The sequence below is a fragment of the Colossoma macropomum genome, unplaced genomic scaffold (genome assembly GCF_904425465.1).
Source record: "Colossoma macropomum unplaced genomic scaffold, Colossoma_macropomum, whole genome shotgun sequence".
Taxonomy (NCBI): Eukaryota; Metazoa; Chordata; class Actinopteri; order Characiformes; family Serrasalmidae; genus Colossoma; species Colossoma macropomum.
Window position 1 is genome coordinate 15,376,320 of NW_023494807.1, and position 72,089 is coordinate 15,448,408.

Sequence of the window (72,089 nt, forward strand, 5' to 3'; positions counted from 1 at the left end):
ATATAAGGAACAAGCTGATCGTCATCGTGGCGAAACTCCTTTCTATCAGCCCGGAGACCGGGTTTGGTTGTCGACCAGGGACTTCAGGTTTGGGGAGGGTAGCAGGAAACTGCAAGTATATTGGTGCATTTAAAATCATTCAGAGAATCAGTGATGTCACATACAAACTTGAATTGCCCCCTCACTTCCGCGTATCTAACTCTTCATGTCTCCTTACTCAAGCCTGTTGTCCCGGGTCCTCTGGACGAGGCTTCGTCTGATGGGGCCCTGCCTGCGCAGCTGGAGGCCGAGGGTGGCCCTGTGTATGCTGTCCATCAGGTGCTGGACTCAAGAAGAAGGGGAGGTTCCCTTCAATATCTCATTGACTGGGAGGGTTTCGGTCCTGAGGAGAGAAGCTGGGTGCATGCTTCGGACATTCTTGATCCAGGGCTTGTGGCCGATTTCCATAGTTGGTATCCTGCGAAGCCTGCTCCTCGGCCTAGAGGTCATCCTAGGACCAGAATGTCCAGTTCCTGCCCTGCCCGTGCCCAGACCCGTTCCAGGATCCCTTCCACAGACTCTGGTACTGTCCAGTACTGCGGTGGCTTTCGGGGTCTGCCTTTCCGTGCCTCCGGTCACGTGGGTGGAGGTTGTCGCGGGCGGCTTCGCTCGTCGGCCGGCCTGGACTCTTTGTGGGTACTGTCACGCCTTCTGTAGCGGAGACCGACATCCCTCACTCCATCCAGCACTCCAACTCCCAGAATTTACTGGGAGGTCACATGACCAGGAACTCTCAGCCATCCACCTATCAACGTTCGCGCTCACCTGAGTATTGATTGTTTACACCTGTTTCAAGGACTATAAATGTTTGTCTACTATGCTTTGTCTTTGCGAAGTATTGTTACATCTCTGTGCATTACCGAGCCTTGTTTATGTGTACTGACTTCCCGGTTTTTTGAGATTCTGCCTGTTTACATTTTACGACTTTAGCCTTATCCTTTTGGACTCTGTTTTGATTGTGTGTGTGTGTGTGTGTACCGACCTTCGACTGCTTGTACTCTGATTTTGGATTCTCCCTACACTAAAAACCTTTTTCTATAGCCTGCTCTGCGCTCGTCTGAACTTTCATCAACCTTTACAGGTAGATTAGAACATGACATCATGTGCTGCTTTTTGAGACCTTCTGCCCTGCTTCACATTGCCAGACACGCTCTATTTAAGTGATGTTTGGATTCAACAGGTCTGGCAATAATCATGCCTGGGTGTGGCCAGTGAAATTAAACCCAATAGTCAATTGAATTTGATTAACTGGTTGATTTAGTAGCTAAGGGGCAATTACTTTTTCACACAAGGCCAGGTAGGGCTCAACAGCCTTTTTACTTTAATAAATAAAATCATTATTTAAAAATATTCTTTTATGTTTACTTGGGTTACCTTTGTCTAATATTAAAAGCAGTCTATCGATCTTAAACATTCAGGTGTGACAAATATGCAAAAATAGAAGAAAGTGGGAAAGGGGCAAATACTTCTTCAGAGCATTGTATATTTTTAATAAAGTGTTTGAATGATTTTTGTCCCTATCTTTAGGGTTCAAGCATGCAGTGCATAGAACCCTATTGCTTTTGCTAGGATTTTTCTTCTTCTTCTTATTATTCTTTTTCTCCTGAAAAACGTGTTGTGGAGAACAGACCGTAAGGCCTCGAGACACCAAACTTGGTGGGTAGATGTAGTTTGTGTGCATCTCGCCAGGCAACAAAAATGACTCCGATTGACCAAAGGGGGGCGCTATAGAGCATCAAAACACGTTTTGCTTCATAACTTCTACACCATGATGTGTAGAGACAAAATTCTTTTTTTAGCTGATTCCTTGGGTCAAGCCAAACAACTTTGCAATTTGGACCATTTAGCTCCGCCCACTGAGATTTTTTGCTAATTTGCATAATGTGCAAAACCTACTTTTGCGAACTACTTCTAGGCTTTTCACTCAATCCTCATGTGTCTGGTATCAAAACATTCAGAAGAGTCTGAACCTCAATAATTATCAAAAAAATGTTGACTTTGCTAAACAATATGGCTGCCATATGCTAATGAACCCTTCTGAAATGGCTCATAATTCATTTAAAACTCTATAAGTGGAGAATGCTTCTGCCTTAAACATTGAAACTTGACATGCACATTTAGGACAAGATTCTGTGGTAGCATATCAATTTTGGTGGGCATACGTCATTAGGGGGCGGGGCCATTGCCAATTAACTGTTTCTCAGCATCCATGCATCCGATTGAGCTGAAACTTGGCATGTAGCATCTACTTGACAGACTATAAGTGAATCTTGAAGGATAATTTGATTCATTGAAATTTATGGCCGCCATCAGCCAATCAGCATTCAGCAGGCTTTTGACCGGCTTAACATTGACCAATCATGACGAAACTTGAATGATGTCTACATGTAGCCCCTTTCTAACAACCAGTGAAGTTTCAACAGATTTGGCCACTGGGGGGTGCTATTCATAAAAAATCATATATTATTACATGATATGAACATATTATTACAATTTTTGACACAAACTCTTTATGAATCTTATGTAGTACAGTATGCCAAACCATTGCATGTTTATTATAAAAATGCATAGTTTTTTTGTAATTGTTAACTGTTTGAAAACCATGCTTTTCGAACTAGTCTCTGAGTTTTGATGCAAACTTCTCGAATTTGGTCTAGAAATACTCTGTGCTCTCTCTAGGTAAATAATTATCAAAAAAATATTGACTTGTTCACTCAAACTGTTGTTGCTCCTTCAATATATCACTGCGGCCATGGCATAGCCAGCTTGATTTGCTATAACTCATCAGTCTTTGGTTATATCATCTGAAAACTTTGAGCACTTATATATATTGAGACTCAAACAGGGTGTGCAAAATTTGGTCCAGATATGACCTTTAGAGGGTGCCGTAGCTGTCAAAAACCTCAAAAATCATTAAAGATGCTATTACAGTGTTATTACAAAGTCTACAGATAAACACAGGGTGCCATTTGATTCAGTTCACTGACTCGAATAACTTTGTAATTACATGTTATGTCAAATATTTCACTCCTTGTGTAGTATTTTGAGTTATTCCTTCAAAAATTACAGCTTATTATACTAAGGTCAAAAGGTCAATCTGAACATAACTCAGTGAACAGCTTTGATCAAGTTCCCTGATCAATTATCATAACATGTGGAGACCTTTTGACCAATTCTAAACCACTTTCAGTGAGCTCCTCTCTGCCAAAAGGGCCCCTTTTGAGTGCACTGGGATTCATTATGGCCTGATTATCAAAGCCTAAACATGGAGAAACAAAACCCCTTGCAAACACAACTATGACAGATATTTTACCATTACGCATGTATTTTTGACATCTATGTTGATAATCCTTTGCATGTTCTACAAACCTTTGCAGATCAGTCCATAGAAATGTAAAAAATAAAAGTAAAATGGTTCATGACAAATGACGGCCTGTTGATAAACTCAGACTTCTTTTCAGCCTCTCTGCCTCGAAGGCCCAAACTGCATGAGGCCTGATTAGGCCTATTTGGCTCAAAGTGCATGAGAGCTTCTTGTGCTTTTGTGTGCTTGAACCCGCTCGTTGCCGCTTGCGGCTATATTTCCTTTTGCTTTTTCAACAAATATTTGTTTATATTTATGAATACATACTTATTTGTTCGTACTTGAAAGATACGTCAAAATACATTTGTGTGTAAATTTGAAGAGACTATTAACTAACAAAAAATAAGTGTGTGAATATGTTTCCTGTCACTTCAATTAAAAGTGTGTCCAGTTTTTACGAAGAGTGATAATGTGCAGTAAAGCTAATTACATCATATGTATGGCTACATGTAATGCTAGTTTGAAGTCCTAAACTAAACAGTAAATTAAACAGTAAATCTGTGTTTATCTGGAGCTGCTTATGCAGATATTATCTCAGCAGGTTGAGAAACAGAGCAGGAGGATTAAAACTCAGTAAACAAAGCCATCAAATAACACATTTGAAATGATATTAAATAGTATGTAGTCTAGTTTGCTGTTCAAACAAGCTTATAAGGTGAAAAGTTAAGTTATGAAATAACTTAAGTTTGGTTGAAGGACCACATCTGACATTCTTTCTTCCTCTTCTTCTATGCCCAAGAAATTCCCCCCCTCTCTCTTCAGTTTCTTTGTAAAATGTGTCTTAGAGTTGGATTGCAGGTTTGCTCAGTTAAAGCTAACCATAGATAAAGATTAGTCAGGTCAGCTGCCTTTGTGTACATTGTGTGGTAAAAGTATGGAGGATTAAACCTCCTTTTAATTTACTTCTTTCTACATGTTGTACACATTAAAATAATGTTGTTCAGCACAAATTCTATTCAGGTCACCAGAAAATGCACACTTGCTACAACCACTTACACTCTTTATTTGGCAGAGAATATTAACATACATTTTAACCTTAATAGTTTAGAGAATTGCTTACCTGTGACTGAGATCAGAGTGGAGAGAACAAAGATCAGCTGCAGCATCATCGCCATTGCAAACAGAGTGACATACTTTCTGTTTTGCACTGATGGATGATATTCTGATAGACCCTCCTCACTCCCTCAGAGAGGACTTCTAATGTGCTGATGTTCACTTTACAATGAAGGAGGGAGTTTTGTGTCAGAGTTTTTAGGTGCTGATGTTAATGCAGAACTTTAAAAATTCAATGTGACAAAATATTTAATATTAAAAAATGCAATTTAATACAGTTTACATTTTTAAGACCTGAATACAAAAATGGTGCCCTCAGCTTTTTTAATTTAACAGCACTGAGCACATTAGGACTGGAAACAACAGATTCACAGAGTTTATTTCTATTGAATTAGTCACTCTCAGTGATCATTCAACTGTAAAGCATCACTGTAAAGCATCATTATCTTATGTTTTATTGCGTGCCTGACAGACATTGACATGATTTTATCACTGCCAGTCTGCTCGTGTTGGTTTTCCTGTGGTTAGTCTAGTTTCTCTTCATTAGGTTCTCACGCTGTTCTGCATATGGAAATCAGTAAAAATGCCACACTGCAGCACAGATGCTAAATCACTCCACAACACAGAATACATTTTTAATTGGGGCTTATTCTGAACTGAAGCTGTATTTTTCTTGCATTTCCTCCACCTGATCATCTATTGTGTGATGCAGTCTGCCTCCTGTGATGACATGTACTGCTGTCTCATAAATGAATGCATGTAGGCAATCTAACTAAGCTCTTTAGCTAGCTCTAAATTAGCATAGTGTAACGGGTTTTGCAATTTTAATGTTATTATTGCTAGAACCTTATGTGAGGGTGTGAGGTAACCCGGATTTATTTGAGGCGGGGTCGTCTCAGGACAGACTCGATCGAAGGCTGGAGCTCACGCGGTGGTTCCTCTCCTCGCTGGCCGTGGATGCTGCATCTCCGTGCGGGCACGCGCCTTCCCGTCTCGTGGCCGTCTGACGGTGGAGTTTGGGCGGCCTTCCTAGGTACATACTTTCAGTGTTCTAAATACATAGTGTTCTAAAATCACTACTTTAAATGGTTATTTAGGTAACTTTCAGACGGTTATCCCACACATTCCTGACGTCTGGTAAAAGAAAGGATGAATACACACTAAGAAACTGAGTATAAAAATACAAGCATCATCACTTGTAAATTAGATAAGGTTGATAGTCAAACATGCATATCAATAAGTTTTCCTGGAGTCCTTTGTGAGTAACAGTCCTTAGGTGGTGGCGTGGTAATTCTCGTTTCACCCCTTGGGGGTGCTGTGGGTCCATGCTTGAGAGCCCTAGGGATTTTAGAAAGTTGTAATTTGGCCGTCCAAAGTCGTACAAATTCCGTTCTTGGTATGTCTAGTTTAGTTAAAAAGAGTTCTAACGAATGGTTGTACTTTGGAGGGGACAAACACCTTAGAAATGTACTTTCTGTTACTTAAAATTGTCCACAGGATTTTGGAGAGCCGTGCAGCTGCATTCCAGTGAAGGGTCCTGTTTTTCTCCAGGTCAAAGGAGAGGGGTGCAGCCTCTTGATTCAGCCGTAAATCTGACTGAGTCTGGGTTGGGGTATTAAGCCGACAGCTTTATGCCACAATCCCAGACTTGATGGAGCCAAAAGGCCCTTAACTTTTGGGTAAACACTCTACTGGAGGTAGAGTTTCAGCCAGTGTTCGCTACAATAGTGACTGAATATATGTGGCTCTATTAGACTCTTAACTAACTTACACTTGCTCACACACTCATACAAATACCTACAGTTACCCAGAATCATAAGTAAACTCTAGCAAACTTTACATTTTACATTACTTTTAAAATGTGAAGCATGAGCAAAGACGACTCCTAGCGGCTAGTGTACATGTTAATAATGTTAGCATTGTAGCTTCCAAGCTGGCTCACACGCATGTTTACTTGTTAGTCTTTTGTTTTTTCCCTGTCTGTCTACCTTACTAATTAACAGGTGCAACCCAACCAGTGGCTGCGTGGGTGGCATGTTCAGCCCTCCAATAAGATGTCTACTGCAATTCCCTCATCCTCTAAACGGAATCATGGCTGAGTGAATGGGGCGGGCGTTTGAAAATGATCCGGCAACATGTGAGGGGAGGAGAGCATTGTGTGTCTGTGAGGCCTTTAGTTTTTTGGCGGTTTGGTGACTTATGCTGTTATTATAATTGTAGCCCCCTTAGTTTTAGTTCTGCCTTGGCCTCACTGTCTCTCTCTATTTTGTCTAGATTAGCTCCTTTTAGGCAGGTTAGAGGTTTTTTTATTACTTTTGTTGCTTTGGCACCGTCCATAGTCCACCATAGCAGCTAGCTTTGCATACAATGTTATTACTCTCAGCCTTGTCAGTACTGATAGCCAATTTAACTCTTTCACATTGAGCTTCATAGATTAATCCTGTTAGCCAGTTACCAGTTCATCTTGTTGATTTTGACTAGTTGGGTGTCTTATTGTTGGCTGTCTTATGTCGTTTTTCCATTTCACTACTTCACTTTAAAGGTGTATGTGTACATGTTTACTATTGAACAGTAAAGCTTTGTCTAAACATGATAATCCTGTTGTCCGTGTCTCTCCCTTCGACATCACATACTCCATGTTACTTCCCCTTTACCCCTAGGTAACATCACACGGGCACGTAACACAGCTATAATAAACTTGTTTCATTCTTCTGTCAGTTCTCTCTCCTCTTAAATTAAATGTCGTATTTCTAATAGGCCAGCTAACAGCACTCACACACACTGACAAGAAGCAGTAAATCACAAATCAGCAGCACTGAACAGGTAAAAAAAAAAAAAACACAAAAAGAGCTCATTTTATCTCAGCTCTGGTTTCACTAACTCACTCTTTCTCTTTGATGTTCAAACTCCAGTGACCAAAAGGAAAGTGACCATCAAACGAGAGAGTTTAACAGATGAGAAAATGACTGAAAATAAAATGAAATGCGTGAGAGGATGAGGAAGATCAGATGATGAAGAAACAGACTACAAAATGAGTCACAGCAGGATGATAGGCAGTAACAAGAGAGATGAAAAGGTACAAATAGAGCAGGAGGCCTGAATTCAGTAGACAAAGGTGTTAAAAAAATATATACCATCAATGACATTCAACATACAAATCTAATCAAATGAATCCTTCAAACCTGCCTATTCAATTCGTACTGGAATGTGACGGGTCAAAGAGGCCCTTTTGTCTCCTTATCAAAATTTTGCCGTACCTGCTGTTGGTGACTGGTGGTCCAGCTATAAATTAGCGGTATAAACGTTACAGCTAGTCAGGAGGACGTTACTGCGAGTTTATCAATACCGTTTTCTAGATTATCTCTTAATGAAAAAAAAAGTTGGAGTTACTCAGCAAAAGACAACCTACACTAAAGCTTAATTTGGAGTAAAAAGGCTTTTGAAAGGTTCAGATTTAAACTTCAGTGATTACACCATGATACCCCAGGATCGACTAAGGAGCAAAAGCTCTACTGCTGGCACTGCTTGCTGCTTGGCGTGGAGAGGGGGTCTTGGGACAGAGATGAATTTTGGGATTTAGGAAGTTTATCCAAGTCAGCCCATCACCATCAGAATGCTCAAAAAGCAATTGTTGATTAACTTAAAAGCCAAGGATCAGTTGCATGACCCCACCATCACCCACTTCATCCAAAAGGACAGGAGGATTGATCTCATTATGTTTTTTCCATTGTTGTATTATGTGCAGGTGTTATTTTGGCATACGCTCGTCCCCGAAGACATTACTTCCATTCAGTTTAGCCGCTTGCAAACTTGCATACTTTTATCAAAGTTTCAATCAATCTGCAGGTTGCTGATTTAAATGGTGTCCGGTGTCTTGTCTGGCAGCTGGTCTGGGGAGAGGGCCTACTCTTATTCTCTTTTACGGCCTGACCTTAGACCGGGTTGTAATATTTCAATCTTCATTCAAGTTCTGCTCTGATCAAAGGGTAAGTTGTTTAAAATCTCACAGGCCGCTGTGCCCGCTGATTTTATTCTGGCGTCGCTGACACTGTTTGTGCAATGTGAAGGTTTATTTGGGAAAACGGCTGTTATGTGGAATTAGTGGTCATTTTTCTGACACTGATGTATCTGACTCTCATGGCTGCTTGGCTGAGTGGACACTGTTGTGATGTGAAAGCTTGTATGAAATGTTGGTTGTGTGGTAAGTGGCAGTGACTGTCATGCATTTTCTGAAGAGCACATGATGATGCAATTATTTGGAAGGAGGATTTGCATTTTGCCCAAGAAATTAGCTGTTCTGTTTGTGTGCTAACCCTGTCTGTGCTATTTGCTTGTTGCGTTTCTAGGGCTGAACTATCATCTTAATTTTTGTTTCTTAACTTTGGCAGTACTTTAGGAGGGGCCTGCCAGTAAACTAGGCTGAGGGCCGAGGTTTAAGAGTCATGGTTCACTACTGCATTCAACAGTGTGTAGTGCAGTTTGACACATTTTGCTGTTCATACAATCTTACAAGGTGAAAAGAAATGGGAATATGAGAATTTAGGTCTGGGTGAAAGAGCACGTCTGAAATTCTTTCTTATTCTTCATTCTACACCTTATAAATTCCCCTCTCTTTTGTCTGTTTTGATTTCCTGCAGATCTGTGATAAAATGCTGCTTGATTAACAGGAAACAAATAAAAAAAAATTGATCACAAGAAAAAAAAAATTCCCCTCTCTCCCTTCAGTTTCTTCTGACAAAACTTTGCAAAATGTGTTTTAGAGTTGGACTAAACATTTCCACAGTTAAAGCTAATCATAGGCTTTTATTTTTAGCCCCTAAGATACAGATTGAGTGTATACAGTTTAGTCAGTTCAGCTGTCTTTGTGTAGATTATGAATTTTAACATTGTGAAGGAAAAACATGCTTTTAATTAACTTATTTGGATCAGCAATGACACTATGAGAGGTCTACAAGTCCTAAAATGGGTTGTACATTTTACACAAATTACATTGAGCTGACTAGAAAATGCACAGGTGCCATAATCACTTACACTCTTTATTTGACAGAAATACTAAAGAAATGATACATTATCGTACATGTTAACCTCTATAGTGATGAAGTTCAGAGAATTGTTTACCCATGATTGAGATCAGAGTGGAGAGAAAAAAGATTAGCTGTAGCTCCATCACAATTACAGAGACTCTGAGAGGGGCAGACCCCCTCACTGCCTCAGAGAGCTTTACTAATGTGCTGGCGTCAATGTAGAACAGTGTAAAGTGACAATGTTCTGCACTTAAAATCAATTTAACCTTATAGTATGAATTTAACCTTGGTATTTAAGTCATTAAGACCTAAATACCAAGATGGAGCCCTCAACCACTTTCATTTAATAACACTGAGCACATTCGGACTGATAACAACAGATTTCACAGAGTTTATTTCTATAGAATTAATCACTCTCAGTGATCATTCAACTAATTCATAGAACTGTGAAGCATCATTGTGTCTCCCTGGTAAGTTTTATTGTGTGCCTGACAGACATTGACATGATTTTATCACTGCCAGTCTGCTCGTGTTGGTTTTCCTGTGGTTAGTCTAGTTTCTCTTCATTAGGTTCTCACGCTGTTCTGTATATGGAAATCAGTAAAAATGCCACACTGCAGCACAGATGCTGAGTCTCACCATCAGTCTGTCTCACTGACAGACATTGACATACTTTTTTCAATGCCAGTCTGCTGATGCTGGTTTTCCTGTGGTTAGTCTAGTTCCTCTCAGCTTTTCATGCTGTTCTGTAAATGGAAGTAAAAATGCCTCACTGCGTTTTTAGTTTTAGAGTTTATTTCTATAGAAATAATCACCTTTATTGATTAATTAACTAAGTAGTCGAACTGTAAAGCATCATTGTGTCTTCATATTATGTTTCTCCTGAGTGCCTGATAGACATTATGTTTTTTATGCTTATTAAGTTCCTGTTGGTTTTCTGCTGTGGTTAGTGTTTCTGTCTGCTCTGCACTTTGATTTTGACATTGTATTATGCAGTATTCTGCCAAAATTTAAAATGGCTTATCTGGACAATACTGTAAAAATAAATAAATAAATAAATAAATGCCAGTTTGAGGCAGTTCTTCACTTACTAAAAAGCCTTCACCTCACTAAAAGCCTATTTTAACACCAACAAAAAACACTGCTCTGGGGCATCACTGATCAAACAGGCTTAAGTAGAAGAGCAGGAGTATCTTTAGTGATGTTTATTGACATATGCATAAACACTATTTGCAAATGCATTCATATGCACTAATAAAATATTTACTTACACAAGATAGTGTTCTACAGGGAGATTCACTCGAAAGAGGCCCCAAATATTCTGTAATAACTCTTGCTAGGATGAAGCAATCACAACGAAACAACGTGCAATGTGATCCTGAGTATATGGAGCTTTGGACAAGCCAGGATACCCCTGAGTCAGAGAGGTGAGGTGGACGCCAGACAGCCGTTGTTACGTTTAACCTCCATTTGCAACTTCCAGGTGCATACACCCGTTCCCCTTCATGTGTCTGGCAGAAAATGAAGACCACTTCCAGCATGGAAGGTATGTAGCATATTCATTGGTTCGGGTTGCTTCATCCTAACGAGAGTTACAACGGAATATTCAGGGCCTCTCTTGAGTGAATTTACCTGTTGTGCATTCAGTCAGTTGACTTCTGAGAAGGTGCAACAGTGATGCTAGAGGTCTGTACAGCTACAGCCTGCAAAAAAGTGATGTGCTAGAATGAGAGAACAGCTTATCAGGTACAGCTATACAGTAGAGTAGATTATAATCAGAGATTACAGAATAGAGTATTATGTACTTTAACAGCTATAATAAACTGTAATAAACTGTGTAACACCGTCCATGTCTTTAAGATGATTTGGTCAGTCTTTCTCTGATGTGGACAGTGATGACTGCAGACAGCATGAGGGTCAGAATGATGGAATACAGCACAGTCTTCAGAAAACACACAGATACACCAGCAGAGGGAGACACTGAACCTGAAACACACACAACAAAACCCACTGTTGTATTAAATATGATGACAAGAGAGAAAAGAAATAACTAACTGTGTTTCAGTCTTCAGTTTATTCTCTATTCTATTCAGTTAAAATATGTTTGTCATTTTCAAAGGAAAATCTTTCAAAAATCACAAGGTTAACATACTGTGTTATGCAGAGTTTTTTCCCAGCCTGGAGACGAGATGCAGTGTGTGGAATCGAGACATCTTAGAAAATATAATTTTATTGAATTATCTTCCCTGACTATAGGTACTGACATGTGCCCTTGAGGGTACCACCCCAGTGACAAGAGGGCTACTGCCCCAGTGACAGTTTACTAACTTTTTTTTTCTGAGAGTGCACTTTTGAAAATGCACACTTTGGAGTGGCCAAACTTTTGCATACAAGTGTAAATATACAGGCACATTAACAACACCACTAGTGGAGAGAATGCAGTGCCACTTTTTATTTGAATGGACAACTGACATCCAGTGTAACTGGCTGTGAGGAAGCAGACTCAGAAACTTGTGAAGAATCCATGTGCAGATTTATTAACAACAGGCCAGTTCAAAACTCGTGGTAAAAAAGGCAAAGCAAAAAAAGTTGTAACAGAGAAATCAGCCCAAAAGGCCAGGCAGACAGAGCAAATAGGAAAAAAAGCAAAAGCAGATTCCAAAAGGTCAGGCAGAGGTTCAAAATACCAACAAGACAGACAAGCAAAATCAGTAGTCAGACTCAAAAGAACTGGCAATACTTCACACAGACTGGCTGAATGGGAGGAGTATTTAAGGTGGCTTCATTCTGGGAACAAGGCTAGTACTCAGGTGAGGGAGACCTCTGGTGGCCAGATAGTGAATTGCTAACAGTGGCTCATTAACACGAGTTCAATGATATATTTTTTATTTTTTATTTTTTTTTTATTTTTTATTTTTTATTTTTTTTTGTGTGTGTAATTTTATCCACCTCCTCCAAAAACTTCTGTTACTCCAGATGGAGATCAGTGAAAATGCCACACTGTCTGCAATGAAATGTAATCAGGAGGAAGATGCTGAGTCTCTCAAGAACACAGAAGAGCAGATTCATGATTCAGCAGCGGAGATTACCAACAACATATGTTTTGATTTGGGTTTGTTCTGAACTGAAACTGTATTTTTCCTGCATTTATTCCACCTGAACATCCACAGTGTGATGATATCTGCCCCTGTGATGACAAAGAAGAGCAGATAAATCTGCCTTTGTGTTGGATTCACTTGATAATTTGATCATATCATATTTATTGAACTGAGCTCTCTAGCTAACTTTAAAGTAGCATTTATAATTGCACACATTCACACAAACATCGTCACCCAGAATGATGAGTAAACTGAAGCAGTCTTTACACTTTCTCTTGAAACTGAGCAAGAAAGACACTTGTTTTCTAGCTGCTAGCATTCATGCTAATAATGCTAGCATTGTAGATTCCAAGTTATGAAGTGATAATCCTAAAAACAGCAATCATCACATCACAATTCTGTTCCAGTTTACATTCTGGTGCACTTGAACTGCTAGTTGACTTTATCCTCACCTGGAAGAGATAATGGAGCTAAATAACACTGATCATACCGGAAGGTGAGAACAACTGACAGACAGCTTTAATAAATACACAGTAAATACTCACCACTGTGTTTCTGCATCTGTTATTAGAGCTTTTGTTGTTTCCTTAAGACGACTGTTTCAATTAATGCATTGACTGCTTTTTTCATCATGTTAAACCTACAGTAGGCAGATCATGTTGCTTCATTTAATTGGGTGTGTAGTAAGGATGATTTTAGAGGCAGTGTTTGTGTCTGTGTGTATCTGTGTTCACACCTTCACCTTCATCAGCACAGAGTCGTTCCAGTTCTTTCATCTCCAAAACATCCGTCTTCCAGCTGACTGGGTTGCTATGGTTACAGATGATGGTGCTGCCACTGACAGACAGGGAAAGGATGACACCTCCAGGTGATGTCACTTCCTTCTCCTCACAGGTTTCCTTGTAACAGCTGGAGTTGATAGAGAGGTCATGGCCTCTACAGGTGAGAGTGATGTTACAGGTGTCTCTGCTTAGCTGGTGAGTCAGGACTGGCGCCTCCTCTGGATCTGAGGTAGAAGATATACAGACACATTACTGTAATGCTGACAGTCAGTCAATGATAAATCATTCATCATAGATCACAGAGTTCATTAAAAGTCTTTCAGAACTGGTCAGTATCTTTCAAAGTAGCCTAGATCTATCTGGACGTTGGTGATGGTGTTGATAATGCAACCAAATGAAGAAGTCAGAAGATATTATACTGCCCTGGTTCTCAGTAATAATTTTAATTGCGAACACGTGTGGGTTCACTTGCCATTATAGATATCAGTTAAAATAACTATAGTTGCATTGTAGACATTGTTATTCCTGGTTTCATTAACATTAAGAAAGTTAGTAAGTTTTGTATATAATGAAGCATTTCACATTAAACCACTCTGAATTTATTTACATAACAACAATTGGATCATGCAGAAAGTTTAAAAAAATCAGTGGAATTCTGTTTTAATCAGGCCAAACACTTCTGTTCATTTGCTTAAAATGACTCCCTACAATGCTGTGGCCTAAAATCTTAAGGTGAAAGTGAAAAAAATTGAGTTTAAATTTCAGCACTTATATTTTTGACAGATGCGGAATTTAAATTCAGCTTTTTAACCCAGAGAAAAACTATAGGTCAATTCTAGTCTCCCTAACTTCAGAATGGTTTAAGCTACAGACATGACCCACATATCAGGACATTCAGGAGGCCCGCCCCTAACTAGTGAGTGTGACGTCACTGAGCTGTGATGTTAGCATCAGTGAGTAATTCAGCTTGGAAAATCACCCAAAATCCTGATACTGTTGCTCTGCTTTTTGCCCTTCATATTCCAACAAAGGGTTAGAACAGCCACATGGTTCATACATCAGATCACTCATCAGACTCTGCACTTACAGTCCAGAGTGATTTCATCTACCTGTGACCATCCATCAGCCAGAAATCCAGCTCCAAATTCACCCAAACCCCACTCTCTACTGTAATACTACATTTCTGCTTTTAGCTTTCATATTATAAACAAAGGGTTAAAAATAGTGACATGATTCACACATCAGAACATCACTAGCCTCACATCAGGAGCCTACCATCACTACCTAGGATGAGAGAGACCAGCTCTAACGTCACACAAACCAGAAATACAACTCCAAACACGGCCAGATCACTGTAAAACCTGCTATCAGCTCTCTGCTTTAACCTTTATATGGCAAAAGAAGTGTTAAATATGAATTACACCATTTTTTCTAAATCTCTGCATAATGAATTGGTTATGATGTAAGAAAAGTCATTCAGAGTGGTTTAATGTGAACTGGTTCATTGTAGAGAAACTCAGTCAGACTTGTTCACAGTGGTGGTGATGGGAACCAGACGTCTGAATAGTTTAATGACTCTAAAAGCCTCTTCACAGAAATTTATTACATTACATAGTTATGAATGCACTGCTTAATGCCCGAGATGTTTTGGCCTAAAACATCGTTCATGTTTCTTGGTGGGAAGGTACATGCAGGGCGTTGTCAAATGTTCCTTAAAGAAAACTTATTTTTTAACATTTTATTATTTTATATGTGAAGTTGATGATGATTCATTGTATTATTTGACTACCGTAAACATCACATATAAAAACATTTTAAGACGATGTATTTGGTTATGCATCTTGTGATATCAGGAAATCTCAAGAGACTTAAACACAATTCATTGACTTGATTGACTTTGGTTTATTTAATGCTTGGAATACATTCTTTTAAAGCTATTTCTTTAATTTTAAATTCAATTAATATGAGTTAGATTTTTGTTTTTTTAAGTTCTTAGGTTTAGAATGTACTTGAACACAATTTAGTGCCCTCCTGGGTTCACATTTGGGCAGAGGCCTTGGGGAATCCCCTAGTGGAAAGTCTGAGCATGAGGTGACACTCAGGCCTACTGATGTACGTTTCTGTGAAGTTTACCTCCGTGGGTTTTTTTTTACTAGCATTACTAAACAGGGGTTTTAATTTCATATCTGTTTCTCAACACACTGACTGTGTTCAAAAGCCTGCAGTTCAGTGATTACTTAAGCTGAATCAACAACTACTATGTAATTGCTATTTCACTACTATGTAACTGCTGTTTTACTACTTTGTAACTACTATGTTACTATGCTGTACTGTGTAACTGCTATGAATCATTCAGTGATTTACCAAGAAACTAATTTGTACATTGTGTAAGACATGAAAATGAGGAACTGAAGTGTGGACCCCCACACTGTACTGTGTCTGTCATGAAATGTTGCATCTCTGATGTTTTTCCTCTCAGTTCTTTGCCTCAACTTAACTGAACTGTGAAAAGTTTTCCATACAATTAAAAGGGAATTTTGTTGACCCAATATAAAGTAATTAAATTTATGAAATTGAGCTCAACTCATTAAAACTGATTTAGTAGTTGTTTGTTTAACTGATGCCTGTCCAACTTTATCTTTCTATAATCATGTTAGATTTGTTTAGAAGCACATCCAGCAATAGAGAATGTGGTAAAGCAAATATTAACAAGCTTTTAAGATTAATCAAATTATAGAATGCAATCATACAACAAAACAAAAATAGCCAATGACGAAAAAGAACACAGAAAAAAAAAGCAGAAAGGAAATGCCCAGTATGCAAATAGACGGAGCCACGAGCCAATAAAATCTTTAAATACAAGAAATTAGCAACAAACAACACAATTCATTCTCTCCTTTTTTGACTTTGGCTTGTTTAATGCGTGGAATACAGTCTTTTAAAGCTATTTCTCTAAATATGTTTTAAAATGTGTCCATTCAATTAATGAGTTTGATTTTTTTTTTTCTTAGTTTTAGAATGTACTTGTACACAATTTAGTGCCCTTCAGGGTTTACATTTGGGCAGAGGCCTTGGGGAATCCCCTAGCGGAAAGTCTGAGCATGAGGTGACACTCAGGCCTACTGATGTACGTTTTTGTGAGGTTTGCCTCTGTGTTTTTTTTTTTATTTTTTTTTTTACTAGCATTACTAAACAGATGTTTTAATTTCATATCTGTTTCTCAACACACTGACTGTGTTAAAAAGCCTGCAGCTCAGTGATTTACTTAAGCTGAATCAACAACTACTATGTAATTGCTATTTCACTACTATGTAACTGCTGTTTTACTACTTTGTAACTACTGTGTTACTATGATGTACTGTGTAACTGCTATGAATCATTCAGTGATTTACCAAGAAACTAATTTGTACATTGTGTAAGACATGAAAGTGAGGAACTGAAGTGTGGACCCCCACACTGTACTGTGACTATTTCTGTATGAAACACAGTATCAGGTAGGGTCTCAGAGCTAGATGAGCATTTCAATTGATAACTGATGCTATTGGTTAATATTATTTCTCTCTCTGTTGAGGTTTGCCTCTAGTGTTTTTGTTTTCAGTAGCATAGACAGGGGTTTTCATTTTTGATTTTGTATTAGTCTAAATTCTTCTTACATTTAATGCTGCTGCACATTGGGAACGCCACGACATGCCTCACGCCACGCCTCACGCCACGACGTTCCCTTTACTTTTATGGGAGGGCCAGAACCCCTCCAGACCCCCTCAATTGAATCAATGGCACAGACTTTGCCTACATTTCACTTGAGAGCTCAAAGATGTGAGCAAATATAAACAAATAATAGTAATAAAATACACATCCTTAACAGGCATATAGTTGGTGTTAATATAAGTAAAGATATAGATGACAGAATGAGTTCTAGTGTTTGCTGAGCAGATTTGTGGTTCAGTGGCCGCATAAGGAGGAAACTAGCCTTTCACACAAGCAAGAAGCTGTTAATCACACATCTGCAGAGCTGAACGGAAAAATAAAAACAAAACAAAACAAGTCACAAAAGAGCTCACTTTAACTAAACATTGGTTTCACTAACTTAATCTTTCTCTTTGAGGTTTAAACACTGAGCAAAAGTAAAATGACCATGAATCAAGTGAAATATGTTCGGGGGAGGATGAGGAAACCTCAGATGATGAAGAAACAGAGAACAAAGAGAGGCTGTAGGATGGTATGCTATGCAGTTACAAAAGAGTTAAAAAGATTTTTAAAGTATCTGTTACCATATGATATCTGCCCCACATAAATGTATTAAGGTTTGTTTTCAATGAGAGAGAGAAGTTTTTTTTACTGGTTTTTGTAAGCCTCATGGTTTACTCGACTCAATTTTGCGCATGGTTAAATTAAAAACAGATAAAAGTACAGCATCTTAATAACAGCAGTGTTGTGTCAGGACTGCATGTTTATTCTCACTGACTGATTTTCTATAAGACTTACCCAACACAGAGAGTCTGTACTCAGCAACAACTCTGACCTCATCACCAGACGCTCTTACTTCATACAGTCCACTATCAGTCTTCTGTAAGTTCTTCAGTGTCAGGCTGTAGGTTTCCTCATTGAACTCCACTCTGCCTCCATAATCAGAATAGTACATCATATTTTTTCTTTTGTTATCATATTGTACAACATTATTTTCTCTGTTAATCACCCAGAATAAGTCATGAAACTCTGGTTTGGGATCCTGTATGTCCAGTTGAACAGAACTGCCAACCAATCTGAACATCACTGGACACTGTGTAGAGAAAAGAATAGAAAATATAATATCAATAAAATCAATAAGACCTTTATACTGTCTGTGAGTACATAAATCTAGGACTAACAAGTATTCAGACACTTTTGTTTTTGTTATTTACTATGCAGTCATATGCAAATGTTTGTGCATATTTGATCAAATGACATTTTGTTGATTTTCTAAGTGAAAATAAGTTACACATCCTCTACAGAGAACTCACTTCTGCACATTTAAATGTAGAATTGCTGTTTACATGCTGAATTTAACATATTGGGGAATAAAATAAATAAAACATGGAATGTGGCCTGTGCAAAAGTTATAGACCTTTTAAATGTTATATATTTTTTTCAATATCATTCAATAAATAGTACATTCATTAAAGATAAAGATTTATTCTAAACCTACATCAACCATGTGAAAACGTAAATTCCCCCTCTAATCTTAATAACTGGTTGTGCCATCCTTGGCAGTAACAACTACAGTCTTTTTGCGATAACTTGTGCCATATCTTTTACATCACTGTGGAGGAATTTTGGCCCTCTCTTCTTTGCAGAACTGATTTAATTCAGCTTCATTGCAGGGTTTTGAGGATGAACTGCCCGTTTAAGGGTTTGCCATGGGATCCCAATAGGATTCAAGTCAGGACTTTCACTCGGCCACTCCAAACCTTAATTCTGTTTCTTTTGAGCCATTCAGATGTGGACTTGCTTGTGTGCTTCGGATCATTGCCCTTTTGCATAACACAACTGTGCTTGAGCTTTAGGTCACGAACTGACAGGTGGACACTCTCCTTAAGGATTTTCTGATAGAGAGCAGAATTCATGGTTCCATCATTTATGACAAGTCGTCCAGGTCCTGTAGAAGCAAAGCAGCCACAGACCATCACACTACCTCCACCATGCTTGACTGTTGGTATGATGTTCTTATTATTGAATATGGTGTTAGCTTTACGCCAGATGTAACGGAGCCTAAGTCTTCCAAAAAGCTCCACCTTTGACTCATCAGTACACAGAAAATGATCCCAAAAGTCTTGGGGGTCATCTAGATGTTTTTTGGCCAATTTGAGATGAGCCTTTGTTTTCTTTTTGTTCAGCAGTGGTTTGCGCCTTGCAGCTCTGCCATGGATGCCAGTTTACAAACTTTTTGTTGATTATTTAAAAGATTGTGTGTAAATTCAAAGAGAATATTAACTAACAAAAAATAAGTGTTTGAATGTTTCCTCTCACTGCAATTAACTCCTCCAGTGTTCAGAGGAGTGATCATGTGCAGTAAAGCTAATTATATCGTATAAAAGGCTACATGTAATACTAATGAAACAGTAAATGCAGCAGGAGGACTAAACTCAGTAAACAAAGTAATCAAATAACACAAATGATATTAAATAGTATGTAGTCTAGTTTGCTGTTCAAACAAGCTTACAAGGTGAAAAGAAATTGAGTTAAGAAATAACTTAAGTGTGGTTGAAGGACCACATCTGAAATTCTTTCTTCCTCTTCTTCTATGCCCAAGAAATTCCCCCCTCTCTCTTAAGTTTCTTTGTAAAATGTGTCTTAGAGTTGGATTGTAGGTTTGCTCAGTCGAGGCTAAACATAGGCTTTTATTTTTAGCACCTAATATGTAGATTGAGGGTATAAAGATTAGTCAGGTCAGCTCTCTTTGTGTACATTATGTCTGATAAAAATATGGAGGATTAAACCTTTTAATTTACTTATTCAGCTCACCAGAGACATTAACAGAGATCTACATGTTGTACACATCAAAATAATATTCTTCAGCACAAATTCTATTCAGGTCATCAGAAAATGCACACTTGCTACAACCACTTACACTCTTTGTTTGGCAGAGAGTCTCAAAAGTGATACATTCTCATACAGTTTAACCTCTATAGTAATGAAGTTCAGAGAATTGCTTACCTGTGACTGAGATCAGAGTGGAGAGAACAAAGATCAGCTGCAGCATCATCGCTGTTGGAAACAGTGTGACATACTTGCTCTTTTGCACTGATGGATGATATTCTGATAGACCCCTTTACTCCCTCAGTGAGGTCTTCTAATGTGCTGATGTTCACTTTACAATGAAGGAGGGAGTTTTGCCTCAGAGAGGTTTTTATGTGCTGATGCAGAACTTTTAAGTACAAAGTGACAAAATATTTAACATTAAAAAATGCAATTTAATACAGTTTACGTTGTTATTAAGACCTGAATACAAAGATGGTGCCCTCATCTTCTTTGATTTAACAGCACTGAGCACATTAGGACTGGAAGCAACAGATTTCACAGAGTTTATTTCTATAGAATTAGTCACTCTCAGTGATCATTCAACTAATTCATAGAACTGTGAAGCATCATTATGTCTTGTTTTATTGCGTGCCTCACAGACATTGACGTGTTATTTTCAATGCCAGTCTGCTCGTGTTGGTTTCCCTGTGGTTAGTCTAGTTTCTTTTCATTAGCTTCTCATGCTGTTCTGTATATGGAAGTGAAAATGCCACACTGCAGTGCAGGTGCTGAGTCTCACCACAATACAGACTAAATGTTTGATTGGAGTTTGTTCTGAACAAAAACTATATTTTTCCTGAATTTATTCCACCTGTTAACCTTTTAAAGTGTAAAGCATGAGCAAAAAAGACTCTGGTTTTCTAGCGGCTAGCATACATGTTAATAATGCTAGCATTACGCCTTCCAAGCTAGCTTATATAACACTTTACCAAGCGATCATTTTAAAAATAACAGATGACATGTCAAAATATTATTCCAGTTTATGGTCACACTTTATTTGGATGGTCCCCTATAGATGATCTACTAATACTTTCTGGTGATACTCAGTTGATTATTAACAATAATCATAAAATAATAATCAAGGTTAGGGTTAAGTTTAGGAGTAGGTGTAGGCTTTGCCTTGAAGTTAGGTTTAGGGTTAGGGACAGATTTCATACAATCTTTCACATGCAACTTACTTAAACTTCAGTTGCATTAAACAGATATTTAGTTAAATGTTAGTTGAAGATAAACTGAGCGTCTACAAAGCATCTACAGTGGACCATCCAAATAAAGAGTTACCGTGCTGGTGCTAGTTGACTTTATCCTCATCTGGAGGAGTTAAATAGAGCTAAATAGTACTGCTTATACTGGAGGGTGAGAATTTGCAACTGACAGACAGCTTTAATAAATAATTTTGTCTATAGCATCGTTGCCATTGCAGACAGTGTGAGACAATTTCTCTTTAACATTGAAGGTTGAAAATAGACCCTCAAAAAGGCCTCATCACTGCCTCTGAGAGGTTTTCTAACATGCAGACAGACACTGATTTGTTTTTTGGAATGCCAGTCAGTTCGGGTTTTTCCCCTGTGGTCAGCCCAGGTTCTCTTCATTATTTTCTCATGCTGTTCTGCATTGCTTTTGACAAATGGGATTATGCACCATTCTGTATTTTAGACCAAAATTTTAAATGGCTTATCTGAACTACATAGCATACTGTGATTCCATAATACTTTACTAAAAATCATAAAAAAAGGCTTTGAAAATACTTCTATAACACTGGCAAAAATGCAAAGATTGTGTTAAAATGAAATGGTTTGTCCATCAGGCTCTGTTTCTTTCTGTGATAGAGACCAGTAAGAGAGTTTGAAGTCTGCATTATCAGAGTATCTTGGGGCAGTCATGGGCTGGAGGTTAGGGAACGAGCCCTGTAACCGGAAGGTCGCCGGCTCAATCCCCCGAGTCAACAGTATGTGACTGAATTGCCCTTGAGCAAGGCACCTAACCCTGGGCGCCATGGATAGGGCTGCCCACTGATCCAGTCAGGTGTGCTCACTGCCTCCTAGTGTGTGTTCACTAGTGTCTATGTGGTGTTTCACTGCACGGATGGGTTAAAATGCAGACGTAAAATTTCCCTGTTGTGGGACTAATAAGGGACACTTAATCTTTTAAATCTTCAAGTGTCAGCAGATGAAATTTAATGCTTAAAAAAATTTAATGCTATTTTAAGAAATCTGCTGAAATCTTCACTTCATGAGTTCCGGCACTATAGTAATAATTACTCCCAGCACTTCTTTGGGAATTTTAATACTATGCTGTTCATAGACTTAAGCCCACTTAAAAGCCTACTTGAACACTCACTTAAAAACACTGCTTTAGGGTATCACTGATTAAACAGGCTTGAGGAGAATAGCAGGACTGTCTTTAATGATGTATGTCAACATGTGGATAGAATTAGTTTTAGCGCTCACAGAGACGTGGCTATTCGCGACAATACCAAACAAAAGCATCAAACCGGCCAGCTTCTCCACCTACCGTCAGGACAGAACTCTGGACTCTAGTAAGGGCAGAGGTGGTGGGTTATGTGTTATGGGTGAACTCTCGATGGGGAGACCATCCAGACATTGAACTCATAACACTCAAAGTTTGACCTTTTTTTCTGCCCAGAGACTTCAGCTCAGCCATTCTCACTACAGTCTACATTCCACCTCAGGCAGATGAGGCACGTGCATTGGAAGTTTTGTATGAGACCATTAATGGACTTGGGAACATTCACCCTGAGGCTGTTTTTATTGTGGTTGGGGATTTTAACAGGGCAAACAGGAGAACAGACTCTTGACCACCGCTATACTGCACTCAAGAAGAGCTACAAACCCCTCCCCCGCCCTGCCTTCAGCAAAGCTGATCACACCTCCATTCTTCTTCTGCCCGCATACAAACAAAGACTGAAACACACAAAACCAGTTCTCAGATCAGTCTATCAATGGAGTGAGGAGGCCATCTTCACACTTCAGGACTGCTTCGAATCCACAGACTGGAAGATGTTCTGTGGTGCAGCTGGTCCAGGCATCAATGAATACACTGACTCCATTACAAGCTACATCAATAAATGCACGGATGACATTGTACCAAAAATCAATGGCAGAACTTTTCCCAACCAGAAACCCTGGATCAATGCTGAGGTTCGAGCCAAACTAAGAGCTTGGGCCGCTGCCTACAACTCTGGTGACCTGGCTAGCTACAAGAAGGCCAGATATAACCTTCAGAGGACCCTCAGGCTGGCCAAAAGGAGCTGCAGGAACAGAGTGGAATATAACTATAATCTTGGTTCTGATCTCCGACGTATGTGGAGTGGACTGCGTGTCATCACTGACTACAAAGGAGATACGATCTGTGATAGGGACTCGTCCTCTTCACTTGCAGATGAACTAAATGCAAATTATGCTCGTTTTGAGGTAACTAACACCCCACCTGCTGAAAAACTCCCAGTAGATGAGAAGAGCTACACTCTAGCCATTTCCCTGTCTGAGGTGGTGAGATCCTACAGGGCAGTTAACCCACACAAGGCACCTGGTCCCGATGGCGTCAACAGTTGTGTACTTAAAGCATGTGCCAACCAGCTGGCTGAGGTTTTCACTGACATCTCTAACCTCTCCTTAAGACTGTCATTGATTCCCACGTGCTTTAAGGAAATCATTTAAGGAAATTGTTCCAGTCCCCAAGAAACCAGCTATCACCCTGCCTGAATGACTACCGCCCTGTTGCACTGACATCAACAGTCATAAAGTGCTTTGAGCGGCTGGTCAAAGCTCACATCTGTTCAACACTTCCAGCCACCATGGACCCTCGCCAATTTGCATACCCCTCCAAAAGATCTACAGATGATGCCATTGCACTTACAATACACACTGCCCTTACACACCTAGACAGAAAGAACACATAGGTAAGAATGCTGTTCATAGATTACAGCTCAGCATTCAACACAATCATCCCTGCCAAACTCATTCCTAAGCTCACAGACATGGGTTTAAACTCTCATCTCTGCAACTGGATACTGGACTTCCTGACGAGCGGACCTCAGGTGGTGAAAGTTGGGAACAGCTTCTCTTCTACACTGACTCTGAGCACAGGGACCCCCCAGGGATGTCTGCTCAGCCCCCTCTTGTACTCCCTGTATACACATGACCATGTAGCCAGACACACATCTAACATCATCTTAAAGTTTGCTGATGACACCACCATCCTAGCCCTCATCACTGATGGAGATGAAATAGCCTACAGAGACGAGGTCAGCGCTCTGTCCCATGGCAGCAATCTCTGTCTCAACATCAGCAAAACAAAGGAGAAGATTGTGGACTACAGGAAGCTGCGGAGGGGTGGTCACTCTCCCCTATTCATCAATGGAGCCGAAGTGGAGAGAGTCAGCAGTGTGAAGTTCCTCAGTGTACACCTCACTGATGACCTCACCTGGTCCCTCCACACCAACACTATTGTGAGATCTGCTCGTCAGCGTCTTTTCTTCCTGCGTAGGCTCAGGAAGTTTGGTCTGTCTCCTCAGATCGTTACCATCTTCTACAGATGCCCCATAGAGAGCATCCTCACAGGCTGCATCACTGTCTGTCTGGTATGGCAGCTGCACCACCTGCGACTGGAAGGCCCTTAAGGGAGTGGTGAGGATAGCAGAATCCATCATAGGCAACAAACTACCAGCCTTACAGGACGTTACAGGATGTTTATCAGTCCCGTTGCCTGAGGAAAATCAAAAAGATCCAATCAGACGGCGTCACCCAGCACACGGCCTGTTCACCATCCAAAGCATACAGTCTAGAACAACCAGGCTAATGAACAGTTTCTACCCACAGGCTGTCCAGCTTCTGAACAAGCTGTGAAGCTGTGGGTCCTTCCCCAACTACCATTTCACTCAGTCACTTTGTCAGTATTATTATTATATCCTATCACTGCTATGGACAATAACAAGTCACTAAGTTAAAATGTATATATATTCTTCACAGATTATCCCTTGTTTAATATCAATTTATATACATTTTTAGGTCTCTACATAGGTCCCTTCAGTCTCTATATTTTGTGTATATTTTGTGTAGAGTGATTAGCTGAGCCTCACCACAAGCATTTCAATGCATGAATGGCAAATGACAAATGTTGTGCAAATGACAAATAAACTTGAAACTTGACAAGAAACAGTTCATCACAAATCAGCAGCACCGAACAGGTAAAAAAACCCCACAGAAATAGCTCAATTTAACTCAGCTCTGGTTTCACTAACTCACTCTTTCTCTTTGACCATCAAACTAGAGAGTTTAACAGATGATAAAATGACTTAGAATAAAATGAAATGCGTGAGAGGATGAGGAAGATCAGATGATGAAGAAACAGACAACAAAATGAGTCACAGCAGGATGATAGGCAGTAACAAGAGAGATGAAAAATTACAAATAGAGCAGGAGGCCTGAATTCAGTAAACAAAGGTGTCAAAAAATACATACCATCAATAACATTCAACCAGAGGGGAACCATCAGGACCCTCTACGCCCTCAGAAAGGGACCTAAGACATTCTAAAAATAATATTTTAAAATTGAGCAGTTCTAGATTTCTCTGATCATATTTTGACAATCAACATCTAAACAAATACAAATCTAATCAAATAAATCCTTCAAACCTGCCTATTCAATTTGCACTGGAATGTGACGGGTCAAAGAAGGCCTTTTGGTCTCCTTATCAGAATTTATATCTGCTGTTGCTGGAAAGACTGTTGGTGATTGGTGGTCCAGCTATGAATTTACAGAGGGCCAAGAAACTAGTAATAACACTGTTGTGTTAAATATGATGACCAGAAAGAAAAGAACTAACTAACAAAATAAGTAACTAACTAACGTGTTTCACTCTTCAGTTTATTCTCTATTATGTTTGGTTAAAATATCATATTTCTGTCATTTTCAGAGTAAAATCTTTCAAAAATCACAACGTTAACATACAGTCTTATGCAAAGTTTTTTCTCACCCTGGAGATGAGATGGGGTGTGTGGAGTCAACACACCTTAGAAGATATAATTTCAATGAATTATCTTCCCTGACCAAAGGTAATGACATGTGCCCTTGAGGGTACCACCCCAGTGACAAGAGGGCTACTGCCCCAGTGACCGTTTACTAACTTTTTTTCTGAGAGTGCACATTTGAGAATGCACACATTGGAGCAGCCAAACGTACCATACAAGTGTAAATATACAGGCACATTAACAACACCACAAGTGGAGAGCATGCAGTGCCACTTTTATTTGAATAGACAACTGACATCCAGTGTAAATGGCTGTGAGGAAGCAGACTCAGAAACTTGTGAAGGATCCATGTGCAGATTTATTAACAACAGGCCAGTTCAAAACTCACTGTAAAAAATGCAAAGCAAAAAAAGTTGTAACAGAGAAATCAGCCCAAAAGGCCAAAAGATCAGGCACAGGTTCAAAATACAAGAAAGACAGACAGACAAACGCTCAATAGTCAGACTCGAAAGACCTGAGAATACTTCACACAGACTGGCTAAATGGGAGGAGTATTTAAGGTGGCTTCATTCTGGGAACAGGGCTAGTACTCAGGAGAGGGAGACCTCTGGTGGCCAGATAGTGAATTGCTGACAATGATTCATTAACACAAGTTCAATAAATGTATTTTTTGGTGTAATTTTATCAGCCTCCTCTAAAAACATCTCGTACTCCAGATGGAGATCAGTGAAAATGCCACACTGTCTGCAATGAAATGTAATCAGGAGGAAGATGCTGAGTCTCTCCACAACACAGAAGAGCAGATTCATGATTCAGCAGCTGAGATTCCCAACAACATATGTTTTGATTCGGGTTTGTTCTGAACTGAAACTGTATTTTTCCTGCATTTATTCCACCTGAACATCCACAGTGTGATGAAATCTGCTCTCTGGCTAACTTTACATTAGCATTTATAATTGCACACACATTCATACAAACATCGTCACCCAGAATGATGAGTAAACTGAAGCAGTCTTTACAATTTCTCTTGAAACTGAGCAAGAAAGACACTTGTTTTCTAGCTGCTAGCATTCATGGTAATAATGCTCGCATTGTAGCTTCCAAGTTACGAAGTGATAATCCTAAAAACAGCAATCATCACATCACAATACTGTTCCAGTTTACATTCTGGTGGACCTCTACTGGTGCTAGTGCTCAAGCAATCTCATCCACAACACTAACAATTTTTGATTGAAGCTTTCTATCAAAGCATCAACAGAATCAGATGGTTTGCAGGGTGCAGAGCACTTTTTTTAAGAATAGTGTCAAAAGTGAGATTCAATAAAAATAACGTCCCTAATGCGGGTCTTAATGGCTTCAGCCAGAATCACCCTCAGTCAGATCAAAGGCCTTGAAGGTTCACAAATGGTCACCTTTCACCGAGTTATACTATGATGGTAAAACCCAGTTCCAATTCCTGAACCATAGGCCACCACCATGTCTGGTAGGACAGATTGGAATTGGACATAAGAAGTCCTTATGTCACATCATAGCACTCTTCTCAAGAATAATGTCACAACCCTCACAGAGACAGAGAGGCCAAAGAATTACATTTGCTAGGTGTAAAAAATATATCCCTTCTATATTTCTATATGTACTAACATTAGCAGCTCCATCCACATGTTCCACTGGCCTGGCTCCACTGTGTGTCTCCACTGCCTACTGCTCAGTTAAGCCCCCTGCCTGCTGTCTGCTGCCAACACTCCCACACTCTGATACTTCTAACATAGTGCATGAATGCCAGTACATAAACTTTGATTAAAAAAACTCAGAAAACTTGTTTGCAAAACTTATTTTTGCAGAAGTCTGTAACAATTCTGACTGCACATGCGTTCTGCAACTTGAAGAGGCATTTAGTAAATTTCTTCTTTGATAGACAACAGGAGCTTTTCTAATTCCTGGGTCTATAGCAGTTCTGTAAGGTACAAAATAAATAAATAATCAAGGAAAAATATCCACTTTTTGGTTTTGCAGTGCTCCAGACTTGTCTATTATATAATAAGCTCAGCCGCTGTAGTTTGAACAAAAAACAATAAGAGACTTCTGAAAATAAAGAAAAGAAATGAAAGGTAGCAGAGCTAAGCAGAGAAGTGTCTGAACAGCAAGGAAGCAGGAAGTAGGCCTATGCAAATATCTCTATGCAAAGAGCTGTTTAAATGTTTGTTTATATACCACAAACAGAACTGTTACTGGAACTGTTGTAAGTAGGCTAATATATGTAGATGCTGATATTCTGAAATTGTTTTCTAATACTGTTTAACACAGGTCAGATTTTTTGTCAGCCTCTTTCTCTTGGCCCAGTGCCGGCTCTACTTAATAAGTGGCATGAGCAGCTGCTTAGGGAACCGTGGCCACCAGGGGGCTCCCTAACAACTTCAGGGCTATTACTGTGCCATTTTGTTGTTGAAGACTCTCGAGTGAGGAGAAAAAAGCTGACTGCTTAAACATTTCTCAAACAAAAAGAACATTCTGCATGGAGCTGGAGCTGAAAAACAGAAAAGAAAAAGACAAAATGTAAACGAACATTTGTTCAGTGCACTGCTGCGCCATCTTGAGAGTGGATGTAGTGGTGCTGCAGTGCTAAAAGCTGCATAGCCTGCCACGTTTTTACTTTTGTTTTCAACTGCTGAGTCTGAGTCACTGTCTTCATAATTGGCCTGCTTTGACTTTGAGTTTGACAACAAGAAGTAGCCGATATGGGTCCGTCTAACAAAGCATGTTTAACTTGGCCGCCATGGTAAAGGCTTAAATCCAACTAAGCCTAAAGGTTAGCGAGGTAAGCAATAAAAAGTGTGCCATGAGACAGAGGCCTGAATCCCACAGAGGCCTAAATCTGTGAATACTGAGAAGATTATCTGTAGTTTGAACTGTAACCTATTAGGACTCCAAACAAGCATCTAATCATCAGCAATAAAATTAGCCAGTCAAATTTATATAAAATAAATGTATTTAATTTAGGCTGCATGTGGTAGCCACTGTCATTAGTTAACCTCTAATTTTACAGTATATCAGATGGCAAAAAGGGCAGGGGGCCCCAAATCCTTGCAAGTTGTTAAAGAAAGTCTGGATTCAGCCTTTCCATCTTACACAAACACATTGTGTCATGCGCCCCTCCCCCAGACCCTGATGATGGCCGCAAGAGCCGTCAGGAAGGTGGGGCCTGAACACAGATTGCAGATGAAACCCCGAAAAGACAGGAGAGGATGAGGTCCATGAGGGTGTGGTGGATGGCGCACCATCCACACCAGTCCCTCAGCAAGGCCACTTTACTATGCCTCACGTTTGATCCTGATGGCCGAGTCATGGAGCGGGGGTGGTGACAGTGATGAGGAGCAACAATCTCTCTTTCCTTCTTGGATCAGGAGCCTTTCAAAAGAGCAGAGAGGCAGAGGAGAGGGACGAGCAGCACCAACAACAGACTGAAAAGCTGAAAGGCTCGAGTTTGAGAAAAGGACTAGTAGCCATGGAGAGGTGGCCAGTTTTGATTTAGTTTGTGTTTTGTGTTGTACTTTTGTGGACTCCCACAAGATGACTGTGAGGTCACTGGGAATCTCCTCAGCCAACTGTGTCAATCAAGAGTGTCTTTAATTTCTCTCATCTGATGTGGCTTCATCCAATTTGGCTTGATTCACAGCTTTGCTTTGTTGTGAAACTGTGGCATAAATAACGGCATCTATATGATTAAAAAGACAAAGGAAAAAAAGTACAACTAGTTAACATTCAAAGAGTTCCATAATGATGAAATCCATAATGATCCATAATGAAATGAAAGCATAATAATATGTAAAGAACATATTCAGGTTTTCTCAAAAAACAACAAAAGTATCACAAACCTTTGCATGGAAAACACAATGAAGCTTCTATGTCGTAAAAGCTCTTTAATTGAATGAATTGTCTTAGTTTGCTTATCTTATCTGGAACTGATTAACAGGTGTTATTAACACTGGGCTACACTGAGGTCGACTGCTGCTGAATATTGTCAAGAAAAATCATAACATATGATGAATAACAAATAGTTTGCAATAACCATGTATGATTCAAAGCTACTACACATGTAACTTAAATACTCAAAAACTGAAGGACTGGCTCAGATTAATACTATTTTTACTTAATCAAGCTTAAGCAAAAAATTGTCAAAAAAATCCTTAAATATGATCACAGGCTACAGCAATAAATCACAAACAAAATGTAAAAAAAGAGCAACAAGTTGGGAAATAATTGTATATATACCTTCTGTTAGGACAGAACTGTAAAATATACACTTCTTACATTTTCAGTTTTACAGTTTATGTATATACAGCACTGTACAAAAGTCAGAGACCACCCTTTATTACATTTTTAGAAGTACAAGTTATTCATTTTTAGGAGATATTTCTGAGGAGATTAGATAAGTACATAAGGAAGGAGGAAATCAAAGGAAAGCAAGTGAACAACAAGAGTTTCTGGATACAGAAAAATACCCAGTAAATGGAGTTCTAAACAACCGTGCAAGACCTGGCAGACCACCAACACTGTCTCCACCATATAAACAGCACATAAAGCTTTCATCTTCGAAAGAGAAGAGAGCTTCACTTATGCTTCAGATCTGAAACACCCACAAGTAAGAGTCAGAAACCAGAAGGTTTACAGGTTCAAATCCTAGGACTGATCGGGTGTTCCTTAACCCCCCACGGCTTTGCTGATGATGTTACATACATACATACACCTTCTAAACCGCTTATCCTTCTGGGTCGCGGTGGGGTGCTGGGGTCTATCCCAGCTGTCATTGGGCGGAAGGCAGGATACACCCTGGACAGGTCGCCAGTCCATCACAGGGCAGACAGACAGACATATACAATCACACACACACAATTCAGCATGTCCAATTGGCCTGACTGCATGTCTTTGGACCGTGGGAGGAAACCGGAGAACCCGGAGAAAACCCACGCAGACACAGGGAGAACATGCAAACTCCACACAGAAAGGACCCCGGTCGCCCGGCCGGGTATCGAACCCAGGCCCTTCTTGCTGTGAGACGACAGCGCTACCCACTGCGCCACCGTGCCGCCGCTGATGATCTTGTACTATTTAATTAGGAACAGTGTAATTTTGAAGGATCAATCAAAATCCATCCTTACACTGTGAGAAGACTCACTGCTGTGGGTCTGAAAGGATGTTGACTGAGAAAAGAACCAAAAATTTAGAAAAAAGATTCAGCTGGTGTTCTCAGAACAGCGCACTGGCCACCCTGCAGTCCAGACCTCAACATCATTGAATGTGTTTGAGGTTACTTGGAATGTGAGAAGCAGAAAGTGCAGTGAACAAGACTGGACTGAGGAGTGGAGAAATATCTCAGAAGAACTAAAAGTCACCTGACAAGAATTGAAGCTGTAATGAAGGCATAGATTGGATGCACTAAATACTGAAAAATTCATATCATATTCAGTTGTTGAGGCTTACTTTTTTGTTAAATATGTTTCCTGCTTTGTTTCCTATTATTGTAAAATGAGGGGTGGATTAACGCTCAGGCTATCCTAGGCTGCAGCCTAGGGGCCCGCACAGGGATTGGGGCGCACTGATTGGCCAGAAAAACTTGAGTCCTCATTGGCCCATTACACTTATAAACACTACATGATTTCAGGACTTGTTAGTTTGGAAAGGTTCGTAGGTCAGTTCTAAGTGTTGGCAAATTGTACAGCATTGTTTGTTTGCTCCTGCAAGTACGTGTGTTGGAAATTATGGTCTGTAGGCTTGATGCAAATTTCACCGTTCATGATAGAAAAGCCAGGTCCCACTGCTAAATCAAATGAAGAAAACAAGACAGAGGCAGAGCCACCAACAGCTGGCAGGGCCTCCACAACTCTACTGCTGCATCGGGGCTAACATTAACAGACGCTGCACAAGAGGGGGCAAAAGAAACACTGACAGCGACAGCAGCTACCGCTTCTTACAGCTTGGACCCAGCATACTGGACTAAAATTGATTAAAAGATGCAGGCATACTGGGCCCAGGATCGTGTCTGGTTATCAACATAAATACCAGAAGATTTATTTCTCTAAAACGCCTGTCTAAACAAAACTGGCAAATGGTGAGTACATATAAAGAGAGTGGCTGCTGTTTTCACTGTACAAGGGTAAGGTTAGTGTTTTCACTCTTAGACTGCTTATGACTTTGCTGGTGATCAACATGAATGGAAAACATTCTTTCCAAACTGGCACTGGTGGAAAATAAACCAAGGTCAACAATGGATCACAGCAGGCTCAATCACCAATTGCCTGGATGTTGATAGAGTAACATTATTTCACCAGCCTGTTTTAAGCAGCTCACAGATTTGATGTGTACTGATTTATCAGCTGCATTACTGTACTTGGTTACTTTTCAAGCTTTAGTGTCTGAGTGGGCTCGCGCATACAGTTCTGACGCTCATCATTCTTTGTTTCCGTTTCACCTGGCCGTATACTTTGTATTTTCTTTTTCTGGTACTGGATAGATTGGATGTTTGTGTGTTGTAGTGGGTTAGTGTGTGTGTGGAAGGGGTGGAGGTGCCTAGGGACACCTGATCACTTTAATCCGCCACTTTGTAAAATGAATAAATTGTACTTAATGGCAATTTTGACTGGAAATAAAAAAAAACAAAAACTAAAGATTATCTGACCTTTGCCCAGTGCTTTATGAAATACAGTCAGTGATATATATGATTTCACACAGAGGGGCAGAGGAGCACAAAACATGAATTGAAGTGGATGCAGTGTGCACTCTGAATGTGTCTTAAAATAACATTTACCAAGCCTTTGGCTAATCACACAAACTGTGCATAGAATTGTGTACTAATTGTGTTGGCTAGTGAGGCTCAAGGTTTAAATGGTGCAGTAAAATGGAGGAGCCGTCAACAAGCTCAAAAATATATCAATGATGTAGCAGCAGTGAATACATTCAATAGATTATTAAGAGACTTTTAGTTAACTGCGTGAATAAAAGTTGTTTCTAATCTGCTGAATTCAGTTGTTTTTCATTCTATTTGGTGTCCAAGTTAATATCTGTAGAAGTTTAACCTGAGGAGTCACTGAACATGTAACAGATCTAATACAGACCATCTCAACATCCTCAACAAGCTGTTATAGAGATGCTGGTGACAACATTCTGTAACAGGAGCTTAACTGGTTTAGGTTGTGGTTAAGGTTAGAGTTAGGATTAGGGCCAGGGTTAGTGTTAGGGTTAGGTTTTGGGTTGAGGTTAAGGTTAAGGTTAGGATTAGGGCCAGGGTTAGTGTTAGGATTAGGTTTTGGGTTGAGGTCAGGGTTAGGATTAGGGCCAGGGTTAGTGTTAGGGTTAGGTTTTGGGTTGAGGTTAGGGTTAGAATTAGGGCCAGGGTTAGTGTTAGGATTAGGTTTTGGGTTGAGGTTAGGGTTAGGATTAGGGCCAGGGTTAGTGTTAGAATTAGGTTTTGGGTTGAGGTTAGGGTTAGGATTAGGGCCAGGGTTAGTGTTAGAATTAGGTTTTGGGTTGAGGTTAAGGTTAGGATGAGGGCCAGGGTTAGTGTTAAGATTAGGTTTTGGGTTGAGGTTGAGGTTAAGGTTAGGATTAGGGCCAGGGTTACTGTTAGGTTTTGGGTAAGGTTGGGTGAGGTTAGGTTTTACTTAATGAAAGGGAGATATTAAGTTTACTTCATGTAACAATACATCTACTTAATGTATTTGATGTATCAACAGTTCATCTTTAAGGTATTTACTCCGTTGTATTCAGATGCTTCACTACTGTTACTTCACTGATATGTTACTGATACTCTGTTAAGAGTTTATTAATCATCTACAAAGGACCACTCAAAATAAAGTGTTACCACAAGTTCAATGTCAAAGAGGTAAGAGTGTTCAAATAAAATGTCTTTCTCAACAAAATGTTCTACATGGATTTATTTCTTATTTGGGAAATAATAACAAAGTCAATGCCATTGGAGTCATTAGGTGCACTCTGAAGGAGTTCTTAGAGTAGCAGTATTTTAGTGTTCCACACTCTCCAGAAAAAAGGTAGTAAACTGTCACTGGTCTTGTCACTGCAGTGGAACCCTCAAGGGTACAACTCAGTACCTTTAGTCAGGGAACATAATTGTTCCTTAATCCATTGAAATTATATTTTCTAAGTTGTATTTTACTTTATTTGCTCTGTTTTAAAACATTAGGTTATGAAAGGGTACAAATATGTATTTTCCACTGAGAAAAAAGTGAGTAAGATATACAATTGGATCTTAAAACAACTGTTGTACCTTTTGGGGCTACATTTACATTGTTTGTACCTTGGTGAAAGAAAAATGTATCTTTATTTCTAATAGTGCAAGCAAAACTGACAACCGCTAGTGGCCACTGGTCACCACCTATTTTTTGTGCAATCCTCTATTAAATGTATATATATGAGTGAGAGAAACTGTTGGTGCAAACAGCTTCTAGGCTCATATCCATCCTGAACAAAGCAGACAGCTTTTTCTAGAGTGCTATAGGAATAAGAGTCTATAGGAATAAGAATTATTTAAGTTTTACATCATCATCTGTATAGACAGTGTTCTCACATTGAGTGGGGCCTATGCAGTTTTGAATGGAAAATGAAAAATGAAGCCTTTATAATAACTGTAGACACAATCATAAGTTTCCAAAGTGATATTGTCTGACAGCTATACAGCTAGTTTTCACACAAATAGTAAAAGCAAGGAGTGAAGGAGGGTGTGATAACCCTATGGTCTGCTGGGAGGAGTGAGGACACTGGGAGCAGGGTATGGTGGCACACAGCATTCTTTTTATTCCACAACACAAACTTTAGCTTTTCAGCTTGTACAACAAATAGGAACTGCATCACTTATGACTTTTCATGCTTGATTCTGTTCAGCTTGCTGTGTGTCTCATGTCCTGGTCTCATTCTCTCCGTTGTCTGCAGAATTCTAATGAGAAAAGACATGACTGTAAATAGGCAGAAACAACACACAGGTGAACACCATCAGCTGGTTCAATGTGACTGACTCTCCATCCTTCATGTGATGCTCAACCACGGCCCCTTCTCTCTCTCGCTCTCTCTCTCTCTCTCTCTCTCTCTCTCTCTATATATATATATATATATATATATATATGACCACCTCCTTGTTTCTATGTTCATTGTCATTTTATCAGCTCCACTTACTATATAGGTGCACTTTGTAGTTCTACAAAGTGGACAATGAGCATAGAAACAAGGAAGTGGTGATAATGTTATGCCTGATCGGTATATATATATGTATATGTGTGTGTGTGTGTGTGTGTGTGTGTGTGTGTGTGTGTGTGTGTGTGTGTGTGTTTCTTTGCTCTGTTATCTCCTTGATAGTATGTTATTTTGCTCATGAGTATAGATACAGCTTCATTTTCTTTGTCTGCTGGTCTTCTGAAATGGACTACTTGTAAACCGGAGGCTTCTGGGAAATAATTGTACCCACCCGGTCCCCTCATCCCTTCAAAACAAAAATATACTGGCCCTAAAGAATAATGAGCAGCCCCAACACATGAAGAGCCAGATATATAAAATTTCTGAAATGCTCTCGCAGATTTACTATGACGTTAAGAGCAAACAGCATGGTGATCAATATAACAATATAAACCTTAAACCCATGATTAAAGTAATTACAGTATTTACTGTCATTGTCACAGATTCTCCCTTTGTTCCTCTGAATATGTCCTTCTTCCCCTCTATGATAGCCATGTGCCTTTTTGTTTTCTTGTACCATGTGCTTTTGTTGTTGTTCTGTGTCTCCTCCCTGGTCTTGCCCCCTTGTTATCTATTCCACCTGTCTGTGCTCCACCCCTCATTAGTCCAAGGTGTTTCCCCTCTGTGTATTTATACCCCTGTGTTTGTCTCTGTCTTGCATTGTGGATATACTTGTGGATGTTACTTTGTCTCTTGTTTTCTTTCATCTTGAAGTTTGGTTTTGTTTTTTGTTATGGACTTGTCTGTTTTTCAAAACTCTGTTTCTCTGGACTCTGTTAACTCTAATTTCAATAAAATCAACTCTCATTTGCATCCCACCTCCTTGCCTCCACCGTTACAGTCATTAATATCTAAATGTCTATAGGAATAAGAATTATTTAAATCTTACCTCGACTGGTGCATCAGTCTGGCGGTCAGTTGTGGGGGACCTAAACAGTTTTGAATGGAAAAATGAAGTTTTTATAATAACTGTAGACACAATCCTAAGTTTGGTGGAAGGAGTTGCTAACATTAAAACATTAAATGTCACGTTCACGGTCCAATTTATTAATTTCTTACTTTATTTATTTAACTGTTGTATAAAAGCAACAGAACATTCAAGGTCGTATGTTATCATGAATAAAATCACGGCTGTGATGATCTACGGCACTCGATGTTATTTCGTGATAACACACTCCCTCTCACACATCCACACATCAGCTGATAAATCTCTATATTCTAAAGGCTGTTCTGTTTGGACAGAGCATTATGGTGAACCTTTTAACTGCTGTTATATGACCACATCTACAGGATTTCTGATTGCCACAAACATTTGCCATAAGACATGCAAATTTAGATTTCACAATGAAAATATTCTCTCCTCTCACACATCTGTCACTGTACTTAAAATAGCCTCTTCTTCTTGTGTCATATTCAGTGTTTGGTAAATCCCGCTCTAGTGTATGAAAAGTAGGTTTTGCTTGTAATTTAAACAAGTAAAAAGAAATTGTATTAAATGTTGAGATTCTAATTAATTTAATGTTCAAATTGTAGTCATTGTTAAAAGTTTTCTGCTTAGCATAAACTCAGTACTAAAAAGGACAGATGTCTAGTCCACGTTCACACTAAACAGTTCTTTGTTGCAAATGAACAGTCAGAAGGTTCTATATTGTTGCAGAATTCAGATGCCTTAGGCTGCCTTTACACTGTGGAACTTGTATCTTTATTTGCTAGAAACCTACATGAAACTAAAGTTGCCTTGCATTATCTTTGAAACTAAGCGGCAACACATCACGTGGTCACATGGAACGACATATTTTAAGATTAGTGATTTCACTGCATCAAGAAAATAAGACAGAAGATGGTTTATTGGGCAGTAAAAGTGGAGAATCACTGACTGACTCATGATTGAGGTTATTTTCTGTCATTTTTCTGAAACACAATAACAAATGTGAGGTTTCTCAATGCTAACATTTCTGGACCCGGCTGTCTTAATAAACCAGCTAACAGTAACAGCTGCTTTGACATGGAAGTTATGGAACTGAAAAGCTGTTTTTCTGTCAGAAAACTGTGAAGAGAGATAAAGACAAATGTTTACATTCACACTGAACATACCCTGGAAATAAAAAAGGCAATACCTCTTTTTTTTCCACCAGTAGAGATATATGACGATGAAGGCAACAATAAGAATGATGACAACCACTACGCCAACCACGACAGGCACTGTTAAACCTGAAAAACAAAAGCAAGAACGACTGATCCTCATTCACCAACCATTCTTAAGAAGGAATGTCTTCTTAAAACCCACTGATGCGTTTTTCACAAGGATTCTGACATTCATCAATGTTCAATTTTAGGTTTTGCTTTTAGGTAAGAACAGAATCCACACACACTGAAGAGCACAATGGTGTGAAATATTCTGTGGTTTAAGAACGCGTCCTCAGTCTGATGAAGACTTTTTCTTAGTACTTTTCTCAAGAACAGATTTCAAGATATTGGTCTATGAGGCCCATTGTTATGAATTTTACAAATAAAGTACAAGATGGGTTCAAATAACAGGATGTGTTTGTGTTTGAGCATGTACGTGCACACCATCATCACAGAGTCGTTCCAGTTCTTTCAACTCCAAAGCATCTGTCTTCCAGCTGGCTGGGTTGCTATGGTTACAGATGATGGTGCTGCCACTGACAGACAGGGAAAGGGCGACACCTCCAGGTGATGTCACTTCCTTCTCCTCACAGGTTTCTTTGTAACAGCTGGAGCTGATAGAGAGGTCATGACCTCTACAGGTGAGAGTGATGTTGCAGGTGTCTCTGCTTAGCTGGTGAGTCAGGACTGGAGCCTCCACTGGATCTGAGGTAGAAGATATACAGACACATCACTGTAATGCTGACAGTCAGTCAGTTATTGGCTCCAGCTCCCCCCACGACCCAGAAGGTTAAGCGGCTTAGAAGATCAAGTCAAGAGCAGACAGCTTGTTAAGACGAGTGAGAATCTGACATGAACTGTGTAACTACAGTTAGTCAGCAGACAGTCCAAGGAAGGGAACAATATTAGGAAAGAAGCTCTGATGTTTTTGTTTTTTCCCGAGTTCTTTACTTGAACTTAATTGAATTGTTAGCTGATTTCCACACTTTTAAAAGGCAAATTTGTTCATCCGATACAGTTTTCATGAATTGGCAAAATCTAATCTGCCATCACGTTTCCATCTCAGTTCATTAAAGTTAATTGAAATGAATTGTCTGCTGGCGATTTAACTTTTGTAGGTCCAAGTTATTTTTAAGTAGTCCATTTAAAAGTGGACAGTGCAGTGTCCTATTAGTTTGGCACCACACTCTGTAATAGAGAATGTTGCAAACCAAATAATAGCAAGGTTAGGAAGGTTAACCAGTGTTTAAGCAAGCACCTATCCAAGATAACATAGCCTAGGAGTAAAGACAACACAGAGAAGGTAAGTAAAACAAGAGGAAAAACACACCCAGAATGCAAATAGATACAATCTTTGAAAACAAGAATTCATCAAAAAAAGCCACTAATTCAAATAGTTTAGTAATTTGAGTTATTTAATATTTTAAAGAGAAATTCTACTGATTTTTCAAATCTGCATATTTCAATCATTGAGACATAAAAGAATCATTCAGAATTATTTGATGTGAAATAGTTTGATATATAGAACTTCACCAGCTCTGTTTTCTTTACAGTGTCAGGTACAGCAACCAGGGCCAGGATGGCTACAAATATCAGCCATTTTATTTACTATCCAAAACCACCAGTGAACCTACACTTGTTTTGTAAGTTTTATATGTAATGTTGTTTATACTAATAGTGGCAAACCTGAAAAAAAAAAAGTTTGGGGACTGTTTTCCTTAAAACATCCTGCATGTACCTCTCAAAGTGTGGCCTTTTGGCCAAAGTTTGCCTGTAAACAAATTTGCTATGGTCCACCAGAAAGTTACCCTAACTCCACCCCCTCACCCTGTAAGAAAATAAACACTTTTACTAAACAAAAATATTCTACTGTAAGATTGTATTTTGTATTTTTGAAGTGCTTTTATTAACAAAATGTAGTGTAATTTCATGCAATAAACAACCAAACAAACAAACAAACAAACAAAAATAAATTCATTTAAAAATGCACAAATTGAAACCTACCTACCTTCTCTAATAGTACACTGTTTCACTTTTGGGACATCCACAAACATTTCACTTCACAAAGCCCCCCAAGACAAAAAGTTTTGGCACCTCTGCATTAAATGCTTCAGCTGTCTGGTTCCTATTACCACCAATGTTAAATGGTCTGACTCTGTAGTTTCTCCGGAATGGAGCGTTTCACATCAAACCACTCTGAATGACTTTGTTTACATCATAACCATTTAATTAGGCTGAAATTTTGAAAAATCAGTGTAACTCCCCTTTAGGTACAAAAGATTTAATTTATTTGGGTATGCGTCTCATGATAGCAGGTGGAAAAACACAGTTTATTCCCTTTGACCTGACTGACTGATTTAATGCCTGAGAAAATTACATTCTTTCAACACTAATATTTTAAATACATTTAAAAAATGGGTCAATTTCATTAATATCAACTTGATTTGTTTTCTTAAAATGCACCAATTCCACATTACTTTCTATCAGGGGCGGAGCCTCTGGACCCCGCCCACCAAACATAAAAACATATAAAATCTATATCATATTCTTAACAGACGTGTAGTTAATGTTAAAATAACTAGAGATATAAATGACAGAATAACTTCTAATGTTTTCTCAGCAGATTTGAGGCCCAGTGACATTATGAGGAAACCAGGCTGTCTGCTAACAGCACTCACTCACACTGACCACAAACAGTTAATCACACATCAGCAGCACTGAAGAGAAAAAAAAATAAGCTCACTTTAACTCAACTTTGGTTTCACTAAATAACTTTTGCTACACAGATTTGCAACTTTGCATGTTTGGCCTTCAGAAAAATTCAATATTGAACATAATAAAGAATAGAGAAAATTACAGCATCCTGTCGAGACAGTGTGTTTCCTCTCACAGACTGATATTATACAAGACTTACCCAACACAGAGAGTCTGTACTCAGCAACAACTGTGACATTGTCAGCAGACGCTTGTTCTTCATACAGTCCACTATCAGTCTTCTGTAAGTTCTTCAGTGTCAGACTGTAGGTTTCCTCATTGAACTCCACTCTGCCTTTATAATCGGAAAAGTATATAATATTTTTAGATTTCTTTTCATATTTTAGAACATTATTAATTTTGTTAAACTCCCAGAACAAGTCATCAAAGTCTGGCACAGGATCCTGTGTGTCCAGTTGAACAGAACCACCAACCAATCTGAACACATCACAGGACACTGTGTAGAGAAAAAATGAGAAAATATTAGAACATAAAGATATTTTGTTACATTGTGATTTCTTTATCGTGATCTGTCACTGTGTGGCATGTTAATGACTAGTAATGGCAGAGAATATTAACATACATTTTAACCTCAATAGTTCGGAGAATTTTTTACCTGTGATTGAGATCAGAGTGGAGAGAACAAAGATCAGCTGCAGCATCATCGCCATTGCAAACAGAGTGACATACTTTCTGTTTTGCACTGATGGATGAAATTCTGATAGACCCTCCTCACTCCCTCAGAGAGGTTTTCTAATGTGCTGATGTTCACTTTACAATGAAGGAGGGAGTTTTGTGTCAGAGTTTTTAGGTGCTGATGTTAATGCAGAACTTTTAAGTACAAAGTGACAAAATATTTAACATTAAAAAATGCAATTTAATACAGTTTACTTTGTTATTATAACCTAAATACAAAAATGGTGCCCTCAGCTTTTTTAATTTAAAAGCACTGAGCACTTTAGGACTGGAAACAACAGATTTCACAGAGTTTATTTCTATAGAATTAGTCACTCTCAGTGATCATTCAACTAATTCATAGAACTGTGAAGCATCATTATGTCTTCTTGTTTTATTGCGTGCCTCGCAGACATTGACGTGTTATCTTCAATGCCAGTCTGCTCATGTTGGTTTTCCTGTGGTTGTGGTTAGTCTAGTTTCTCTTCATTAGCTTCTCACGCAGTTCTGTATATGGAAGTGAAAATGCCACACTGCAGCGCAGATGCCGAGTCTCTCCACAACACAGATTAAATGTTTGATTGGAGTTTGTTCTGAACAAAAATTATATTTTTCCTGAATTTATTCCACCTGCTCATCCACTGTGCGATGAAATCTGCCTCCTGTGATGACAAAGAAGAGCAGATAAATCTGCCTTTGTTTTGGCTTTACTTGATAATTTGATTCATTTCATAAATCTGACATGCTGTGTGTACTGCTGTCTCATAAATGAATGCAGGTAGACAATCTAACTAAGTTCTCTACACTCTAAAAAGTAATTCAGATGGTCTTCAGCCAATACTTAAATATATTCACTGTTGTCAGATAAAAAATCAAGTTATGAGACATTTCCAGAGTTTTTATTTGCAGTTCTTATTTTATTGAGTTCTGGTGACGCACAGATTATAAGTGTTGTTTCAACACACTATCATGACTCACACAAACGTAATATATTTGACTGAATAATAAAGAAAAAAAAATCATCTTCTAGTAACTTAACTTTATACAGTGGACAACTTAATTTTCTCAATTGTTTGAATTCGCTCTGCCCACAAGGACAAGCTGGAATTCCCCTGCACACGTCTGGACCAAGTTTCATGGAAGGAAAGCAAGGTGAGCGTTCTACCCGTTACAAACATTTATAATTCATATAGCTGGGTATTTTGCTTTTGTGACATGAAGAACTCTGCCCACTTTGTGGCTGTGTTGAGGGTCAGTAGGCACACACTAATTAGCCAGCTAGCTAGCCAGCCAGCTTTCCTTAAGACTGTCATACACCATATTATAACCATTACAAACTTTTTTTATGACCTATATAACTAAGTATTTTGCTTTTGTGACATGAATAACTCTGCCTGCTTTGCGGCTGTGTTGAAGGTCAGTAGGCATGAACTACGAAAAAGGGAGAGAGAGTGAGTGCTGGGCAGATTAGCTGTTAACTTTTCTGGCATGGACCGACATACCAATAGGTGTTGTATCTTGAGTAAAAAGGGATAATTTCATGGCTGAAAATAGTTGTATTTGCATTGGCATTGAATTTCTGTCTTTTCTACCCTGCAATGTTTTGTGTAGAAAAAGACATGATGAAGATGGACATTATTGTGGTTGAGGGAACCAAAATCCTGGAGGGTTTGATGTCGCCAGATCCTGTGCTTTGTCGACCACTTGCCACTTGCTACATTAATTTCACCTAATCAGTGGCTAAACTGACAGGAAAATGTCAGGGCGCAAGGCTAGGGCCCAGCGCAGAGGACATGCTAACGAGAACCTGGGTTCGACTTCAGACGATGCTGCAGCTAATGCTAAGAGTACTGGTGCTGAAATGTCCTCATCGGAGGAACGGATAATGACAGTGATTGCAGGACTGGGAGTCAAGTTAGACATGCAGAATGAGACTCTTTGTCAGGAAATAACAGCAATTCGCCAAGAGCTGCAGAACAAGGTAAAGGTCCTCGAAGCGGCTCGCTCCAAGCAAAATGAACACATTGATGAGCTCCAGGAAGCTACTAACAAGTGGAGCACCACCGTGTTGGTGCTAGAATCAACCGTTAACTCTTTGTCAACTGAGGTTGCGACTTTGAGAGAGAAGTGCACTGACCTTGAAAGCCAGAGTCGCCGACAGAATATTCGACTGGTGGGAAACAGGAGAATACAGAGGGTTCTCAGCCACGTCACTTTATTGCAGATGCCTTACAAGAAATCCTTGATCTTCCTGACAAACCGCTAACAGGCCGAGCACATCGCATCCTCGCCCTGAAACCCGGAGACGGAGAAAAGCCTAGAGCTTAAATGGATTCACGGTGTGGATGTGAGGGACAACCTGCTCCGTAAAGCCAGCCAAAAAGGTCAGCTCACGTATCGCAGATGGTGGGTGTTTCTCTTCCCAGATTTTCCTTTTTCCTCAAAAAAAGAGTGGCATATGGCAATATTTGACGTTTGCTCCGAGGTGTAACCAATATGCGATACGGTGCACTTTACCCTGCAAAATTCAAGATTACATTTCAGGGAAAGTCTCACGTCTTCGAAGATCCTGATTTGGTGCTTGCTTTCGCTCGGGGATTGGGCCCCATTTTGGACAGCATCTCAGAAACAGTTGCAGTTGAACCCGACCCAGTGTTGTACAGTGTAGTCTATTTTGTGGACAAGTATTACAACCAGAATTGTATTCATATCTGGTAATTAGAGTGCATAGCCCAGGTAGATATGCTTTGTGTTTTCAGGTTAGTTAATGCACTAGTATTTGACCATATGTATGACTGCCTAATTAGACTTAATTGCGCTTTTTTGTGTTCATGACGTTTCTGTTTTTGTGACCATGTTTGTCCTCCATCTCATTTAGATGTGATTGATACCATTCACTTTTTTCCCTTTCTAATTAAAGAGTGGTGTGAGTATGTAAGAGGGGGTCACACTCACTGTTCTAATGTTTTGCTAAGAGTTTGTGAGCACAGGGTATTAGAAGTAGCCAGTAATTACCCAGGCTAAAGAGGAACTTCTGAGTTGTGGTTCACGTATGGGGAGTGTATGGGGGCGGGATTCTACACTTACGTGTCTTTTTTTTTCTTTTCTTTTCTTTCTTTTTTGGCCTGCACATTAATCTATTGTATAAGCTCCATGGGAACCCTTTTGTGTAATGACTAAAAAGGGTATACAGTTTACTACTTGAAATGTGAAAGGATTAAACCATCCCATTAAATGTAGTAAGGTACTCTCCCATAGTAGTTGGGAAGTTATAAAATTTGAATGTTATATTGGCCTGTGTTTATGCTCCAAACTATGACAACCCCAAATTCATTAATAGGTTTTTTTCTTCTCTACCATGTCTGCATACCCACCATTTGATACTTGGTGGGGATTTCAATTGTGTCTTAAACCCAGCACTCGATAGATCTTAAACTAAATCTTTTTCTAGCTCCAAAACTGCTGAATCAATACATTCATTTCTAGACTCTTATGCTGTTTGTGACCCATGGCGTTTTCAAAATCCCACCAGAAAGGAGTTTTCTTTTTTCACCAGTACACAATACATTCTCATGAATTGATTTGACAAGGCCTTATTGCCCAATGTAAAGTCATGTGAATACAATAGTATTGTTATTTCTGATCATGCACCACTCATGTTAGAACTGGACATCCCTGGAAGACCTGACCAAAGGCTATGGAGATTCAACTTCCTATTCTTATCAGATCCCTCTTTTGTTTCATTTATTAATACTCAGATAGATATATTTTTGGAGACCAATGCTAAACCTGACTGTTCACCATCTTTACTATGGGAGACCTTAAAAGCATACTTGAGAGGACAGATCATTTCTTTTAATTGCATAGGGCACGTATCAGAATTATCTGGCTTAATTCTCAGTGTAGACAGATTATGCGCTTCAGGCCCTACACCAGATCTGTGTAAGAAGAGACTACAGTATAAAAGTGAATTTGACTGTCTTTCCACTGGACAGGCAGAGCAGACGCTTCTTAAAGCACGGGGTGTGATTTATGAATATAGGGACAAAGCCGGTAAAGCCTTAGCCCACCATATTAGACAAACATCATCTAATCAAATGATTTCCCAGACCGACACTGGCTTTGGACCTATTAGTGATCCACATAGAATAAATGAGCAGTTTTTCATATTTTGTTCTAATTTGTACTCATCCGAGTCCCTATCTGATCCTGCTCTTCTGGACTTCTTTTTTTTAAAGGGTTGAATATTCCAGTGGTAGATCGGGATTCAATGACGAGGCTGGAGGGCCCTCTTACTCCGGATGAAATCAACTTAGCAATTAAGTCCATGCAGAGTGGGAAATCTCCGGGATCTGACGGCTTTCCCGCTGAATTTTATTTAAAATTTTCTCCAAAACTGTCCCCTTTACTGGTATCAATGTTCAATGACAGTCTAGAATCTTCTCACCTTCCTCCAACACTCACCCAAGCATCAATATCTCTGCTCCGGAAAAAAGGCAAAGACCTCCTGAACTGTAAACCTTATCGTCTAATAAGTCTCCTTATTGTAGATGTCAAAAATTTAGCTAAGTGTCTCACTTTACGCCTGGAGAATGTTCTACCATCTTTGATAACCTGTGATCAGACTGGATTTATTAAAGGACGGCATTGGCTTATTTTAATTTTAGACTCTTATTTAATATAAATTATTCAACTCCCCCTAGGCCGATTCCAGAAGTGCTTATCTCACTTGATGCAGAGAAAGCTTTCGACCGAGTGGAGTGGGACTACATATTTTATGTTTTACAGAAATTTGGCTTTGGTTCAGTTTTCATACCTTGGATTAAATTGTTGTATTCTTCTCCCCAGGCATCTGTCCGTACAAACAATATAAATTCACCTTATTTCCCACTTGGACGAGGAACTTGGATGAGGATGTCTGCTTTCTGCGTTAATTTTTGTTACTGGTTAACTGCCCACTGCTCCGGGCAGGAGTGGTCACTGCCTCCTAATGTGTCTGTTCACTAGTGTGTATGTGGTGTTTCACTGCATGGATGGGTTAAAATGCATTAAAATTTACCTGTTGTCGGACTAATAAGGGACACTTAATCTTTTAAATCTTCAGGTGTCAGCAGATGCAGTTTAATGCTTAAAAAATGTAATGCTCTTTTAAGAAATCCTTGATGCAGTTTTAAGCCAGCTACTGCTGAAATCTTCACTTCATGAGTTCCGGCACTATAGTAATAATTACTCCCAGCACTTCTTTGGGAATTTTAATACTATGCTGTTCATAGACTTAAGCCCACTTAAAAGCCTACTTGAACACTCACTTAAAAACACTGCTTTAGGGTATCACTGAACAGGCTTGACGGGAATAGCAGGACTGTCTTTAATGATGTATGTCAACATGTGGATTGAATTAGTTTTAGTGCTCACAGAGACGTGGCTATTCGCAGCAATACCAAACAAAAGCATCACACCGGCCAGCTTCTCCACCTACCGTCAGGACAGAACTCTGGACTCTAGTAAGGGCAGAGGTGGTGGGTTATGTGTTATGGTGAACTCTCGATGGGGAACAGATGTAGCGGTTCTAGCCAGTCACTGGTCTCCAGACACTGAACTCATAACACTCAAAGTTCGACCTTTTTTCTGCCCAGAGACTTCAGCTCAGCCATTCTCACTACAGTCTACATTCCACCTCAGGCAGATGAGTCACGTGCATTGGAAGTTTTGTACGAGACCATTAATGGACTTGGGAACATTCACCCTGAGGCTGTTTTTATTGAGGTTGGGGATTTTAACAGGGCAAACTTGAAGAAGGTTCTGCCCAAGTACTATCAGCACATTAAATTTCCCACCCGAGGAGAACAGACTCTTGACCACCGCTATACTGCACTCAAGGAAAGCTACAAACCCCTCCCCCGCCCTGCCTTCGGCAAAGCTGATCACACCTCCGTTCTTCTCTTGCCCGAATACAAAGAAAGACTTAAACAGATGAAACCAGTTCTCAGATCAGTCTATCAATGGAGTGAGGAGGCCATCTTCACACTTCAGGACTGCTTCGAATCCACAGACTGGAAGATGTTCTGTGGTGCAGCTGGTCCAGGCATCAATGAATACACTGACTCCATTACAAGCTACATTAATAAATGCACTGATGACACTGTACCAAAAATCAATGGCAGAACATTTCCCAACCAGAAACTCTGAATCAATGCTGAGGTTCGAGCCAAACTAAGAGCTTGGGCTGCTGCCTACAACTCTGGTGACCTGGCTAGCTACAAGAAGGCCAGATATGACCTTCAGAGGACCCTCAGGCTGGTCAAAAGGAGCTGCAGGAACATAGTGGAATCTATCTATCTTGGTTCTGATATCAGACGTATGTGGAGTGAACTGCGTGCCATCACGGATTACGAAGGAGGTACAATCTGTGATAGGGGCTCGTCCTCCTCACTTGCAGATGAACTAAATGAAAATTATACTCGTTTTGAGGTAACTAACACCTCACCTGCTGAAAAACCCCCAGTAGATGAGAAGAGCTGCACTCTAGCCATTCCCCTGTCTGAGGTGGTGAGATCCTTCAGGGCAGTTAACCTACGCAAGGCACCTGGTCCCGATGGTGTCCACAGTTTGCATACCCCTCCAAAAGATCTACAGATGATGCCATTGCACTAACAATACACACTGCCCTCACACACCTAGACAGAAAGAACACATATGTAAGAATGGTGTTCATAGATTACAGCTCAGCATTCAACACAATCATCCCTGTCAAACTCATTCCTAAGCTCACAGACTTGGGTTTGAACTCTCATCTCTGCAACTGGATACTGGACTTCCTGACGAGCAGACCCCTGGTGGTGAAAGTTGGGAACAGCTTCTCTTCTACACTGACTCTGAGCACAGGGACCCCCCAGGGATGTCTACTCAGCCCCCTCTTGTACTCCCTGTATACACATGACCATGTAGCCAGACACACATCTAACATCATCTTCAAGTTTGCTGATGACACCACCATCCTAGGCCTCATCACTGATGGAGATGAAATAGCCTACAGAGATGAGGTTAGCGCTCTGTCCCATGGCAGCAATCTCTGTCTCAACATCAGCAAAACAAAGGAGAAGATTGTGGACTACAGGAAGCTGCAGAGGGGTGGTCACTCTCCCCTGTTCATCAATGGAGCCGAAGTGGAGAGAGTTAGCAGTGTGAAGTTCCTCAGTGTACACCTCACTGATGACCTCACTTGGTCCCTCCACACCAACACTACTGTGAGATCTGCTTGTCAGCATGTCTTCTTCCTGTGTAGGCTCAGGAAGTTTGGTCTGCCTCCTCAGATCCTCACCAAATTCTACAGACGCCCCATAAAGAGCATCCTCACAGGCTGCATCACTGTCTGGTATCCATCATAGGCAACAAACTACCAGCCGATCAGACAGCGTCACCCAACAGACGGCCTGTTCACCATCCTGCCATCAGGCAGGAGATTCAAAAGCATACAGGCTAGAACGACCCGCTTAATGAAAAATTTCTACCCACAGGCTGTCCGGCTTCTGAACAAGCTGTGAAGCTGTGGGTCCTTCCCCAACTACCATTTCACTCAGTCACTTTGTCAGTATTATTATTATATCATATCACAGCTATAGACAATAACAAGTCACTAAGTTAAAATGTAAATATATTCTTCACAGATTATCCCTTGTTTAATATAAATATATATGTACATAGCAATGAGCTTTTTTTCTTACATAGGTCCCTTCTGTCTCTATATTTTGTGTATATTTTGTGTATATTTCATTTATTTCAGTTTTGAGTATTTTCCTTTGTATTTTTTACTGTTTACTTTCTGTAGAGTGATTAGCTGAGCCTCACCACAAGCATTTCAATGCATGAATGTCAAATGACAAATGTTGTGCAAATGACAAATAAACTTGATACTTGACAAGAAACAGTTAATCACAAATCAGCAGCACTGAACAGGTAAAAAAACCCACAAAAGTAGTTTCACTAACTCACTCTTTCTCTTTGATGTCCAAAAGCGAAAAGAAAGTGACCATCAAACGAGAGAGTTTAACAGATAAGAAAATGACAGAGAATAAAATCAAATGTCTGAGAGGATGAGGAAGATCAGATGATGAAGAAACAGACAACAAAATGAGTCACAGCAGGATGATAGGCAGTAACAAGAGAGATGAAAAAGTACAAATAGAGCAGGAGGCCTGAATTCAGTAAACAAAGGTGTCAAAAAATACATACCATCAATGACATTCAACCAGAGGGGAACCATCATGGCCCTCTATGCCCTCAGAAAGGGACCTAAGATATTCTAAAAATAATATTATCAATAATAATATGTGTAATAAATAATTGTATAAAAATATTATAAAATTGAGCAGTTCTAGTTTTATCTGATCATATTTTGACAATCAACATCTAAACAAATACAAATCTAATCAAATAAATCATTCAAACCTGCCTATTCAATTTGCACTGGAATGTGATGAGTCAAAGAAGGCCTTTTGTCTCCTTATCAGAATTTTATATCTGCTGTTGCTGGAAAGACTGTTGGTGATTGGTGGTCCAGCTATAAATTTACAGAGGGCCAAGAACTAGTAATTCAGTGAGGGACCACTTTCAAATGACAGCAAAATTGACCAATAAAGTCTTCCCTCTAAATGGGTGGGCTTAGTTATCGTTAACTTTATGACAAGTTCGGGCCGCTGTGGGGAGATGAAGCTAGTGAAAAAAGCTAGCTAGCTTGTTGGCTCATGATGGAAGCTGAGAGTAACGTTACTGCTAGTGAGTAGGACATCACTGCGAGTTTATTATCCATACCGTTTTCTAGATTTCTAGACCTGCCAGAGTCTGTTGCTCTGTTAATACTGTAATCTGTGATCAGTCACTCTTTACAGAACTAACTCTGTGTGTTTTCCTTTCTTTGCCGAATTGAACAGCTGCCCATCCTGTGCGTCTGATGCTGTTGCTTCTTCTGCCTTAATCGGGTGCACACTGCTCACCAGCCCTCTGGACCGGCTTGACCACCATTGAGCTTCTTGCTGTACAACCCTGTGCAAAACTCACCCTCATGAACTGACCCTCCCCATGATGCTGCTGCTGCTGCATAAACTAAAACTAATCTAATTAAACATTGCTCCACATTTTTTCCCCGTTTTGCACTATAACGTCGACCAGATGTCGACCATGTCGACCAGAGGAGGACGGGTTCCCCTTTTGAGTCTTGGTTCCTCTCAAGGTTTCTTCCTCTTGCTCTTAGGGAGTTTTTCCTTGCCACTGTCGCCACTGGCGACGCTCATGGGGGCTCGGACCAGGATTTTTCTGTAAAGCTGCTTTGTGACAACGCCTGTTGTAAAAAGTGCTATATAAATAAACTTTGCTTGCTTGCTTGATTATCTCTTAATGAAAAGTTGGAGTTAATTTACAAAGCACAACCTACACCATAGCTTTTGAGAGGCATTTCAACTCCAGCAATTACACCATGATACCCCTGGGTGACATGAATGACCAAGGAGCAAAACCTATACTGCTGGGACTGCTTGCTGTTTGGCGTGGAGAGGGGGTCTTGGGACAGAGATGGACTTTGGGATTCATCCAAGTCAGCCCATCACCATCAGAATGCTAGAGAGGCAATTGTTGATTAATTTAAAACCAAAGGATCAGTTGCATGACCCCACCATCAGCCACTTCATCCAAATGGACAGGAGGATGGACTTCATTAAGTTAAGACTTCACTCTCAAGTAATGCTCTGATCAAAGGATAAGTTATTTAAAATCTTACCGGTCGCCGTAGCTGCTGATTTTATTCTGGCATCGCTGACACTGTTTGTGTAATGTGAAGGTTAATTTGGAAAAACGGCTATTAGGTGGAATTAGTGGTCATTTTTCTGACGCTGATGTATCTGACCCTCATGGCTGCTTGGCAGTGTGCGCGCTGTCGTAATGTGAAAGCTCGTGTGTAATATGTGTGGTAGGAGGCGGTGACTGTCATGCATTTTCTGAAGAGCATATACAGCTTGTATGATGATTGGATTATTTGGAAGGAGGATTTGCATTTTGCCAAAGAAATTAGCGATTTTGTTTAGGTGCTAACCCTGTCTGTGCTATTTGCTCGTTGCATTTCTATGGCTGAACTATCGTCTTAATTTTTGTTTCCTAACTTTTGCAGTACTTTAGGAGGGGACACAGTGAACTAGGCTATTTTTTGCAGACATGCGGCAGACAGAGCGCAGAGGTTTAAGAATCATGGTTCCCTACTGCATTCAACAGTGTGTAGTGTAGTTTGACACATTTTGCTGTTCTTACAATCTTACAAGGTGAAAAGAAACAGGAATATAAGAATTTGTTTGTGTGAAAGAGCACGTCTGAAATTCTTTCTTATTCTTCATTCTACACCCTATAAATTCCCCTCTCTACCACTTTAATTTAACAACACTGAGCACATTAAGACTGGTAACAACACGTTTTACAAAGTCTATTTCTATAGAAATAATCAACTTTAGTGATTTATTACCTAAGTAGTCAAACTGTAAAGCATCATTGTGTCTTCAAATGTTTTTAATGTGTGCCTGGTAGACATTGAGGTTTTTTATGCTTATCAGTTCCTGTTGGTTTTCCTCAGTGGTTAGTGTCTCTGTCTGCTCTGTGCTTCTATTTTGACATATCGTATCATGCAGTGTTCACCAACAAAAAAGCACTGATAAACAGATCAGAATAGAGCAGAATATCTTTAGTGATTTTTGTTAATATATGCATAAACAGTTTTTACAAATGCATTTAAAAACATCTAAAAAAACATTTACTTACACAAGATACAGTGTTCTAGTGCATTCAGTCAGTTGACTTCTGAGAAGGTGCAACAATGATGCTAGAGGTCTGTACAGCTTGCAAAAAAGTGACATACTAGTATGAGAGAACAGTTAATCAGGTACAACTATACAGTAGAGTAGATTATAATCAGAGATTACAGAATAAAGTGCTTTGTAACCATAACAGATATAATTAACTATGTAACACCGTCCATGTCTTTAATATGATTTGGTCAGTCTTTCTCTGATGTGGACAATGATGACTGCAGACAGCATGAGAGTCAGAGTGATGGAATACAGCACAGTCTTCAGAAAACACACAGATACACCAGCAGAAGGAGACACTGAACCTGAAACACACACAGCAAAACCCACTGTTGTGTTAAATATGATGACCAGAAAGAAATAACAAACTAACAAAATAAGTAACTAAATAACGTGTTTCACTCTTCAGTTAATTCTCTATTATGTTCAGTTAAAATATCATATTTCTGTCATTTTCAAAGTAAAATCTTTTAAAAATCATAAATTTAACATACAGTCTTATGCAAAGTTTTTTCCCAGCCTGGAGACGAGATGGGGTGTGTGGAGTCAACACACCTTAGAAGAATGAATTATCTTCCCTGATCAAAGGTACTGATATGTGCCCTTGAGGGTACCACCCCAGTGACAAGAGGGCTACTGCCCCAGTGACAGTTTACTAACTTTTTCCTGAGAGTGCACTTTTGAGAATGCACACACTGGAGCAGCCAAACTTTTGCATACAAGTGTAAATATACAGGCACGTTAAATATTACACTAGTGGAGAGAATGCAGTGCTACTTTTATTTGAATAGACAACTGACATCCAGTGTAAATGGCTGTGAGGAAGCAGACTCAGAAACTTGTGAAGAATCCATGTGCAGATTTATTAACAACAGGCCAGTCCAGAACTCATGGTAAAAAAAGGCAAAGCAAAAAAAGTTGTAACAGAGAAATCAGCCCAAAAGGCCAGGCAGACAGAGCCAAAGGGACACAAAGCAAAAGCAGAGGTTCAAAATACCAGAAAGACAGACAAAAACTCAATAGTCAGACTCGAAAGAACTGGCAATACTTCACACAGACTGGCTGAATGGGAGCAGTATTTAAGGTGTGAATGATTTGGGATAAAAAGGTACGGGTGGCTTGATTTTGGGAACAGGGCTAGTACTCAGGAGAGGGAGACCTCTGGTGGCCAGTGAATTGCTGACAATGGCTCATTAACACAAGTTCAATAAATTTATTTTAGTGTAATTTTATCAGCCTCCTCTAAAAACTTCTGATAATCAAGATGGACACACTGTCTGCAATGAAATGTGATCAGGAGGAAGATGCTGAGTCTCTCAACAACACAGAAGAGCAGCAGCTGAGACCCACGACTGTTTCAATTAATGCATTTACTGCTTTTTTCATCATGTTAAACCTACAGTAGGCAGATCATGTTACTTCATTAATTGGGTGTATAGTAAAGATGATTTTAGAGGCAGTGTCTGTGTGTATCTGTGTTCACACCTTCACCTTCATCAGCACAGAGTCGTTTAAGTTCTCTCATCTCCAAAACATTCGTCTTCCAGCTGACTGGGTTGCTATGGTTACAGATGATGGTGCTGCCACTGACAGACAGGGAAAGGGGGACACCTCCAGGTGATGTCACTTCCTTCTCCTCACAGGTTTCCTTGTAACAGCTGGAGTTGATAGAGAGGTTATGACCTCTACAGGTGAGAGTGATGTTGCAGGTGTCTCTGCTTAGCTGGTGAGTCAGGACTGGAGCCTCCACTGGATCTGAGGTAGAAGATATACAGACCCATCACTGTAATGCTGACGGTTAGTCAGTGATAAATCACTCATCACAGATCACAGATCAGTAAAAGTCTTTCAGAACTGGTCAGTGTCTTTCAAAGTAGCCTAGATCTATCTGGACGCTGGTGATGGTGTTGATAATAGACATCAGACAGTAGCATCCATGCTTAGAAGTTTCCGTTTTCAGTGAGGGTCAAAACTAAACTTTGATTTCTTGAATGTTAAAATTAAAATCAGAAGCCAAACAAACAAAGAAGTCAGAAGATATTATACTGACCTGGTTCTCAGTAATGATTTTAATTGCAGTGAACACGTGTGGGTTCACTTGCCATTTTAGATATCAGATAAAATAGCTATAGTTGCATTGTAGACATTGGTATTCCTGGTTTCATTAACACGGAAAAGAAAGTTAGTAAGTTTTTTGTGTATAATGAAGCATTTCTGTAAGGAGTGGCTCCAGGGCTGCGGCGCTCCCGGCCACCAGAGGGAGACGACGCACACCTCCCAGGTCCAATCCAGCCTAACGTCCTACACCTGGGCAGAGGACTTTATAAGCGCAGAGAAGAAGACACACATTGTTGTGTCTTTGTCTCTTTGTGAGCCAACAGAAACGGCTGGTAATTTTGGTAAGAGGGCTGAGAGTTTTGCACTCCCCCTCACCTTTCAAGTTTCTCCAGCCTCCCCTCGAGGTTTCCTTCTCTGTTCTCATGAAAAAAAAAACAAAAACAAAAAACCTTCTTTCTGTTCTGTTTTTGTTCTGTTTCTGTTGGGAAAGTCATTTGTCTTTTTTCAGTTACTTAATTGTCTCTCGAATTCTGAGAAGTTTTACCCTGGCATCCTTTGTTTTTTTCCTACCTGACAAAAACAGGTTGCTTTACAAATTTGTTTTCAGGCAATCACATATAAGGGCGCTCCTTTCAGTAGTCTACACCATGGTTGTGGTGATGTAGCGGTAGAGCATACGAGCAGCACCAGAAGGGCCTGGGTTCGATCCCTGGACTGAACAGGTGCTGAAGTTCTTTAGTTCAGCCCATCCATCTGCTGTACATAAGCTTGGCACTTGGGTCCTGTGTCCCTAAAACCTGTGGTGGCTCACCAGGTAGGCCCTGGAATATAACTCAGACAGCCTGGGTTTTCATCCTTAGTCTGGTGAGCCATCCACTGTTACAATTTCACATTAAACCACTCTGAATTACTTTGTTTACATCTCAACAATTGAATCATGCAGAAAGTTTTATAAATCAGTGGAATTCCCCTGAAATCAGACCAAATAATTCTGTTCATAAAACACTCTACAATGCGGTGGCCTAAAATCTTAAGGTGAAAGTAGAAAAAAAAGTTTACATTTTAGCACTTACATTTTTGACAGATGTTAAATTTAATTTTAGCTTTTTAACCCGGAGACTGCAATTTGCGGGCAAAATTATAGGTCACTTCTAGTATTCATATCTTCAGAATGGTCTAAGCTACAGACATGATCCACATATCAGGACATTAAGACCCACCCCTAACTAGGGTGACGTCGTCATCAGCAGTGAGTAATTCGGCTTGGAAAATTACCCCAAATTACCCAATCAATTCTGATACTGTTGCCCTGCTTTTTACCCTTCAGATTCCAACAAAGCGTTAAAACAGTGACATGATTCACACATCAGATCACTCATCAGACTCTTTCATCCACCTGTGACCATCAGAAATCCAGCTCCAAATTCACCCAAACCCCACTCTCTACTGTTATACTACATTTCTGCTTTTAGCTTTCATATTATAAACAAAGGGTTAAAAATAGTGACATCAGATCACTCAGAGGATCCTGCCATCACTAGCCAGAGTGAGAGAGACCAGCTCTAACATCACAAAAACCAGAAATACAGCTCCAAACCCAGCCAGATCACTGTAAAACCTGCTATTAGCGCTCTGCTTTAGCCTTCATTTGGCAAAGAAGGGTTAAATATGAATTACACAATTTCTTCTAAATTGTAGCATAATGAATTGGTGATGATGTAAGAACAGTCATTCAGAGTGGTTTAATGTGAACTGGTTCATTGTAGAGAAACTCAGTCAGACTTGTTCACAGTGGTGGTGATGGGAACCAGACGTCTGAATAGTTTAATGACTCTAAAAGCCTCTTCACAGAAATCTATTACATTACATAGTTATGAATGCACTGCTTAATGCCCGAGATGTTTTGGCCTAAAACATAGTTCATGTTTCATGGTGGGAAGGTACATGCAGGGTGTTGTCAAATGTTCCTTAAAGAAAACATATTTTTTCTCATTTTATTATTTCATATGTGAAGTTGATGATGATTCATTTTATTATTTGACTGTCGTAAACATCACATATAAAAACTCAGAAGCTCACTGGTGGTTTTGGATAGTAAATCAAATGGCTATATTAGTGTTGTAGATATTCTGACCCCTGGTTCCTATCAGCACCACTGTAAAGAAGTCAGAGTCAGTAAGTGATTCATAATGAAGCATTTCACATCAAACCATCTGCAGGACTTTGTTTACATCACAACTTTTAATAATGAATTATGCAGAAATGTTGCATATGATTTGAGGTTCAGTACAGAACATGTGTCTGCATAAGGAGGAAACTAGCCTTTCACACAACACCCACATGTACCAGCAAGAAGCAGTTAATCATAAATTTGCAGAACTGAACAGAAAACAAAACAAAACTCAGTTTTGGTTTCACTAACAGACTCCACTGACCAAAAGTAAAGCGACGTGCATGAAATAAAATATTTGAGGATGTCCCTCTGAATTACTTGATCATGTCACAAACACTAATTATGAATTATGTAGAAATGTTGCATCTCTGATGCTTTTCCTCTCAGTTCTTCGCCCAAACTTAACTGAACTGTGAAAAGATTTCCATACAATTAAAAGGGAATTTTGTTGAACCATTATAATGTAATTAAATTTATGAAATTGAACTCAACTCATTTAAACTGATTTAGTAGTTGTTTGTTTAACTGATGCTCGTGCAACTTATCTTTCAAAGCACACCCAGCAATAGAGAATGTACATGAAATTAGCAAAAAAGTTCCTCTAACTCAAAATATTTCAGTAATGTGGGATATATTCACTTTAAGACTTAATTTGGGTGTCTGTCTCATGATAGCAGGTGGACATCCCAAGAGACTTAAAAACACAATTCATTCTCTTTTTTTTTTTGACTCGATTGACTTTGGCTTATTTAATGCTTGGAATACAGTCTTTTAAAGCTATTTCTTTAAATACATTGAGTAAAAAAATACAAAAAATGAGTAAATTCAATTAATGAGTAAGTTTCTAGTTTTAGAATGTACTTGAACACAATTTAGTGCCCTCCTGGGTTCACATTTGGGCAGAGGCCTTGGGGAATCCCCTAGTGGAAAGTCTGAGCATGAGGTGACACTCAGGCCTACAGATGCACATTTCTGTGAAGTTTACCTCCGTGGGTTTTTTTTACTAGCATTACTAAACAGATGTTTTAATTTCATGTCTGTTTCTCAACACACTGTGTTAAAAAGCCTGCAGTTCAGTGATTACTTAAGCTGAATCAACAACTACTATGTAATTGCTACTTCACTACTATGTAACTGCTGTTTTACTACTTTGTAACTACTATGTTACTATGATGTACTGTGTAACTGCTATGAATCATTCAGTGATTTACCAAGAAACTAATTTGTACATTTTGTAAGACATGAAAATGAGGAACTGAAGTGTGGACCCCCACACTGTACTGTGACTATTTCTGTATGAAATACAGTATCAGGGAGGGACTCAGAGGAAGATGTGCATTTTAATTGATAACTGATGCTATGGATTTAATATTCTTTCTCTCTCTGTTGAGGTTTGCCTCTAGTGTTTTTGTTTTTTTTTCCACTAGCATAGACAGAGTTCTTCATTTTTGATTTTGTATCAGTCTAAATTCTTTTTACATTTAATGCTGCTGCACATTGGGAACGCCACAACATGCCTCACCTGAAAGTAAAACGAGTTGTTTTTTTATGATGGTGTCCAGATTGTTGCAGACATTTGGTGTCAATGTGTGGTGGTGCTGAGCAACTACCAGCAAAGTTCAATTTCTCATTACAGCCCAGTCTTTATTAACCTCTTACTTTACAACTGGAAAACAGCCAATGTGTGCAGAGTTAGTGAGATAATACCAAACAAGATGCATTTACTAAATTATTTAATATGTTTTTTGCTATTAAATTTATACTAAAAGTGTGTCTAAATGTTGGACTTGGGTCCCTTTTACTTTTATGGGCCAGGATATAGGCTCAATTGAATTCCAGGCACAGACCTTGCCTATATTTGACTTGATGAGAGCTCAAAGATGTGAGCAAATATAAACAAATAATAGTAATAAAATACATATTCTTAACAGACATAGTTGGTGTTAATGTAAGTTAAGATATAGATGAGCAGATTTGTGGTTCAGTGGCCGCACAAGGAGGAAACTAGCCTTTCACACAAGAACACTTACATGCACCAGCAAGAAGCTGTTAATCACACATCTGCAGAGCTGAACGGAAAAATAAAAACAAAACAAAACAAGACACAAAAGAGCTCACTTTAACTAAACATTGGTTTCACTAACTTAATCTTTCTCTTTGAGGTTCAAACTCCACTGAGCAAAAGTAAAATGACCATGAATCAAGGGAAATATGTGCGAGGATGAGGAAACCCCAGATGATGAAGAAACAGAGAAAAAAAAGATTTTGCGCGTGGTTAAATTAAAAACAGATAAAAGTACAGCATCTTAATAACAGCAGTGTTGTGTCAGGACTGCATGTTTATTTTCACTGACTGATTTTCTATAAGACTTACCCAACACAGAGAGTCTGTACTCAGCAACAACTCTGACTTTATTACCAGATGCTTTTGCTTCATACAGTCCACTATCATTCTTCTGTAAGTTCTTCAGTGTCAGACTGTAGGTTTCCTCATTGAACTCCACTCTGCTTTTGTAATGGGAATAGAGTGTACTATCTTTATATTTCTTATTATATTTTAGAACATTATAAGCTCTGTTAAAAACCCAGAATAAGCCATGAAACTCTGGGACAGGATGCTGTATGTCCAGTTGAACAGAACTTCCAAAAAGTCCAAACACATCAATGGACACTATAGAGAGAGAGACAGATTAGAAAATATTAGAAATGTTTTATCGTGATTGCCTTTTCATACTTTGTTACAGTGTGGCATGTTAATGACAAATATACGGTATAGAGGTTTTATAATTTAATTTATACAAAGAGGGCAAATGTATTTAGACACTTTTGTTTTTAAAATTAAGTGTAGTTCTAGTTTATATATCCACTTCAACTTCACACATTATTTGACTCTATGTATAAATATAAAGAAAAATATGTAATCCCAAGCATAAACAAAGATGTTTTGCAAATGCAGACCACACCTTGGTAAATGAGAGGAGGGGAACTCAGGAATTTTGGGCTGGAGTTCAGTACGGTTTCTGTGGGTCATGAGAAGGCCGACCCCCAAAAACTCCAGATTAGAAGGAGGCCAGCCATAGCCGCAAGCTTGCCAGAGGTCTTGGATTTGAGTTCGTAAGCTTGCAAAGGCCATCATCCGAGCAGTTGAACCGTGTGATCGGGGAGCCCTTGGCGAGTAGCAGAAGAAGCTGCTCTTATTCTGAAAGAATGAGCAAAAAAATCGCTCTGGAGGGTAACTGGATAATGAGAGAACTAGGTGTTTTAGAGTTTGTGGAACCAGCAACGGGAGACCACAGAGCTTGTTTCTGTGATGAAGAGTGGGTCTGATTGCTGGAGTAGCTGTGCCAGAGGTTCATATGGGCTGAGATAAGAGTTGATTTTAAACAAGTACAGAGGAATGCTTTTACCAAATTTGGTTTGTTTTGCTTTGATATTATAGATCATAGTGTCTGAGTTTAACATGGTTAGATCTGATAAGCAGGGATGAGCAGGTTTGAAGGTTTCTGTTTGAGCTGTATATTCTGAACATCTCAGGAATCCGAAGAATGCAAGGAGAAAAAGGGCTTCTAATGTAGCGGATAAATCTTTGGGGAAGAGACCAGCACGGAGTGTCTGAATGCAGTGTTGGAGGATGTCAGAGGTTAAGTGCAGCTAAAGTGGTGGAAGGCGAGGTTCGTTTCTTTGGATTCCTTTTAGTAAAAGTATGAACTGAGATGATTAGCCATGGTGGTGATCCCAGCTAAATAGACACTTAAGGTAGAAGAGTGAATGGCTAGAAGTGAACTGGTAAATGTGAGGAAAGCCGCTGTCATTGAAAGATTGTCTGAAGGGAATGGTGGTGTGGAGTGCGTGAAAACACTGGAAAGATTTCCATCCAGACCAATAGGTTGACAGGGTGCAAGGGGCACCCACACTTAAGATTGTTTCTTGAGCTTAGAGGAGGAGCTGAAAGAACTGCTGGTCAGTTGGAGGATGGACTCTGAATATGGAGGAGTCGGCATAAGATGCTTGAGGTGCTAAGGCTTTGAATTTCTAAAATTGAAACCGTGAGAGAGAGTCAGCAATAGCATTCGAATGGCCTGGGATGTGAATGGCTTGAAGAATGAATTGATTGTTGGATTGAGTGCCAAGTTAGGTGACGTAGGAATGGCATGAGTGTTAGGGATTAAGAATTGTCCTTTGTTGATTATATGAACAACTGCAAAGTTGTCGGAGTGGATGAGGATCACTCATCTTGTCCATTTATGTCCCCAAAGGAGTGCAGCAATGATGACCGGGTAGTATTCCCACAAGGCAGAGGGATCGCCTGATTCAAGGGAAAGCAAAGCAAACTCCGAAGGCCTAAAAGAAGCGAACCAGTGGCCACCATAGAAGCTGCTGAAGCCTATCGAGGGAGTTGCATTGGTGAATAGTTACAGATCTTCAGGGACTAAGATAGCGTCTTCATAGAAGAAAGAGATGCCTTTCCAGTGCTGCAGGTGGAAGAGCCAGAAGCTGAGTTCCGAGATACATGCATTCATCCAAGGAGAGGCAGTGTTGGAGTGTGCGAACCAAGGAGGCAATGCTGAGGAGGTGGGAGATAAAAGAGCATCATTGAGGTATTATTTGAATTACATAATTGAGATGCCCAAGAAGAGAGAGGAGCTGGAGCTTCGAGCAACGGGGCTGCAGCACAAATTCTGATAGGGTGGTAGTAAGGCATTCCAGTTTATCGGGTGGAAGGGAAGCCTGGAACAAGACTGAGTCTAGCTGAATGCCAAGGAACTAGATGGGCCCATTGTCTTCTCAGGAGAGAAGGGGATACTGAGACGCTGAAATGCAGAGGAGAGGGTACAAAGGCCATACACAAGTGGAGAGGAAGGGGAGACCACCACAAGGAAGTCATCAAGTAGGTGGAGCACGTAGGGTAGTCTGCAAATGTTCAGCAGGATCCAACACAAGGCTTCAGCCAGGGTGTCAAAAATTTTGGGGCTGCTCCTGCCTTCCCAGGAAACTCCAAACAGATGCCAAAAGTTGGGGTGCAGAGGAAGGATCTCAAAATTAGAGATGATGTCAGCCTTGGCAAGTCAAGCTCCATGGCCAGCCTGTTTGATGAGCAACATAGCATTATCCACGGTAGCATAGTGGATAGAGAAATCAGAGCTTGGCACGAGGCTGTTGATGGATGGTTCTGAGGAGCCATGAGGGGCAGACAAATTGATGATGAGGCGTTTCTTGCCAGAGTATTTACAAGTGACAATGCTGATACGATTGACATGATAAGTGGAGAAGCGAGGAGAAGTGAAAGGGCCAATCATGAAACCTTCTTAAACTTCTTTGGCCAAAAGGGAAGACCCGACATCAGGCTCAGACAGAGTGGAAAGGAGGTTGTGACATGAAAGGGAAGAGGCAGGAAGCACAATGAGTCCTGGAGAAAAGCTGAAGATAAGGCCATCTAGCAAATAAGAGATAAAGGAATGATCAGAACGGAGGGAGAGGTCAGCAGCGAGAGCAGAGACACTGACAGGGGTAGAAAGATGCTGGAGTAGTCATTTGGGCCCAAACTTAGGAGGGCAATGAGGGCATCCAGATCTGGAATGAGCTTGGCCACAATGAGAACAGACATGGAGCAACTTGCATGAAGAAAAAAAAAAACATAAAACATCCAGCGGAGTTGAAATTATTACAGACCATCCAGCCCCCAAAGAAAAGAAGACACCGCCCACGGCTGTCGCAGGAACTGGAAGTCATAAAGATAAGGGCGGGGGCCACAGTGGGAGCAGAAGGTACAGCAGGGTGGGGAGTGGGAGAGGGTGGAGCAGTCCGACCAGCGAATACGCGACAGTAGAGCTAAAGATCCAGGGAGCCCTACTATGTAGAAATGTTCCACTGCTGAAGACGGGCTGCTGTGCGGGCTGAGAACAGACAGTGGTAATCATAGAAACCCAACCCTCCAAATCGAACGGCGAGGTCCAAGACGATGGAAAGATGGTCATCTAGCTCCGGACGCCTGAATAGGTAGGCCGAACAGAGAAATGTTGCCGATATCAATGGTGCAGGGAGCACCAGAGGCAGCTGACAGGTGAAGCAATGAGGGGAGACTGACGTCCGCACCTTGGAGGATCCGCATACGCAGGATGGAAGAGACGAGAGGCAGTTTGAAGAGGTGAGCATCACTGGGCGGGACAGCAGGAGGAGCAGTGTAGAGGGGGTGAGGTGGGGCCGTGGCTGAGCTAGCAGTGACTGCAACCGGAGGCCTGGAACAGGATGAGAAAATGAGCAAGAAGGGAATGCCAGGAAAGACTGAGGAAATGGTATGAAGAAAAAGGGGAGGGGCTGGGATGATGAGGGAGTGGGGAGGGATGATAAAAGAAGGGGCTGGGATGATAAAGGAAGAAGCTGAGGAGGAGAAGAAGAAGAAAGAGGCATAGCCAAAGGTAGGGCAGAAAAAGGCTGGGAAAAAATAGAGGGAGAGAATCCAGAAAAAACAGAAGAAGCAAGGCATGCAATGGGGCAAACAAAGTGTTGGCTGGGCCAGCAGCAGAGGCAAGCTGCCTGGGAGCAGGACCGGGACATCCAGCAGAGGATGCCATTTCTCCAGAGGAGGTGTCTGGGGAGTCGGTGATCACGCGTGGGGAAGGCGACGTGGTCAGGCTGCACTAGAGCAGCAGAAGGCAGGCGTCATTTATTCCCGAGAGACTGCACATACAGGGAGAAAAGAGTTGCCTCTTTTCGAAAGGAATTTCGCCCTTCCTTAAGGACTTTCTGCAGTTTAGCCACAGTCCAATCAGAGATAGAGGGAGATCTCAATTTAGAGTTGGAAGGGCGCAGAAGTGCCAGAGCCGTGGGAGCCATGAGAACAATGGGAGCTCTGGGCTGGAGCAGGCGGGGGAGCCGTTTGGGGAACGTCAGCTTCTTCGGGAGCCGCTGCGCGCCGTACAAGAGCTGCCATGGTGAGATGAGGAGCCAGAGGAAGCTGAGGCAGCAGGCATGTTATGACGGATTTGAGCCTGGGTGCAGGACGCGTGGATTCTAGGGAGGAAAGATGCTGGCTTTCAGAAGCAACAATGTCGAGATCCATGACGAGACGATAGCAGGTGAGTAGCATAAAGCTGGATCGGAGTGAAATTTCATCTCGAGAAAACAAAAGAGGAGTGGTCTTTATAAGAAGCTGGAATTGAGGAAGAGTTTTAGGTGTGGTCTTTCCTTTAGTTATGTCATAACTCCATTAAAAAAAATTTAACTGATAGTAAAAGACATTTTTAAACAATATATAACATACATTCAATTCTCGATATTAATACTGCACAAAAATAAAAAAAAATCAACTGGTATCGCCTATACCGTCGTAATCAAAAGTTTGGGCATCTCTAGTCAAATTACATGTTTTGTTGATTTTTCTAAGTGAAAATAAGTTAAAAGAACCCCTACAGAGAACACACTTCTGCATGTTTTAATACACAGGTTTTTTACAGTTTATTTGCTGAATTTAACATATTGGGGGAAAAACACATAAAATGAGCCCTGTGCAAGAGTGATGTTGAGTTCTATATATTTTTTAATATGTTAAACTCAAATAAAATAAACTAATAAAATAAAAAATTTAAAATTGCACTAAAATTAGCAGAAAAATACCTAATTAAGCTTGCGATTGCAAAAAGTGAATGCACGTTTCCTCTCACTGTAGCTTCATATATTTAATTGCAATAAAAAGTATATCCAGTGTTTTAGAGGAGTAATAATGTGCTGTATTACATCATATATGCCTACATGTAGTGCTAGTTTAAAGTAAACAGTAAATCTATGTTTAAGCTGGAGCTGTTTGTGCAGCTATAAACTCAGCAGGCTGAGTGAACAACAGCAGGACTAAATTCAGTAAACAAAGCAATCAAATTTTACATACATGAGATTAAATAGTTTGTAGTCTAGTCTGACACATTTTGTTGTTTAAACAATCTTGTAAAGTGAAACATCTCAGAGTTGGATCGTAGGATTGTTCGGTTAAAACTAATCATAGGCTGTTATTCAGTTTAGTCAGGTCAGCTGTATTAACAGTGTGGAGAATTAAACCAATAATCACTTATTTTACAGATCAACTCAAAAATATAGATTATCATACAGTTTAAAGTGATGAAGGTCAGAGAATTGTTTACCTGTGACTGAGGTCAGAGTGGAGAGAAAAAAGATCAGCTGTAGCATCATCGCCATTACAGAGTGTGAAAAACTTCCTCTTTAACAGTGAAGGAGGAAGTTCTGAAAGACCCCCTCACTGCCTCAGAGAGGGATTCTAATTTTCTGATGTTCATGCAGACATCATTAGGACATAATATGACAGAATATTCTACACTGAAAAAGTTACTTATTACAGTTTACTTTGATATCATTAAGACCGAAATACAAACATTCATTCTTTATTTTTCATGCTCTACACTAACCACATTATGACCAAGGGCAGCAGCTTAACAGAGTGTAGTTAAATAGAACTAATCACCTTCAATGATCATCCATAATTAACTGAACTGTAAAGCATCAATGTCTTCATATTGTGCTGTAATGACACACCTATCATTTCCTGTGGGTTTTCCTCTGCGGTTAGTCTAGTTTCTCATTTATCTCTCTGTTTGTCCTGTACTTTGATAAAAGATGCATTATTTTTTTTTTTTAAAGACAAAAAATAAAATGACATCTGGAAAATGCCATAATATGCCGTTCATATATAACATAAAATGTATTCCAAAATACTGTAACAACAGAAGAAGAAAACTCAGGAGACTCCATGATTCTGTTGCAAGAAGAGGTTTTTTCTTGTTTGTTTTTTTTTTTTTTTTTTTAACCACATCAACAGAAAAGAACATACAGACAGAAACGCAGCAGAGGTCACAACGGGCCACACACTTCACCATGATGGTTACTTGCCCTCACATACAAAACCCACACCCCCTGACACAGACTAACACAAACAACACAGACACATACCAATAACTAACAAACAACAACGTTAAACAAGACAAATAGTCCCTTTGTTTCAGAGGTTGCCCCCACCAAGAGCCTTTGCATGTGGCTGTCTGCATAGCCGCACCTCCAGTGTCTCTCGGAGCCAGCGCCAACCAGTACAATACCTGTTGGAGTATTTCTAGAACTGCTGATTTCCAGAGATTTTCACATACAATAGTCTCGAGAGTTTATTCAGAATAGTGTGATAAAGCAAAAAATGAAGAGCATGTCAGGTTCCACTTCTGTCAGCCAAATTATATCAGAAATGTGTGTGTGTGTGTGTGTGTGTGTGTATTATATATATATATATATATATATATATACACACACAGACATTTCTGATATCATTTGAAAATGCCTGTTGTCCTTTACATTGTATGTAAATTTCAAGATGAATGGACTAACAGAAATGACCCAAAATGACTTGGAAAAAATATAATGTATTATATATAATAATGTACACAAGTTAATGGTTTCAAAATAATTTTCAATGCCATTTTGAAAAGTCTAAATCTTTAATGCAGCTTTGAGTTAGCTACTGCAGAAATCTTTACTTCAAATTTTTTCTTCAGTTTAAGTTCCAATTTAGCCTTGAGAATGTCAATTTCAGTCTTATGTTGCTCATACACTCCAGCTTAAAGGTCCACTAGAACCTCCACTTAAAATGTGCTTTCTTTGAGGCATCACTGATTAAACAGTCTTCATGAAAAGAGCAGGTTTATCTTTAGCAATATTTGTGAACATATGCATGAACAGTAATTACAAATGCATTTAAATACATCTAATAAAACATTTATAAAAACAACATAAAATATTCTAGTACATTCAATTAACTGATTTCTGAGAAGCTACAACAGTGATGCTTAAAGGCTGTGCACTACAGCTTTCAAAAACACAGTGATAACAGCCTGTTAGATACAGCTATACAGTAGATTATTATGTAACTATGATGACTGCAGACAGCATGAGGGTCAGAATGATGGGATACAGCACAGTCTTCAGCAAACACACTGATACACCAGCAGAGGGAGACACTGAACCTGAAACACACACAACAAAAACCACTTTTTGTCTAAATTCTTTTCACATTTAATGCTGCTGCACATTTGGAACGCCACGACATGCATAACCTGAAAATTAAAATGAGTTGTTTTTTATGATAGTGTCCAGATTGGTGCAGACAATTTCTTGTTACAGCCAAGTCTTTATTCACCTCTTACTTTACAAATGAAAAAAAACAGCCAATGTGTGCAGAGTTAGTGACATGAAAACAAACATGATACATTTATTAAGTGTTTTGCTATTAAATTTATATGAAAAGTGTGTCTAAATGCTGGACTTGGGTCCCTTTACTTTTATGGGAGGGCCAGGACACCTCCAGCTCCCCTCAGTTGAATCCCTGGCACAGACCTTGCCTATATTCCACTTGATGAGAGCTCAAAGATGTGACCTAAAATAAACAAATAATAGTAATAAAATACACATACTTTACAGACATGCAGTTCGTGTTAATATAAGTAGAGATGTAATTGACAGAATAAGTTCTAGTGTTTGCTAAACAGATATGTGGTTCAGTGGCTGCATAAGGAGGAAACTAGTCTTTTACACAACAACACTTACATGCACCAGTGAGAAGCTGTTAATCACATATTTGCAGAACTGGACAGAAAAATACAAAACAAGACACAAAAGAGCTCACTTTAACTAAACATTGGTTTGACTAACTTAATCTTTCTCTGTGAGGTTCAAACTCCACTGAGCAAAAATAAAGTGACCATGAATAAAGTAAAATATGTGAGGGGGAGGATGAGGAAAGCTCAGATGATGAAGAAACAGAGAAAGAGGCTGTAGGATGTTATGCTATGCAGTTACAAAAGAGTTAAAAATATTTTAAAAAAAGTATCTGTTACCATATGATATCTGCCCCACATAAATGTATTGAGGTTAAAAAAATCAACTTGTGTTTCAGCCTTCAGAGAAACTCGATATTATGCATGGTAAAATAAAGACGATAAAAAAAATAAGACTTTCCCGACACAGAGAGTCTGTACTCAGCAACAACTCTGACTTTATTACCAGATGCTTTTGCTTCATATAGTCCACTATCAGTCTTCTGTAAGTTCTTCAGTGTCAGACTGTAGGTTTCCTCATTGAACTCCGCTCTGCCTCTGTAATGGGAATAGAATGTATTATCTTGATATTTTTTATTATATTTTAGAACATTATAAGCTCTGTTAAAAACCCAGAATAATTCAAGAAACTCTGGTGCAGAATGTCCAGTTGAACAGAACTTCCAAACAGTCCAAACACATCAATGGACACTGTAGAGAGAGAAAAAGATTAGAAAATATTAGAAATTTGCCTTTTCATACTTTGTTACAGTGTGGTATGTTAATGACTGAATTATAAAACCTCTATACTGTATATTAATTTATACAAAGAGGGCAAATGTATTCAGACACTTTTGTTAATATTAAGTATAGTTCTAGTTTATATGTCCACTTCAACTTTACACATATAATGTCTGTTGACTCTCTATGTATAAATATAAAGAAACATCTTTAACCCCAAGCATAAACAAAGATGCTTTGCGAATGCAGACCATGCCTTGGTAAATGAGAGGAGGGGAAGTCAGGAATTTTGGGCTGGAGTTTCTGTAGGTCACGAGAAGGCCGACCCCCCCTGTATATTAAAGATCAAGTGCAGGCGTTGACAAGGTGGAGGAGAAAGGGGAGGAGGTGGGGTGGGAAATTTCGTCACGTGAAGGAGGAGTGAAGACTTGTATTTATAGGAAGCTGGAATTGAGAAGGAGGAGTTTTAGGCGTGGTCTTTCCTCAAACTTCAGTTATGTCAAAACTCTAGTTTGCAAGTGCAGACCACGCCTTGGTAAATGAGATAATGAGAGGAGGGGAATTTTGGGCTGGAGTTCAGTAAGGCTTCTGGGGGTCACAAGAAGGCCAACCCCCAAAAACTCCAGATTAGTTCCATTCGTGTGCTTGGCGGAGGTCCTGGATTTGATTTTGTATGTAGCCGTGGTAAGCTTGCAAAGACCATCGTCCAAGCAGTCGAACCGTGTGATCAGGGAGCCCTTGGCCAGTAGCAGAAGAAGCTGCTCCAATTCTGAAGGAATGAGCAGAAAATCGCTCTGGAGGGTAACTGGATAATAAGAGAACTAGGCGTAAGAGTTTGTGGAACCAGCGACGGGAGACCACAGAGCCGATTTCTGTGATGAAGAGTGGGTCTGATTGCTGGGCATTTTGAGAGAACCTAAGTTGGAGTAGCTGTGCCAGAGGGTCATATGGGCTGAGATAAGAGTTAATTTTAGACAAGTACAGAGGAATGCTTTTACCAAATTGTTTTGTTTTGCTGTGTTTGATATTATAGATCATAGTATCGGGGTTTAACATGGTTAAGTCTGATAGGCAGGGTTGTCAAGCAGGGTTGAAGGTTTCTGTCTGAGCTCAGGAATCCAGAAAAAGTGAGAAGAAAAAGGGCTTTTAATGTAGCGGATAAATCTTTGGGGAAGAGACCAACATGGAGTGTCTGAATGCAGTGGTGGAGGATGTCAGAGGTTAAGGGCAGCTGGTGTGGTGGAAGGTGAGGTTCGTTTCTTTGGACTTCTTTTAGTAAAAGTATGATCTGAGGGTGGTTAGCCATGGTGTGTTGGGTTCCATTGATGAGTTTTCTAAAGAAATTAATCCCAGCTAAATAGACTCTTAAGGTGGAAGAGCGAATGGCTAGATGCGAACTAGCAAATGTGAGGAAAGCCGCTGTCATTGAAAGATTGTCTGAAGGGAACAGGATGCTGTGGAGTGCATGAAAGTGCAGAAAAGATTTCCATCCAGACCAGTAGGTCGCCTCACAGCAAGAATGGCCTGGGTTTGATTCCCGGCCGGGCGACCAGGGTCATTTCTGTGTGGAGTTTGCATGTTCTCCCTGTGTCTGCATGGGTTTCCTCCGGGTACTCCGGTTTCCTCCCACAGTCCAAAGACATGCAGTCAGGCCAACTGGACATGCTAAATTGCCCCTAGGTGTGAGTGTGTGTGAGAATGTGTATGTCTGTCTGTCTGCCCTGCGATGGACTGGTGACCTGTCTAGGGTGTATCCTGCCTTCCACCCAATGACAGCTGGGATAGGCTCCAGCACCCCACCGCGACCCAGAAGGATAAGCGGTTTAGATGATGGATGGATGGATGGATGGACCCAGTAGGTTGACAGGGTATGAGGGGCACCCACACTTAAGATTGTTTCTTGAGCTTGGAGGAGGAGCTGAAAGAACTACTGGTCAGTTGGAGGATGGAGTCCGAATATGGAGGAGTCAGCGTAGGATGCTTGAGGTGCCAAGGCTTTGAATTTCTGAAATTGAAAACGAGAGAGGAGAGTCAGCAATAGCAGGGTGAATTGCTGGTGTCAGCAATTCACTATCTGGCCACCAGAGGTCTCACTCTCTCGAGCACTAGCCCTGTTCCCAAAATCAAACCGCCTGTGCCTTATCTCCTTAAACGGTCACACCTTAAATACTCTGCCCATTCAGCCAGTCAGTGGGAAGTATTGCCAGTTTCTTTGAGTCTGACTACTGAGCGTTTGTTTTGTCTGTCTTACTGGTGTTTTGAAGCTCTGCCTGATCTATTGGAATCTGCTTTTGCCTTTTGTCCCTTTTGCTCTGCTCTGCCTGGCATTTTGGACTGATTTCTCTGTTACCACCTTTTTTGCTTTGCCTTTTGACATCAAGTTTTGGACTGCCCTTTTGTCCATAAATCTGCACATGGATCCTTCTCAAGTTTCTGAGTCTGCTACGTCACACCTGGGATGTGAATGGCTTGAAGAATAAATTGATGTTGGATTGAGTGCCAAGTAAGGCAATGTAGGAATGGCATGAGTGTTAGGGATTTAGAACGTCCTTTGTTAATTATATGAACAACTGTGGAGTTGTCACAGTGGATGAGGATCACTTGTTCTGTCCATTCATGTCCCCAAAGGGTGACCGGGTAGTATTCCCACAAGGCAAGGAATTGCCAAGGAGTAGCGAACCACTGACCACCATAGAAGTCACCGAAGCCTATCGAAGGAGCTGTATCAGTGAATAGTTACAGATCTTCAGGGAGTAAGACAGCGTCTTCATAGAAGAAAGAGATGCTGTTCCAGTGCTGGAGGAGGAAGAGCCGGAAGCGGAGTTACGAGATACATGCATCATCCAAGGAGAGGCAGTGTTGGAGTGAGCAAACCAAGGAGGCAATGCAGAGGAGGTGGGAGATAAAAGAGCATCCTTGAGGTATTATTTGAATTGCATAATTGAGATGCCCAAGAAGAGAGAGGAGCTGGAGCTTCAAGCAACAAAGCTGCAGAACAAATTCTGACAGAGTGGTAGTAAGGCACTACAGCTTATTGGGTGGAAGGGAAGCCTGGAACAAGACTGAGTCTAGCTGAATGCCAAGGAACTAGATGGGCCCATTGTCTTCTCAGGAGAGAAGGGGACACTGAGATGCTGAAATGCAGAGGAGAGGGTACAAAGGCCATACGCAGGTGGGGAGGAAGGGGAGACCACCACAAGGAAGTCATCAAGTAGGTGGAGCACGTAGGGTAGTCTGCAAACGTTCAGCAGGATCCAACACAAGGCTTCAGCCAGGGTGTCGAAAATTTTGGGGCTGAACAAAACCTGCCTTCCCAGCAAACTCCTAACAAAAATTGGGGTGCAGAGGAAGGATTTTAAAACCCGAGACAATGTCAGCCTTGGCAAGCCAAACTCCACGGCCAGCCTGCTTGATGAGCGATATAGCCTTATCCACGGTATCATAGAGGAGAGAGAAATCAGAGCTTGGCACAAGGCTGTTGATAGATGGTTCTGAGAAGCCTTGAGGGGCAGATAAATTGAGTGGGGGAGCCTTGGGAGGAACGGCAGCTTGTTTGGGAGCCGCTGCTTGCCGTACGAGAACTGCCGTAATGAGATGTGGATCCAGAGGAAGCTGAGGCAGCAGGTGTGTTAGGAACCGCAATGACGGACTTGAGCCTGGGTGCAGGACACGCAGATTCCTGAGAAAAAATGTGCTGGCTTTCACCAAAGAGGTCATCGTCAGAAGCAACAATGTCAAGGTCCATGATGAGATGATGGCAGGTTCATAGCACAAGGCTGGGTCAGTGCCGGTGAGCCCTGTGCAAAAGTGATTTTGAGTTCTATATTTTTTTTTCAATATGTTAAACTCAAATAAAATAAAATAAAAAAATTTTGCACTTAAATTAGCAGAAAAATGCCAAATTAAACTTGCAATTGCAAAAAGTGTCTGAATGCATGTTTCCTCTCACTGTAGCTTCATGTTTTTAATTGCAAGAAAAAGTATTTCCAGTGTTTAGAGGTAATAATGTGCTGTATTACGTCATATATATGGCTACATGTAATGCTAATTTAAAGTATTAAACTAGTAAACAGTAAATCTCTGTTTAAGCTGGAGCTGGTTGTGCAGATACAAACTCAGCAGGCTGAGTGAGAAACAGAGCAGGACTAAATTCAGTAAACAAACCAATCAAATATTACATACATGACATTAAATAGTCAAGTCAAGTCAAATTTATTTGTATAGTGCTTTTTACAACTGATGTTGTCACAAAGCAGCTTCACAGAAATCCATTTAGGACAAAGTTTCAACATGAAATGTAAATCCTCCAGGTGAGCAAGCCAGTGGCGACAGTGGCAAGGAAAAACTCCCTCAGAGCTGAGGAAGAAACCTTGGGAGGAACCAAGGCTCACAAGGGGGGACCCATCCTCCTCTGGTCAAACTACCTACAAAAATTATTATATTACTAATATTAATAGTAGTAGTAGTAGTAGTAGTAGTAGTAGTAGTAGTAGTAGTAGTTAGGAGTCCACTTCAGTGTAGAGTGGGCAGCCAGTCCAAGGCAGGTTGCGGTAGCTGGGCAAGTGGCGGTGACTGGGTTGTGGGCAACTGGTCTGAAGCGGGTAGCCAGAGAGCTCTACAGACAATCATCCAGCAGTGTCCGGCCGGACAGGTGGGCAGTCGTTTTCTCTGAAAAAAGGTAGGGAGATGGAGTTAGTTTTGTTCTGTATGGGTGTATGTATAATAATATGTAAAACATTTCCAGAGTGTGGCTAACGACTCCGGCAGATCTGACTATAACAGCTTAACTAAAAGGAGAGAAACCAAAAGGGCACACAGATACGGGAGCACCCTGAGACAATTTGGCATCCCTCCGCTCCACCGTCCACAAACCTGAGTGATCGCGTGCGAGCGGCGGGACGACAGCACCAGCGTCTCAGTTTACTATAATTCCCTGTGTCCATGGACCCCTGGTTCTGCTGCCTTTATCCAAGGGGAAACATTAAC

The 72,089-nt window shown here is 40.1% G+C and overlaps 3 protein-coding genes and 1 pseudogene across 3 annotated transcripts; all 4 read right to left on the bottom strand.

Moving 5' to 3' along the window:
* Nucleotides 1–13,010: 13,010 nt before the first annotated feature.
* LOC118797504 (SLAM family member 9-like) lies at nt 13,011–20,165 on the bottom strand. The gene is made up of 4 exons (XM_036556876.1): nt 20,054–20,165; nt 17,846–18,140; nt 13,315–13,584; nt 13,011–13,030 (listed from the first exon to the last, which is right to left on the bottom strand). The coding sequence occupies exons 2-4, from the start codon at nt 18,129–18,131 to the stop codon at nt 13,011–13,013; spliced, it is 576 nt and encodes a 191-aa protein (XP_036412769.1). The 5' UTR covers nt 18,132–18,140; nt 20,054–20,165.
* Nucleotides 20,166–34,691: 14,526 nt separating this feature from the next.
* LOC118797505 (SLAM family member 9-like) lies at nt 34,692–40,328 on the bottom strand (the record flags this gene model as incomplete). Its single annotated transcript, XM_036556877.1, has 5 exons — nt 34,692–34,855; nt 36,038–36,077; nt 37,266–37,359; nt 37,720–37,980; nt 40,190–40,328. Coding segments are annotated over 5 exons (573 nt in total), but the record flags the coding sequence as incomplete, so codon positions are not given.
* An 11,394-nt stretch (nt 40,329–51,722) lies between these two features.
* LOC118797506 (SLAM family member 9-like) lies at nt 51,723–58,912 on the bottom strand. The gene is made up of 4 exons (XM_036556878.1): nt 58,743–58,912; nt 58,154–58,353; nt 53,040–53,303; nt 51,723–51,853 (listed from the first exon to the last, which is right to left on the bottom strand). Exons 1-4 carry the CDS (start codon nt 58,910–58,912, stop codon nt 51,723–51,725), a joined length of 765 nt encoding a protein of 254 aa, XP_036412771.1.
* A 781-nt stretch (nt 58,913–59,693) lies between these two features.
* On the bottom strand, nt 59,694–61,445 carry LOC118797507 (annotated as a pseudogene).
* Between the last annotated feature and the right edge of the window lie 10,644 nt (nt 61,446–72,089).

Bases quoted from the DNA above. Each gene is read 5' to 3' on its own strand.
- LOC118797504 (XM_036556876.1), bottom strand. From the start codon at position 18,131: ATGTTCAGATTGGTTGGCAGTTCTGTTCAACTGGACATACAGGATCCC. The intron at 13,585-17,845 runs GTAAGTCTTATA...CTTCTACCTCAG, and splicing joins GTACAGACTCTCTGTGTTGG to ATCCAGAGGAGGCGCCAGTC. The intron at 13,031-13,314 runs GTGTGAACACAG...TATCTCTTCCAG, and splicing joins CTGTGCTGATGAAGGTGAAG to GTGAGGATAAAGTCAACTAG.
- LOC118797506 (XM_036556878.1), bottom strand. From the start codon at position 58,912: ATGGCCTTTGCAAGCTTACGAACTCAAATCCAAGACCTCTGGCAAGCT. The intron at 58,354-58,742 runs GTGTGGTCTGCA...GGTTTTTAACAG, and splicing joins CCCTCCTCTCATTTACCAAG to AGCTTATAATGTTCTAAAAT. The intron at 53,304-58,153 runs GTAAGTCTTATA...CTTCTACCTCAG, and splicing joins GTACAGACTCTCTGTGTTGG to ATCCAGTGGAGGCTCCAGTC.